The 72,089-nt window shown below is 43.2% G+C and overlaps 1 protein-coding gene across 1 annotated transcript; it reads right to left on the bottom strand.

Annotated features, from left to right (window-relative positions):
* Nucleotides 1-15,508: 15,508 nt before the first annotated feature.
* On the bottom strand, nt 15,509-56,638 carry LOC138503234 (uromodulin-like). Its single transcript, XM_069622820.1, has 10 exons — nt 56,544-56,638; nt 51,369-51,444; nt 50,562-50,657; nt 48,624-48,835; nt 47,177-47,337; nt 44,170-44,418; nt 20,400-20,553; nt 19,716-19,794; nt 17,597-17,629; nt 15,509-16,195 (listed from the first exon to the last, which is right to left on the bottom strand). Exons 2-10 carry the CDS (start codon nt 51,415-51,417, stop codon nt 16,131-16,133), a joined length of 1,098 nt encoding a protein of 365 aa, XP_069478921.1. The 5' UTR covers nt 51,418-51,444; nt 56,544-56,638; the 3' UTR covers nt 15,509-16,130.
* Between the last annotated feature and the right edge of the window lie 15,451 nt (nt 56,639-72,089).

Below are 72,089 nucleotides of genomic sequence, written 5' to 3'. Positions count from 1 at the left end.
TGCAACACCCCTAGTTAACCTAGAACATGACACCATTTGATTATTGGTGGATAACAGCGACCCTCAAAGTATCACTTTGTGCAGACACCATTATTGGAATGGCGGTTGATGCCCAACATTATTCTATTAATTTAGGTAATGAGATCCTTGGGCCAATTCCAAATGACTGCTTACTTATAGACAACTGTATCCCTCTGGACAAGATTTTCAACATGCAAAAGGGGAATTTCTTGGTATACTCTTCCTGACCTTATGGTGTGGACGAGGTGACCTGTGACACCAGGAAGGATGAGGTGGTATTCTGAGTCAACAGTGACACCCTCACATTCTTGGAACCTCCCGTTTAGTCCAACATCATAACAAGAGATCTTTCCACCCAATTGGAGGATACTGCCGAAATTGCCAAGCCAGAGAGATCCAGGCTTTAAGCAGATGATCAAAGACTGAATCAATCTTGCTGATGTCTGTGAGACGAGGAGCAAAAGCAGGCGCTGAAACAGGTGTTTCTGGATTTTCAGTATATATTTGCGGTGGATTCATATGATTGTGGATGCACAGAGATACATTCAACCACCATACTTACAGACCCCGAGATGGATCCAGTATTTGTGAAGCAATACCAGTTACCTCTCATGTCCATGGAGTCACTCACGTAGATTATTAAACACTTAGAATCCTGTGGGATAATTTGTCCAATCCACATTACCTTTAACAACCCAGTACTGGGGATAATAAAACCCAAGGGCCAATGGAAACTTTGCACAGACCTAAGGGAGTTAAATAAACGGTTCCACATGTCAAGGTGGCCCCTTCTCTACATTGATCAGGGACTGACCCAGATCAAAGGGTCAAAGGTGTCCACCATTGACCTGACCAACGGTTACTGGACAGTACCCGTAAGTAGGGAAGACCATTATAAGCCACATAACCCGTGGTCCATTTATTAAGGGATGCGGTCAATTGGGAGTGGGGTCCGGAACAATCTGAGGCAGTGAAACAACTCATGCGAATCATGAGAAGCCTTTCCCAAGCCCCTTGTTTGGCTTACCCCATAAAGAACAAGGAGTTCTTCTTGGAGACAGGGTTCTCGGATACTTGCTTAACAGCGGTATAATACCAAAAGCACGACAAGGTCAACAAATTAATCTTGTACGCAAGCAAGACTTTGTTCTCTGTGGTGGAAAAATGCAATCATTGCGAAAAGGCACTCCTAGCAATGGTGTGGGTGTTGAAGAATTACCGCCCATTCATCCCAGGGAGCACATCCTCGTGGAGACTCCTCACCAGCCTTTGCAATATCTCTAAAGTGACCAAATCCGAACAGGGAACACGATTAATTTTAGAATTACTTCCTGGAATCTGTCCATGCAAGGCTTTCCTGTGGAGGTCATATATGACCAAACAAGAAGAGTCCTCAAGCACACGGATTGGCTGACTTAAATGACTGTGCTCAAGAAAACTGTCTCAAAGACAAAAGTCTAAAGACTAATGACAATATGGAGAGGTAACGAACTTCCCCGCACAAAGTCTTATGAGGAAGACACATGTCAGGGGATACCCACAATTTATGTGGATGGGTACTCCTAACATGTTGACAATCACAGGGAAATGGAACTAGCGGCTGGCATTGGATATGGCTGTGCGAAGGACACCCCAAAATCCTCTGCTTGGTTCAAAATAGTTTCCCTAAATAGTCAGGTGGTAGAGTTGATGGCGGTACATCAAGCCATCCTCACTGCCGTGCAACACCAACTCAAAGAACTGGTCATAATCACTGATTCAGATTATGTCAGGAATGGGTTTGTGGAACACCTTATTAATTGGAAAAATCGAGGCATGCTGTGTGCAAATAACAAACCGCGAAAGCATGGGAAATTAATTAAATCAATTGATGATCTGGTAAGCTCTAATGACATGACCATCTACTGGAAACAGAGGTACCAGACAAAACCGGAAATTACTTGGCGGACCAGTTGGCCAAAACCAGAACCATTAATGGGCATCTCATAGAAACCGAATCCCTGTTGGAAGAAAGCCAGGTCCCTGCTGTTACCAGGTCCAAAACGCCTGCCAATAATGAACTCTCAACTGCCCAGTGCAGTAAAGAAACCCCAGATGCAGATTTGATAACTGCACAAAAAAAGTACCCAATTATTGGAAAATGTTATCAACATATTGAAGACCCTATGACTTTTCCTCTGACAGAATCTGATTATATCGGCAAAGAGGATCTCTGGGTGTTGATGAAGTTTTCCAAAATGTTCAGAATCCAAGACGGTTTGTTGGTATGAAGATCTACATCTGGATGTGATCAGTGGGCGGTACCTATCTCATTCCGTAGCCTGATGTTGAGTCACGCCCATGACACGGCCACTGCCGGTTACAGGGGGTTTCATACAACATTCGAAATCTTGTGCAAGGTCAAATAGTGGCCACTCATGGGTGAGAAAGTTGACATCTACCTAAAGGGGTCTCTTGTGTGTGCTCAGTTTCAGCTACGTTCTCTCACACACAGAGCTCCCCTAGAGAAAAGAGGAATGACATGGCATTGCTCCTCTAAATGCTGACCGTAACATGCTTTTTTAACAAGTGGGTAGAATGTCTTCCGGCCCTGAATTGTAAGGTGCAGTTAGCTGCCACATTAATGATCAATCACATCTTCTCTCATTTCTGCCATCCCCAAAGGATTGAGACCAAGGAAGTCCTTTTACCAGCAAAGTGATGACCAAGATGTGAGAGATACTATGGGTAAAAAGAAAGCTCCACATTGCCTACTGCCGAGCCTCAAGCGGGGGAGTTGAGAGATACAATGAAACAATTGTGGGCATCTTGAAGAGGTTTATGGCGGTCTCTGCACCAAGTTGGGACATCCGATTACCACTTGTCCTAATGGCCATTAGGTCCACGCGTCTTCTGCAACCAAATCTGACCATTTGAGCTCATGACTGGACTAAATATGGTGCTACCTCAGCCTCTGCTCTTCAGAACTGAAGTGCAGACCCTGATCAACACGTCCACTACCCAAGAGTACATTTAGGATGTACGGAAATGGCTTCAGCATGCTTTTGCTTACACTCACTGAAATTTAGAAAAGTCAGCAAAGCAATGAAACCCTACTACGACTTGAAAACTACAAAGAAGGAGTATGAAGCAGGAGACCGGGTCTACCTGTACAATTTACAAAGGAACCAGACCGAGGAGCGTAAGTTCTTCCTCTCATGGCGGGGTGCCTTTGAAATTGTCGATAAAATCTCACTTGTTGCTTATAAGATCCACATCCCTAAAGGAGAACATACAGAAAAGAAATGGGTCTATATCAATCTGTTGAAGAGCTGACACCCCAGACAGGCGCTACAACTGATTGAAGAGCCCAGCGAGGGAATAGCTCAGGAACCATCTGAAGAATGAAATGAAAGGATGGAAACCCGGATGGAGAATATCACACATTAACAGGGAGTAAAACAATTCATAGTTATAAGGAATGTACCAAAATTAGAGAAAGAGAATGTTGTCGAATTATGTATGTCAAGTGAAATCAATGTTAACATTTGGTTGAAATGTATAAACTGTTGTTTTGTAACGGTTTTATAACACGGCACACTCCAGCCAGGGACTTCTTCCACTGACAATGAATGTGGCGCACAATAAAAACACTTTTTTAAAATCTTTAATCAATTCCAGGTTTTTTCTTTGAGAAGGCCCCAAAGCAACATGAACACAGGTAAGAAAATCAATTTGGAGAAAAAGACAGAAATGCAAAATAAACACACGCGGCAGAATGGCAGTTCTTTTCTGCACAGGACTCGGGATGACAGCAGCCAAGAAAATGGCTTGGCTGTCAAAATCAACAATCATTTTTCAGGGCAGGAAACAAAGGCACATTACAGATAGGATTCTGATGGAAAGGGATTACTCTTAATGGGATTACTGTTTGGGTTTTTCTAGGGGACAAATACAAATCGGAATTTATAGGAAGTACAATACACAGGCAAATTTGGTTTTGTTTCACAATGACTAGTAATACTGAGACTTTATTTTAATTGCTATAATTATTAAAGAAAGACACTGCATGCAAGAGGGTTAATTTTGAATTTTAACCAGCTCGCACCGTGAATCTCCTTATAGGGGAATTCATTAATTTACTTCAAAATGATACTAAAGACTTACATAGATAACTGAAAGAATTATAAAAAAGAATACGCTAACATACATAGGCTAACACAGATTCTTCTTTGTAAAGTTGAACCGTGGATACTGGCAATTTGGGATTTTGAATGGGGTGCAAGGGTCAAAAGAGTGGGGTATGCAATTTGGGTACTGGGGTTATGTGATACTTACAATGTAAGCATAAGTTTGGGGTTCAGGACAGCCAGCGAGGTCTCTGGACAGCTAGGCCAAAGAATCTGCTCACTGGACAGCTGGGGAAAGGGGTCTGGTCACTGGTACAGCTGAGCCAAGGGGTCTGGTCACTGTGACAGCTGGATGAGATGCTGGACAGCTAGTCAAGATTGGTCACTGGCCTCTCTTGAATGGGATCAGCTGCCGCCCCTCCTTTATACCTGGATTTTTGTGTGGGCCTGGAACTGGATGGATGTATCTGCTTTCCTGATCGTGAAGGTGAGTTTCAGTGGATTGTCCTTTGTGTTTCTCTGTCTCCCCTTATATAGCCATCATCAAATTTTACAATCTGAGGGGAAGTATTCTGGAATTACGCCTATCCTAGGATAGGCCAGCCTATCGGTCCTCCCACTGGGCTCATTGGTTCAGGGGAAATGACATAATTTGTGTTTGTGCATTTATGACCTTTCGTTGTCTCACAAAGCTCCTTTTTACCTAAAATGAGTTATAGAGCCAAACTTCACATTTATACTAGTCACTGTTCTAAGAAGTAGATCTGCGGATTTCATATATCACAGGGATTTGACATTCCGATCACCAATCCTGTGCGATGTCGTATCGCCCTTTGGCACAATTTCACCATTTTCATGAAAAGCATAATATTTAAAATACTGCCAATGGCTACATATATTCCCAATAACATCTTGCATGTTCCCACTTAGTTTCAGATTTCTGCAATTTATAATTCAACTCGAAAAGCATCTTTCATGGCCATTTCAGTTCACCAAGTGCTAGGAACCTGTACTTTGTCTCTTTTCCTTCTCCTAAAAATCCCATGAAAAACTGGCATAATTATAAAAGTACTGCTTATTGCTGGGAAAAATGTCTTAAATACAAATGTTCTTTAAAGTCAATGGGGTGGATTTGTCACTGTGTGAGTGGTCCTGCAAACCACCACAGCCAACTGTCTCTGCCAGGCCTGGCTTGCAACAAAGGATGTTTATGATGCCCTTCGAAGTTCTTACAATTCCCTCTTCAAGGTGGATGCTGGAGGAAATTGCACCTCTCAGTCATGCACCAGCCCTACTGGGTTCTTTGTTCCCTTCTGCAGGGATGCCAGACAGTCTAGCGAGGCAGTGAGTGTTCACACTCTTGGGCCTTTCAGGTGTCTGTGTGGGCCGGTTTACTTACGGATGTAACTTTGTCTGTGGGAGTCAGGGCATCCTTGAAGTCAGTGCCTGGGCCAAAAACCAGTTCTATTGGTTTCTGAGTTTTTTTTTTTTTCAAATGAACCCACGTCTTGTGGGGATAAATAGATAAATATACTGTACATTATATAGCAAAGCCCCCACCCACATGTTCAATCACATTTCTGTGCGAGCACAATCTGTCATTTGACATTTCACTTTTAAACAGCATTTTCCTGATTTTCAGAAGAGCAAATGTACACGTGTGTGTTCATTTCCTTGCATTTCAAGTTTACAAATGTGGTTTCTGTAGACCATAGTTTAATTTCACTCAATCAACTGGAAGGTTGATTTTGCACGGTTGATTTATGGACTCAAAAGGATGCTGCCCAGGATTTCTTTGATCTTGAAATAAGAAAAAGAAACACCATGTTATTTCTTTCATTTACTGCGATTATGAGCGCAATGGTTCACAGTAAAAGAAAAGAAAAGCTGTGTTGAGTGGGAAACAGAATTCTTTGCTCCTCAAGTACTTTATCAGTACAGCAGCTGTTCTTGCCATGTAATGCCTCACTTCTTGGTAATCAGCAGAATAAAAGCATGCTAGGGTGTGTTTCCATTAAATGCACAACTTTGTGATGTTTTCATGAAATACAGAACAATTTGCAAAGCCGGTTTGGATGTCAGGCGTAGCTTTAGTCTTCAAATGACAGAACAGCAAAATATGGTGCTGTTCTGAATGTGAGTCATTTTCAGATGATTTCATTTGAAAGGAAAACAAATGCAAAGCCATTCTTTGGGTGGCAGTGTCCAATGCTCACCACACATGCGCCAGGGAAAGAAACGCACAACCGTTTTTGTGGCATTATTTCCAGGCGGTTTTTGGTTTGAAATGGGCTTTAAATGTACCCCACAGTTTCTTGTCAAATTTACCAGGGAAAGAAGTACTGTATAAAATACTTCTCTTTTACCAACAGCAGATTCAATAACTCCTAACCTTCAAAGCTGGGGAGGTTGGAGTTTCCAAAAAGGGAGAGGTCCAGGACCAAAACCCCAAAATCCAAAAAGAGTTAAGGGCAGACCAGAGCACCACTCCCCCAGGACAGGAAAAGAGCGGACGTGCTCCAAAGAGGAAATTCATGGAATGAGCCGAAGCAAAAAGAAAACAAAAACCCTACTCTCCCCTTACTCTTTTATCCGAGTCACCTGAATAAAAGATCTTGGGGGGTGTTGGAACGTGTGGGGTAAAAAGACAACCCCAGAGCGACATAGGTGGAGAGGCCATGCTAGGCCGCATTGTGAGAGTAAAGCTGACTAAGTTTGGAGTTCCACTGAAATATAAAAGTCAGTACAAAACTGTGATTTCAACATGAGACCTAGTGAATGAGCGAGAATGGGACTCCCTCCATTTCGTTAGAATGTACACACACTCATATGAAGAACAGTTTGACTAAAAATTGTAATATTATTAACATTGTCCAATGGGTTCCAAGAAGACATGTGTGCTGCTGGTGCTGAATTTGTGTAAAAGCACATGTGACTGATTTAAGGCTGCAGCAGTGCACATGGAAGGAAATAAATACATTTGAAATACTGTGCATTTAGAAGCTAAAAAGGAGGAATGATGCCTTACATTTTTAGTAATAAAGTCGAATTTCATTCATGAGGAATAAAGAGACTTAATTTCAGCACATAAAATGACAACATTTATAGGGAAAGGCCTGTTTTGTTTTTGCATAAATGAACACTGGTTTCTTTATTTAACTATGGCCTATTTATGTGAAGAATACCAAGAGTGAACGTATTTCTGTTTATACTGTATATAAGGAAAGATTAGATTGTGAACAACAGGCACTGGTACAGTATTGAAAGTTACATTTACACGGTGGGTAAATGTAATATGCTAGCCTTTCAGAATAGTGAACTGCAACTTGTTTTTCTCTCTGAGGTGCACCTCAACCCCAAGACCTCTGGGGCTGGGTTTATCAAGGAAACAGGCTTGGAGCTTCAGTTAAAAATACAAGAAATGTTGCAAGAGAGATTGGAACTACAGTGATAAAGATAACATGACCAACAGAAATGACCTTTAAGGTCATGTCTCCCATAAAGGGTGCATTAGCTCAGAGCAAAACCATTTGAAGCTCTGGAAAAGAGGGTAGAATAAACATTGGCCCAAACAGATGACTGGTCACATGTTTAAGGAGAAATAGAAACCTAAGAATTGGTGGGAACCATAAGAGTGAAACTAGGAGCACCTATTATGCAGTGCCATTGATTAAACATTAAATACATTTTCTTGAATAAAAAGTGCATTCTATGTCCCATCCAGCTCATCCCTGGTTCATTTATAAAGGGATAAAAAGCCAGTTGGGAACACGTAAAAACAACATTTTCTGAACAAAAATATGATTCTGGTATTTTCATAAATCTGAGGAATTGGAAATATTGATAGAGTGATAGACGGTGAAATTAATGTTGGAAGTCTGTAGTGTCAGAGTTATAACTATTACGGCACAAAACTCAACCAGGAAGCACTTGCCGAAATAAAACCTCTATTTTCCGACTTGCCATAAAATGTAGGATCCAAAAATATATAGATTCAAGTACTTATCTGAAAAATTAGTATAGCTGCCATGTTGTTAGATTTTCAGAACCCAAAAAGGTAAAAACCCACCTGTCATTTTGGGATGACAAATCTTTCTCCTCCCTCAGCCTACATCATACACACACCCCAACTCCTGTTCCTATCAGCAGCCAGTGGGCATCTTCGTGGGAGGTGAATGGAGAGTGCTAGCCAGTCCTTACCATGGGAATTGTGATAATGTAGGCATGTCATCAGTCCTATAGGAGATCAATTTTGCATCAGAACAGGGCTTTTTCCACTTGATTCCACCCAATCAGAGGAGCCAGAGGGAGCCTGGTTGTGGGAGAAAATCCTTGACTGAAGCCCTTGACCAGATCTGTGCTGTCCTCAGAGGAGCCCTGCTTTTTTCCCTAACCAAGAACTCCTATGTAAGTAGACTAATCCTAGAGCCATCAATTGTGTGGGGAGCTACCTGACTTCATGCCTTTCCATTAGTGGGAGGGGGGGTGAAACCGGGTAGGCACTTGGCACATTTTATTAAATTCAATCAAAAGTACACCACTATAGAAATTGCCCCTGTTCATTTAAATTGAATTGTGTTGGGAACAGCCTGCCTTAATCCTTCCCATTAAATTGTGGGGAGGTGGGAAGCTGTGTTTAACGCATTGAATTGAAATTAAATCAATTAATTCCCATATAGAAAATTACTGGATGAGTGTTAACAAAGGTCATGCCCGGTGTGTTATAGCCGTATAGACAATAAAGTACTTGGGTGACTATACCTTTCTGAAACCCCTGTCTACTGTACCAAAAGGGGGTGTTCATAATCCCAAAATAAGTAACCCCAAAATTCTGCTATTCAAGTGAAGGTAAATGGGGCAAAATGAAATTCCCCATTTATTCCCTTACATCCCAAACCAGAATTACCAAGCATTACATCTCAATTGTATATGTGTTGAGAAACGAAATTCCCCATTTATTCCCTTACATCCTGAACCAGAATTACCAAGCTTTGCTTCTCATTTGAATGTGTGTTGAAAATGATTTCCCCATTTGAGTTCCTTTTCCCAACCTTGCTTTTTAAATAAAAGTTGAAAAACAATTTCCCAATTTGAGTTCCTTTTCCCAACCATGCCTTTCAAATAAAAGCCTGAAAAAGGATTTCCCCATTTTAATTCCTTTTTCCAAACATTGCTTTTCCCATTGTATTGTGAATGTTTTCTCATGGTTAATTTGCAATTAAATCTGATATAAATTGTGCTTGAGTATTTCAAAATTCTACCTGTGACGTTTTAATAATGGAAAGTAATTTGGATTTGTAATATTGTGTAGTGCCACAGCATTGGTGGTTGATGTTGGTTGCTAGTCTTCTTTGTCAAACCTTCAATAAATAAATAATATATATTCTTACTTTATACCAGCCTGGTTCCTAGTTCCTTGGGGCATAAAGGGTATTTGTTGGGGTAGTGCGAGGCGGCTTGTAGGCCTCACTAAAGGGGAATATGTATAAGCGCTTTGGGTGTGCTCCACCTTGCTTGGGGGGGAAAAGAGCTCCCTGAGTTGAGAGTGACTGCCTGACACTATGAAGGACTGGTGATCCTCAGCTCAATGGTCCTCAGAGAAGCAACACGCATTCTACGGAGTGCCATGACATGGAGGGCAGAACTGGCAAAACCCAAAATAATGCTGGAACCAGGAATTCAGCGACTGCCATCAAAACCAAAGCTCTCCCATTGGAACAGAGGGAATTGTGAAAGCCTGTGGTGCAAAGTTACGCCTGTGGGATGCTTGAAAATCGAGCTAGAGCATGTCCTAATCCGCAATCTCTGGATACATACTATAGTGCTCTAATGGAAGCTGAGGAAGCAGAACTGTCACAGCATCTGAAGCGGGGGACCATACTGATGAGGACACCAAAACGCTAGGTCAAGGTCAAACTGGGTTGGGCTGCTACACACCTCTAAATATCCTAGCAGAAAAAGTAATGGCTCTGCTGGCTTCAGACTCCATGATTGGGCAGATGTGCTCTAGCCACAGGAGGGTAACCCCAGTAAAGTGGGTGGGATTACCTATGTCCGAAGAGACTGAAACATGTATCCAAAGGCATTGATTTGGTTTGGCACTCTGAATAGAGAGATACAGCGGAACTCGGCATTTAACTGGCCTACAGGAACAAATCATCCTTGGGACTGACCTTTCTGACTTTGACTGGTGGTTCCAGGTGACCCAGAACCAGGTGTGACACCGTTATGACTGGTTGGGTGGGAAACTCGGCCCCAGATCTGGAGTGGTCTAAAGATATTGAGGACTTAGAGAAAGCACCCTTCTCCTTGACAGAAAGCCAGACTGAAAGAAGGGTTAGCTTGACAAACCCTATTTATAGAGATAACATATAAGGGGTTGTTGAAGACAGGCACAGATGGTGGCTGATAGACCTATATAAGGGGGACACCAACCTAGACTCCTTAGTGTGTGTCACTGAAACTATAGGACTTTGGGATTTGCTTAAGATACCTCCCTACCCCCGGCCAGCTGAAGTTTTCCAAGGAACAGGAGGAGATGTGTGATGAAGTCCCATGCCTAACTTTGAGGATAGAAAGTGGGTGTTTAAAGGGGCTAGAGACCGCCACGTGTAGGAGATATACAGAGATCCCCAGACCACATCACCTGCAAAAAGACAAGGGATAGTCATAGGGGTATTCAATTATTTTTCTCTCCTACGGGTTTGCAGGAACACTAAAGTGTCACCACCAGAAACACTCAGCCAACCAAAGGCCACCCCTAAGGCCACAGGAGAATATACATGTGGGTATGCTACCCCAACCTGCTCCTTCTGAGTCACAGGAACATGAACAGAAGGAAACCAGGAGCACTGATACTCTCCTTACTATCCCTAACCATGAGGCTAAGCAGAGTAAAGAACAAGGACCACCCACGATCCCTTGAGAAAAGTCTTTTCCTATGGGAACTTGAAAGAAACATTGTTACAACAATTGCCAAAGACAAATGGAGAAATGCCATTGGCACTGAAGATCGGTTGTCGGGGAAAACAAGTGACAGGATAACTGCAGCACACACTGAGCAGAGCCATGAAGGCTGTACGATTACAAAGTCATGCTTCACTAATATAAGTGTGACTCCCATAGAATGCGAGAGCAACGAGATACATGCCCAGCTTTCTCTCCACATGTATACGCTTCTGGTGGCAATGGAGAGAGACGCTTCCCCTACTTAGAGAGAGGGGTTCTATCTGATGAATCAAACTCTTGAGGAGAGAGAGAGCAGGACCGAAACCAGCACTGAGACTTTCAGAAGAAGGGAGGGGCGCCCAGACAAGTCCAAATCCCTCCTGAGATCTAACATTGCAGCAGGACTTCTTGCAATTTCAGGCCAGCCCTCGTATGAGCCACATGATGCTTCACCTAGTTCCCAATTACAATTAAACACTTATCACAGTACGCAGGTGTTCTCAATTCCAGGAAAGCCACACTGAAGTGATGAGAGACACTGCTAAGTAATGCAGCCAGCCCAGTCTGGTGGAGTGTGGTGTTAATGCAGGAGTTGGAGGATGGAATTTGGTGCAGACTGTTGAGAAAGGGGAGTCCTGAGAGGAGAGCAGGAGGAGAGTGCTTGAGGTTAGAGGGCGATTATGGGAGAGATTGAAGCAGAAGTTAAGTGTCAGCAGGAGGGGGAGAGTTGTTGGAGAGTGGAGGAGGTTGTAGCAGGAGTATAGTACTATCAACGAGAGGAGAGTTTTTATGGAGTGTTGTGGGGGTTGGAGAAGGAGATGGGTATCATCAAAAAAAGATAAAGTGTAGTGGAAGAGATTGAGAAAGAGAATTAGCAGCAGGGGGAGGGATGATGGTGGCGAAAGGAGAAGGCAAACCGGCATATAAGAAAGGAAAGTCAGGGAGATGCTGACAGAGATATGTGTAATGAAATGTAATACAAGTGGTCTTGCATAGGGTCTCCAGTTGTTTCCATGAGAGTAATTACGTTGGCGTAATGTACTTTGAAGTAATTCGTTCAGAAATGCTTAGAAAATACATGTAGTTGTGGGTTAAGGAGTTACAAAGGGTGTGGGGAGGGGTTCAGGGTATGGTTAGTAGTGCAGGGAGGGGAAGAGATGGCGAGGGAGACCCCACCAAATTTAAAGACAAAAATGTGAAGTGAAATTCTGAAGTAATTACTTCGAAGTAAATCACTTTGATGTGATTACTGGTGTGGAAATGACATGGAACCCTTTTATACTGCCATTATGCCACTATTAGTGGCCTTGCTGCATGTGGCACTGTAAGAAAAAAGGGTTGATGGGTTCATTAGTGGGGCAGTGGAAGAGGCAGTAGATAAGAGAAATAACATCACCCCCTGGAGTAAGGGATGGTCCTCAGGTAGAGGAAAGTGGTGAGGGCATTGAGGGCACATTAACATTCACAGCAACTGAGAGTGTGTAGATAAGAGAGCTGAAAACCTGCATCAGCTGTTTTCTCACCAAATTACGTTTCACTGAATACTGTTTTGCCATTTTTGGGGGGAGACCCCCATAATCTATATGTGCCCTTCACCCTTTCTATATACCAAACCCACCAGCTATCATTTTGTGGTAGAAAAAGCAGTACAAAAGTTTCAAAATGTAATTTGGTGAAATGGTAATTCAACAAAAGTGGGGAATACCAATGAAAGCCAGTGAAGGAGATGCAGCTGTAAGATGTAAGCGGGTGGGAAGAGAACAGGTACTGCTTGATGGGGAGAATAAGGAGGTTCTGTCTGGAAGATCTGGACAAGGGCAGAAATTAGAATGTCACTCGAGAGGGTTGGGGGTGGGCAGGGTGGATATTCTAGGTGGGGGCTGCATAGGAGAGAGGGTCAGTGTTGTGCACTGATGCTCAGATAGGGACTTCCCAGAATCCTCCTTTGAGACCTCGACAACCAGAGTCCAAACAAAGAAGGTGCTTTGCCTTCATTTCCTGGAGGAGTTCCACACCCAGTTTAAGGGGTGTTAACCACGAAAGCAGAGAAGAACATATGCTACTGACAACACACAACCCAAACACACACACGAGTGATCATCCAGACTTCCACGCAAGACCAGGGCAAGGACAATCCCTGGAACATTTTGAGATTTTTTACACAAAGACACTGAAATGAAAAATACTTGAATCTGTTTTTCCTTTTCTGATCCACACTTTCACATCATCGCCTTCTTAACATGACTCGGGGAGAGCCCCCAAGCTGCATCAAGCCACTTTCATTTTCCTTTCTGTTCAGATCCCACCTATACTTAACTATTACCCCTCTACTAGCCTTCTAGAATTATTTTATTCATTGTCTCCAAAATAAACAACACCATTTTCAACATTTACCTTATCGTGTGTCCCACGCGGTGCACCTTGTGACAACATGCTTAGAGATGGGGAGGAATGTTACATTTTACATCCCCTTACACACCAAAGACTGGATGGGGTTTCTTGGAGCGCCTATCTTTCCAGAAACTAACTCCTGTTATTGGTGCGCAAAGTTACGGTAATTTCAAAGGAATTAATCCTGTATACCATTGTTAATTGAACACACGGGTTGCACAACTAGTTAGCATGGTGAAGTTATAAATGCCATATCATATCATATCAAGTCTTGTTCGTTATCAGAAATGGTGATGTATGTTGTTCTTTGTTGGTGGAGCGAATTTGTCTGGTTAATTTCGATAACGATCATTTTTTTCTGTTTTAATCCACAGATGCTTCTGTTACAGCCTCTCTATGAGGGTTGCTGCCAATTTCTTACCTTAGCAAATATTTAGAGGAAGGATTTTTAATTCAATTAATTCAATGTGAGATTTAAACAAGGTTGGTGCTGTGTCTCACAAACACTGTATGCATTCCCTCCTATCTATCCAACCCACTAGCAGGAGTGCCCCTAAAATAAATGCCAAGTTATCAGTGCCCGGCGTTTATTTAAATGGGAATGGTGACCTGTACAAATTTACGCAACATAATACAGTGTTGAACAGTGCACCAATCTTTAGGACTTGAGCTCTGAAGCTACTGCTGATATGCATAGGAAGATTGCTGTAACCCCAGCATCGCCACTGAAGGTGCACGCAGAGTGCACATGTCAAAGTGGATTTTGAGTATGCAGAAAACACTGTTTAATATCTTAACCCATCCATCAGGCCACCAGCCCAATGTGCATCAAATGAAAACAGAAATTCATTATCCTCTGCTGACCCCCTGAAGAAACATTTCATTTCATTGCGCCCCTTCAGCTCTTGTGATGACGTCCATCTTGGGTCAATCTTTGCCTAGCATGTTTCGCTTAATGGCCACCTTCCAACTACAACCATCAGCGAACAACAATTCCATAATGGATGCCCTTGCGTCCGGCTTCTGTCTCGCCTATGGGATTCAGAGACCCCTAATAAATGTCGCTGGAGTGATGATGCATCTTTGAGGCACATCTGGCTCTTCTGTTCTTGTCCTCCGTCACAGGGTGACAGGCTTTTTCTTCCCTCACAATGACATCCTGATCAGCTTTTAGATTACGACGTGAGTCTGTCCCAGATCTCCCTTTTCTTGCTGCTACTTTCTTTTAGATTTATTGTCATTGCAAGTGATAGCCAACCGTTGGATTGAGGGGTCTCCTGGGGACGGTGGGGACCTGTCTTCCCAGCCTTAGTCACTGTTTGTTTGGCAACCGTGTGATCTGCGGAGACCAACAGAGTTGAGATTCTTACCTATACAGCTCCACGTTATTCTTGAGGCTATACATCATCAAATGGGCTATCATTTGGGGTTGTTGTCAACATTTCCTGCTTCATAGCCAATTGGAGGCATGCCAGCACACTTTCACCTGTGTTCTTGGAGTTGTGGACACTGAATGCTTGGTCATCATCCACCTATTGGTTCTGATGGGTAAGGGTGGTGCAAAAAAAGCTCTGTAATAGCCGGAGGCTCATGGAATGGCTTATCTGAAAGCTGTAGCTTCTGGAGCATAAGTGGGATTGGAGCACTGACAGGTACTAAATAACCTTCATGGATTATTCTCACTGAGAGGGCCCTGAATGTATTGTGCTACCTTCTCCTGTGCTACCTTGACCTTGCTTTGGCACTATTGTTGTGTGGTCTCCACTTGCATTGAAGAGTGTGCATGCCATCCTCCCCAAGTATCAATGGTTTACATTGGCAAGTAATAGGGACTGTGGATTTTCATTCATAACATCTAAATCTATCTACACTGCCCCTTGCCCAACTCCCTGAAATGGATGCCCATATTCAGAGTATTATCCTTCTGCAGCATCGTCACCCTTAAATGCACTGTGCTAAGGAGTGCATTTTATAAAATGGGCACTCAATAAGAGCAAAAAAAAACATAAGATGCACAATTCAAAACAAGGCAAAGCTGCAATGGCTATAAAGTTTAATTAGTGCAAGAAAACGAGAGATTACACTAAGTGAGGCCCAGTGCATATTGCCTGCAGTCCAAGGAAACATAAAATAATTTAAAGTCATTATTGAAGCTGAGGCGGCATTGAAAGAATGGTGTGTTCTGCTGAGTGAAGGCTGCAGCCCCACCATGATAAATGCTGGTCCTGCAACACAGCTCCCCTTTTCACAGACATATTAAATGTGCATCACTCCCACACACAGATATGTGTAATGAAGCATGCTTAAAGAAAACCGCCTGCAGTCCCACATCATGCGCAGATCCTTTAATTGGTATCAGTACCGCAAGAGGGTCACAGAGAAGTGTATAGTCAGGTCAAGAGGGAAAGTCAATGTTCCGTAAAAGGTCACAAGCAAGGCTGCGATCTAGACCCCGCCCCCACGTCGGATGCAGGTTTTGGAGAGCAGTCCCTGAGAGATCGGGGTTGCCGCGGATGGAAGAGGATACCCCTTGGTCAGCTACGTGCTCCATTCCAAGGTCCTGGAGGCTTGAATGCAGTCATGCTTGTTGACCAGTTGCACTTCCAGGGATGGTTTATGAGACTGTTCCTGTGTTGGTCAGCGGTGGACATTCTCGGTGTTTTACAGAAGTCTCAGTCCGAGCAGGGAAAGCAGGAGTGAGTTCACCGTCCAGGTCCAGGAGAAGCCTAAAATCCAAACATAGGACATTGAATTAATCTGGTTCATCCATACGCGCATCACATAACGTCTCAGTTATCCAGTAATGAAGATCTCTGCACTCTTGGGCACGAACAGTCATGCAGTGTTGAGAACCAGGCTTCACATCTACATCTGAGCATCAGTAGTTAGAGGAGCCTAAGCCAAGGGCTTGTGAATGTTTTATGCACATTGATAGAAAATGACATTGGTCCCTATGGATATATATGGTGACATAATGAACACCTTCAAGCAAGGTTTCCTTGGAGGCTCAGAACCCATCTGTTGGATTCCTTTCAATGTATCAAAGGTTCAGCCATGACCAAAAGCTATCTTTCACTATCTGTTCCCAAGCAGAGTCCACTCCCTTCCTATAGCCAACACAACTGCCCCCGGACACCAGATGTCCTCGACACCTCTCTTGCATCACATACTAGAGGCGCCTCTACTTCTTGTCTATTAGCAACATGAAAACAATACAAATCTCCTCTCCATCTTCTACAGAGACATCTCCTCTTCCATGCTAACAGACCATTCTCAATGTCTTCACTCTCTAAACCCCTCTTATTCAACACTTACTGAACACATATCTTATTTTCTCTGTGAACCTCCACGGTTATGTCACTATTAATCATTATCCACTAATCCACAAATTGCTAGCCCCCAAATGCAACAGACCTCCCCCACACTGTTCCGTCATCCACAACATCATAAACCCTAAACCTTGGCCTCACCTTCAGCTATTCTATCACCCATAGGATGGCCAATGGAGGCCATGATACCTCATCTCATTCACAGCCAAAAGGATGGCTGATAAAGGCCATCACAGATCACTGTCAGCCCAAATGATGGTCAATCAGGGCCATGACTTCTCATAGCCTGCCAGATTGCCATTGGTTCTATGACACATTACTGTTAGTACAGGGGGTGTCCAAATGTAACCCTGACTACCCAACCCACCCAAAAATAACCAAAGGGATCCAAGGCACATTAGAGCTAGTCCAGGGGGTAATGGGTGCCATGCTACCTCAATCAAATGAAGGATTGATAATGGGGCAATGCCAAGTCAAAAGGTGACCGATTGGGCAATGACACCCTAATGACAGGCTACGAAATGGTGGATGACGTCTAAAAGACTTTAATGACAGTCCATAGAATCTGTCCAACTTCACATGGGATCATTCACTAAGGCTTTCAGTGAGCAGGCAGCTGTGTCTCTTCTCTGCATGAACCTGTGAAATCTTGTACAAGGGCTGTCACTGTATGAACTAAACGGCAAGTGCGACTATTCTTTGGTGCAGTTTTCCTGATGTAAAGGTTAACCTGAGGCTGAGGCTACATCCTGCACCTAATGTTAACTATAAAGAATAGGAAACACAAGTCATACTTACGGTCAGAAGCCCCGGAAGTTGGATCTGACTTCACTAAAAGAGAAAAAGTGGGATGTATTTACTTACATCACACATAGTAAAATACTTGATCTTTATTTATTATCCCTGAATAGCTGTTCTTATTTCATATCAGAGAAATAACCGATGGTTGCCAATCCCAAACCTGATGTATGTTTGTAGTGGATAACCTGGCCTAATAGGCTTGGAAGATCCCCAAATCTGCAGAATTTCCTCTGTATTCTTGGAGTGGCCACACTTCTCAAACTTTTAAGAGATTTGGAATGAAGTTCAGGCTCTATGGCCCTCATTACGAGTCAGGCGTTAACCAATGGCGCTATTAGCACCATGGTTAACGCTGGTAACTTACCGATTCCGCCATGGTGAAACAGGGAATTACCACCCCATTCCAAGGTTGGCGGGGTGGTAATTCCCCTTTTACCATTGGCCCTTTCCCATTCCCATTTTTGCCCCATAGGGCTCAATGGGAATGGGAAAGGCAGTAATTACGGTACCGCAAATTGTGGTACCATAATTACCTTCAAAGTCCCTTAGCGGGTGCCTACCTTAACGGCTGGTCCAGACCAGCCGTTAAGGTCGGGAGCCGCAAAGGGACCTCGTAGTAAGGGGTTAAGGGGTTAATGGCACCGCAACTTTTTACGCCGCTGTTAACCTCTTAACGCCTGGGTCGTAATGACCCTCTATGTAAGTAACTTGGATCTAGAGATCTTCACCAGTTAATTGAGTTTTTCAGAGAGGAAGGAGGGTGATGATATTTGGTGTTTGAGAGCTCAAGCACTTTACTTTAGGTAAGGCTCATGGGCATTGATTTTTTTGGGTGATTTTAGTCAGGTACCGAACAAAATGTGATTATATTATTTGAATTTTAAAAACATCTTTGAGGAAATTATCTGTATTTCATATATGGGCAGACTAGACAAGCCTTGCTAGTGCTTTTGGGTTTTGCTTAAAACAGATTACACTTTGCCAGGTGAATCATCAACTTTCGCTCATATCTTGTGCTGGTGGCTTGATTGAATGGATGCTCACAAGCGATTAGTGGCAGGGTGATTGGGTGTTTGATGCAGCACACCACCTGTCTAGATGCAGGAGGATTTGCACTGGGAAGGCTTGACTGAGCGCATGCCCTCACACATGACGTGGTTTAGGGAAATAGCTTACCTGAACACGTTAATTTCTATCATTATTAACACACTTTCAGGAAGAGATGTTTTTTTTGTTGGTGTGCTGGCGATAGGTTATTTGCTGATCATTCAAGTGCTGATCAGACTCCCCTCACATTCCTGCAGCTACTCTCAACCCACAAAGGAAACAGGAAGATGTGTGTTTCCCATATAGGCATTCAAACTTGCTTCCCACCTAATAGCTCACCCGAATCCCACAAAAGCATCACAATCTCAGCTGAGATTCTAAAACCTTAGCTCTGAATCTGGGTAATGGTTTCCCTGGCTACCCTAAGATCTTTAGATGTCTTGAGTTCCACACATGCTCTCTGGATCCACATAATTCCAGTGGTTGAGTCCTCAGGGATTCGTGGTTTGGTTTTTGGGAGATTTGCCCAGGACTAGTAATGGCTACTCTTTGCACTTTCCCCTTTGTCTCATTCATGTAGCTACACTCCCTTTAGTTCCCATTTCCTTTTGACAGTGGTGATGCTGTCATCTGGACTTAGTAAATGCTCCTTGCATTATAGACCTCCTGGTACCTCTGCAACTGAAGGCATGATCAGACCTTGGGCCAGCACAGGGACTCAATGTGGCACTGCTCGCCATTAACAGTGTCCTACCACAATAACAAGCAGTGATGTTGGAAAACCATATGATTTTAAGTTTTTTCGTGCATAAAAGATGCACTTAACCACTCTTTGTAGCATCTCACATTAAAATAATTAGGGAAAAGTTAATGCTACCTTCTCTTCTCTCATGCATTTTATCATTCCCCCCTGAATATCCCATCTATCTACCGACTTCAGCGGGAAAGCGGGCAGGGTGCCCTGTGCTGTCAAGGAATCTGACAGCAATAGCGCATGCTCCAGGAACACCTTTCTATTGCTAGAGGTCAATGTTTGCAGAGTGGAAGGCAAGACAAGGTGGTCACTCACTTCCTTCAAAGGGCCCAGTGCCCACTTGGCCTGTAGATGAGTCTCCACTCTTTCCGATACGACCTGCACCATTGCAACCCTACAAAACAAAGCAGTGCGTTACTAAAAAATGACAATGTCTGTGGGTGATACGGGTCTACCAATCAGTTATCAAGAAAGGGCCACAATCAGCCACAGTCAGGGTGGCACACATCCATCAATCAAATGCCCAGTTACACCAGCAAGTCAATTAAGGACACGTGTTTATCCATCAGCAATCAAGCATCAGGGAAGGACATCACATCCATCAATCTGCCGCTGATGGAGGTCGGCACAAGGATCCATCAGACAACAGACACAGACAGTTCATCTTCCTATCAGCTCTCAGTAGAGGACAGCACATATCTATTCTGCTCAGGGTCTGCTTTATTAAGGGCTGGTGCATTGCTGGGGTCACCCGTAAATTGAAGCTTTAAAAACGTGACCTGTTTTATTCCAAAAACAACTCTGTGTAAGTTATTCAATGTACCCTATTCAAGGGGCCTTTGTGGAGTATAGCCTCGTTCTGTCTTTTTTGAGATTTTAACTGGCTTAATTCTCAGTAGGTGGGAGGGTGGGAAACAGCGCCAGACAAATCGACAAGAGGGCGCGGGCCCTTTACACAGCGTTGCACGCACAGCGGAACTCAGAGCCTGTGGTACTTACCGGGATACACTGACCCCGACAGATGGCAAGGTCGGCGAACATGTAGAGGAAGTCGGAGCCGGTGATCTTGAACACTTTGATCTCAAACCGAGCCTCGTTGGAGTTTCCGTTGTTACGAATGGTCAATAAATCCCCCAGGTCAGCAGAGTGGCACCTGCAGAGGAGGAAGAGGAGGGAGCTGGGTTTACATGCAGACATTCAGTGCCCATGCCTAGGTACAGCAGAACCCTGGTGCCCAGCTTCCAGGCAACCGATGCCCATACATAAACATAGCGCAGCCCTGGGGGTTCGCTGAGCTCTGATTCATATAATTTCTCCAGACACAGGCGTGCGTGTTCCATCTTTGACGCCCTCAGACCTGAGCTACCCATTCCTGAACCCGGGGCACCTCCTGCACCAGAGTTGCAGTGCCCATCCCATGAAACAGCATTGTTCCTGGTGCCCACTCTGCAGACATGTACTACCCCTAGCTGATCACAGGAATCCGCCTGCTGCCCACCCACCGGACGTGCAGTGCCCACCCCACCCACGACACAGCACGCCGCCCACGACACTCACACTACAGTGGTCATTGCACGAGTCCTAACAGAGGAAACCCACACTCACACTTTAGTTGTCACTGCAGGAGACCTACTGGAAGAAACACCCACTCACACTGCATCGGTCACTGCAGGAGCCCAGACTTCCACTCACATTTCAACTGCCACTGCAGGCAGGGGAGCCGACTTATGAATTTCCCGGGGGGGGGGAGGGGGACCAAATACAGGAAGTGACATCACTGGCAGTTATATGACCGCAAAATTGTATGTAGTCGCCAACTTGGTGCAAAGGCGCGCGGGGGGGGGCTGGGGTTGGCGCGCGCAGCGCAGAACATTGGAAACATTGGCTAGCATGCACTGCATATACTAAAGTCAAGAAAGAAGGAGATTTAAGCCTTCGAGTTGCATTCCAGTAAGACATCACTGCCCCTACTCCACCGCTTTATAATCGTCCAGCAACACAACTAGGATGGGAGAATGAAATGCTTGCTAAACAGAAGGTACAGCTGCAAGGTGGTGTACCACCACCACCACCAAAAAAAGTTCCCAATTCAAGGGAAACGAGAAGTAAAGACGTTTCCTGATTAAAAACTATCAGCAAGACGTGTGTGGTGCCATATTTCAGTAAAACATCAACAATTCAAACTTACAATAGTGCTGCTGTAGATTGGCCAGCCACAAGTGAAATTTGCTAAGATTTTACCTCTGGGTAACCAGATAGAGTTAGGGATGTAGCTTAATCTTAAACCTTTCAGTGGAAACATCAGATGTGCTGCTGAAGTATAATGCAATCCTGGCTGAAGTATAATGCAATCCTGGCTGAAGTATAATGCAATCAAGTGTGGTTTCAGACTTGGGGGGGAAGAGTGTTAACTGCTTTTAACATTGTAGTTTACCAGAAATTCTGGTAAAGTAGTGTACAATGTTAAAAAGCAGTTACCCAGGCTCACCCTGCACTCAGGTGATGTTTGGGACTGCTGGAAGCACTCGCGTCTAAATGTTGTAGCCATGGTTGTCTCCATGTTTTTATAACTCCCACTTTCCGGGTTTTCAACATTCATTTGAAACACCCCTTATTCAAAAAATGAAGGAGTCCGTAAAAAAGCCAATGCTGAAAAGCCTATTTCGCACAAGTAGTAAGACCCAAAGGGTAAGAGCGACTGTATAGCAGACCATGCCAATGTAGGATACTCCAGGATTACCTTCAGTCAAAATTCACCCACTGCAATGTTCCTAATTTCAGATTGCAGAGTAGTGTCCGACTGAACCTCAATCAGCTCTTCCTGGGCATCAAATGAAAGATGCACCACCTCCTCTGCCAGAAAAGTCTGCATCACCCAGTCATTAATGCCAGAATTTACTTCAGGGAAGTATTCATCAAAGCTGGACCTTAATGTTGCTAGGTGGCTTGCCCAGCTCCAACTGTTCTTTTCCAGAGGTCTAGCTTCCTCTTGAAGGCAAATACATTTTTATTCATTCTTTCCTCTGTGTTCCCATGTCCACAGGAATGCCCCCAAAGGTGGGATTGGGAGTTTCTGGGGCGGTGAGTTCTAGTGGTCTTAGTTTCCTTTATAAAATACACAAATCACATAGTATGTCAACCAGACAATGTATCATTGTGTACAGCTTAAAGGGGGCCACCTGACCCAAAGCAGCACACTAGAAGATGTATTTTGGAACAATCAACATTGTAAACACACCTCTAGTTTAGATTGTAAAGAGTGCTTGTGCTGCAATTACAAGCACCCAGTTAATAAAGTCCAGACTTAAAACACTTGATCAGCATTTAGTGAGTAAAATAACCTTATAAAAATAAAATGCAGCTTTGCATAAAATTACAGAGAATTTTGGGATTATGGGGGAAATGGCCCACAAATACTGTTGTTAATATTATACCTTGGAGCTGCACGCGTTAATAGCACTAGTGCAAGAAACGTTCAGGACGGGCGGTAAAAAGACTTCTGTGGGTCTTATGCGGCCTATGAGTTCACAGGGTTTGGTTGACCAGGGAATAGCACACGAGGCATGGAGTTGGGACAGGATGGCAGGTTAGCTGCTGGCAACCTTTCAGCTGGCAACCGTAAACCCATGAAGAGGGAGCGGAGATGTGCAGTGCTTCTTTGCCCCCTGATTCTCTGATTTGTCAGAGCTACATTTTCAAAGCCTCTCTCTGAATGGAACATGAGTGCATTCATCTCTCAGTTGACTCACATAGTTATTGTTCTGTCTGCGTCTTTCATTTGTTATAAAACAGCACCCAAGGTTGTTGGCTCTCAGGGGGTAGGAAGCCTGGGACGCTCCAAGGACAATGAACTGGCAGCCAGGGGGTTTTAGCAATGTGCTACTTTTGTAAACAAAATGAACCCCTAAAAAATCTTTTTTTTGTGACTGCACCAGTAAATCATCAAGAATCGATGACTGGGAGAGAGGCTGCAGGAGAGCGATTCCCCCTAATTTGTATGGTACAGTAGCACAGATAGGAGAAAGAGGTTGGTTGGCTCTCGACTTACATCTACCTGTTCAGTAGCGCACCTGGGAGTGGGTAGTTGAACTGGTTTTGGGGTCCCTGTTTCTCTGTGATAGCATACTCTTGAGGGCATACTTTTTTAATGAATATTTAATTGCAACTGCATGTGTATACCAAGTGCTTAATTTGTAAAACAGTAGGTGCCTGTGCCCAAATATGTTCTAGCACTTCTGTGACACTTGGGCAGTTCCACACCACTGCTGTCACCCAGGGTCGGACTGGGACTAGAAATAGGCCCGGTCACCCAAAAAAAAGTGGCCCACCCCTCGCCTCACAACACTTGACCTCTGATGATATCACCGCAAGTGATGTAATTTGACCCCACACCAAAGTGACATCCCGGGAAGCGATGAAACACAACCTTTCACCCCTTGACAAAATAGGAAGTGGCATCAAATAGCATTGTTCCTAAGTAAACTACACTACGAAAAATATGGATATGATTTCACTAAAGTGATATACATTTCATACAAGAATGGATCACCATACGTATCATTAATATCTGTGTGTATAGATCCATATTGTCAAAATACTGTGACTCCAAGCAGACGTCCAAGGCCACATGATAATATGGTATTATATAGCACTTACCCTTAAGCTCTTTTTTATAGAACAAATATGCATACAATATCACCTAACCTGTGTTGGTACTTATATCGACCCAAGAAGGATGAAAGGTTTTTGAAGAATAAAAAATGAAAAAAAATTGAAAAAAATGAATTTTTCTGATTTTTTTTTTCAAACCGGCCAAGCATGGCCTGAAACAGGCCCTTACTCCCCAGGGACGATTTCGGCCCGGGGCCAATCCGACCCTGCTGCCACCACCCATAGTGCGACAGAGGCCGGCCTTTGTGGGGCCTCAGGCTCCATTAGGAGCCTATTCATGAAGACAAAAAAGCACACACCTTCTTTTGCGGCGATGACCATCATCAAGGCAAAAGAAGGTGTGCGCTTTTTCTTTTGTCTTTATAAATAGGCTCCTAATGGAACCTGAGACCTCACAAAGGCCCGGCCCCTGTCGCACTAAGCATGTGTGGCAGGGGCTGTGGATCGGGCTGCTGCTTGTTAATGAAGCAACAGCCCGACCCTTTGGTCATTTATCCCTTTTTTTTTTTCTTTCCAAACTGTGGATGCGCGCCCCCCCCTGGGCATGAGGCTGCGGCCCACCAGAGGGGCGTGCCCCACAGTTTGAATACCGCTGCGCCTAAGCCCTCCCCTCCAGGACCATACACCAATATGAGTCCTAGAGGGGAGGGCTTAATAATCGCACATTTTCGCGATTATACCCGGCCGGAGAGAAGTGATGCAGTATCGATGGAACGAGCCATCGATGCTGCATCACTTCTCTCTGGCCCGGGGTGGGGGGCTTAGCCCTGACTTGATTTTGCTGGGGGGGGCTCGGACCCCGGAGCCCCCCATACTCGGTGCCCCTGACTGCAGGGGCTAGAAGAAACAATCACTCACACGGCAGCCCAAACTGAGGAGATCTTCCCTCACACTGCTGGAACCAATGCAAGGGTCCTCATAGGAGAAGCTCCCTTTCTCAGTGCAGAAGTTGCTGCAAGGCCCCTCAAGGAGGAAACACTGGCTCACACTGCAGCGATCACTGCAGGAATATCAACATTGGAGGCTATAAGCAGACGCCAGGATAGAGAGGGTGTCTAGCACTGCGCTCACTGCAGGAACACTGATAATGCAGTGTGAAATGTGCAAGAGGGCCATTTCTTAATAACCCAAATGATGCCCTCCACATTGCAACACCTGCTGTCACCGTATATATATGTATATATATATATATATATATATATATATATATATATATATATTCAGTGAAAACACTTTGCTAAAGGGACGTTATGGTTAAGTTGTGCTACTAAAAACCTATGAAATTCAGTGAAAAAACATTGTTAAAGGGATGTTATGGTTAAGTTGCGCTACTAAAAACCTATGAAATTCAGTGAAAAAACTTTGTCAAAGGGACGTTATGGTTCCAAGTAAAACCAAAAAACCCTTGAAATTCGCCAGTTATGGTAAGCTAAGCAACCATAACTCGCGCCACCATCGTGCACTGCTAAGAGTAACACCCAGGACATCAAAGATGACATCACAAATTTACATGATTTCAGAGCACAGCTATTTCTCCAGCAACTTGCTGATTACACCATCGAGATGGCATCCCTGGCTGCAGAACGGCAACCTGGTGCTGCACCTGCTTCAGCACCACCCCCAACCCCTCCACCACCACCACCTCCCCAAGGGCCTGAAGAGGGGAACAGGAGTGAGGATGCGGAGGAGGAAGAAGAGGATGATGAGAATGAGGCAGAGGAAAACCCTACTACCCGCACTAGGCGTGAGTCTTGGGTGTCGCGGTTATTTACCATTCATGGTAATGTTCCTAAGGCTCATGCGAACCGTGTTACCTGCATTGAGTGCAAAATGATACTCAGTCGTGGGAAGCACGGCAAGTACAGCTTTGGGACCACTACTATGAAGCGACACCTGAGGTCATTTCACTCTGGGGCTATTCGCAGGGTTGTACCTTGCGAAGAACGTAGCAGGTTGATTTCCTCTACTTCATCCTCCGTTTCTGATCCTGTCACCACAAGGACCACCTCAGTGGGACAGCGTCTTCTTCAAGCTGCCTCACAGGCCATACAGAATGCTGATGACCCTTACCTTTCGAGTGTCACAGTTGTATGTATGTACTGTGACACAGGACTCTGCAGAGGGGGAGCGACTTTGTAGTGCTTTTGAGACTATCGTCTCAGAGCACGAGAAGATCTGCTCACTACCCAAATAAAACCCACTCTACATCTTCCTCTCTCAGCTCACCCTTTCTTATCCCTGTGGTTGGTGTCCCCCCCTTTACCTTTCTTTCCCCTCCTCTCCTAGTGTGTCGTGTATAAAAAACAAAATATCAAAAATCAAAAAAAAAATAAGGCTCTTTCACAGTTAAAAAATAGAAGTGAAAATAAAAGAAGCAGGGCCCTTTGTATTTTTAGAAGTCCGCGGACAGTTCGGGAACATTTAAAAAATTGGGTTGCTACCCCATCACAAACATTGCAATTTTCTCTGGGAAGAAGTGGTGGCTCTGAAAAGAGCCTTTGGGTGGTGTTTGTAAGTCATAAATTATAAATGCTTAACACCTACTTCAAAATGGTTGTTGCAATTCCAAAAAAGGTTGCAATGCATTTTGTACATTTCTCAGAAAAATCTGATTGCCAGCATAAGTAAGATGGACTCCATCTATGCGAAAAATGTATGTACTACGAAACATAATATTTTCATTGTGAAAAGAGGACATGCCAAAATCTCTTAGAAAGCCACAAACAGCCTTATTAACATTGCGCCTTGCTTTTTCCATTTGTGGTCAAATGAAGAAGAACGAAGCCACGTTTGTCTCTGCGCAATCCGTGAAAATATCACTTGAGAATTAGGAAACATGTCCATAACCTTCCCAAGTCCTTCTTTCATAGCAAATTGAAAAAACTTCCAGTCACATGTCCTAAACTGTTCCCTCCACAATGAATTACAATTATGTCTGGGTCTGGATGTTGCTCTGTCTCCAAAGTAGCACAGAGAGGTAGCAAGTCCAACCACTTCATTCCACGTACTCCATGCCAGTGTACTTCCATATGTGGGAATCCAAGATCTACAGCTACTCCACAGCTTTCTGCATGCACCTTCAACCAATGTATCCACGAATCTCCCAAAATCCAAACAATCTGTTTTCTGAAACACACAGCCATAGCTATCTTTTGTTCTCTCAGCAAAAAGAGTATCTGAGAAACTCTCTCCTGGTACAACACACCCACTAAACTTTCCTGACCAATCCCTTTCAGTGCTTATTCTCATTTGCATGACTTCTGAACCCAAAAATCCCCGGATGTAACTCCCGATGTCCGCGAACTACCGCGGACATATCGTAACATGAACAGCCCTTCTACCATTTCCACTTCACTCTCTCTGCCATTCCCTCATTGGATGTAGCTAAAACATCACATGACCATGCACCAATCACATTTAAGACCTCTAGATCTAACTGCATCATCATAGATCAGCACTGCAAATGTACTGTGAATCTCTCTGAGTACAAGTGTCATATCATTGGCAAGCACCATCTACCAGAAATACTGTACAAGTCTCCAAGATTTCTTCTTGCAGCTCCATGCATATCCATATGCATGAACACAAACTTCAGGTATGCATATTTTCTGTACAGTAGATGAACACATTTTCAAACAGACTTTTAACTTGTGTAATCTGTAAAATGAATTTACTGTATTTTTTTCAATATCCTAAAATCAACTATCACTTATAAACCTTTATACTATACTATTTACTTTCTTTATACACACACACTCAAATCATGTTAAACTAACATTTTTTAAATGAAATATATAGACTACACATATTCAAACAAAATTGCATGCAAGCATAATCTATGTTTAAATCTTTAAAAAAATACTTATACAATTTCATATTTTTTTGTTTTTATTTATTTACTTAATTACTTTAATTTAGACATGACATTGAGGTGCTATTACCTAGAACAGCTTACTTACAGAAATAGTGGTATTCACTGGTATATTATAAATTTCACAAGACATAGTAAAGATATTATTTTTTGCTACAGTTAGTCATTCAATACAATTTGTTCATTAAGAACATATCATATATACTGAACTGATGCAATGTATCTTATGTAAATAAATTAGTTTAATGGTTTTAAAGAAGGCACTGAGGATTTCAATTAAAAAAATCAATATCTAAATTAAAAACAGTGCTATATACAAACAAAGTTACCAAATTTGAAGCTTTTACAATTGCAGTGAAGACCAGTCTACTGAAAAGAAGCAGCCGAATTCGAAGAACAAAGAAGAACTAAGAATTTACCTGTTAATTTAAGAAACAAAGTAAGTAGAATATCAATATAATATTTGTATTATTAATCAAACATACTATAACATTAATACAAGCTATTTTGGTGCGTAAAAATAGAGATTGTGTACCATTTTGTCCAAAAATCTCCATGTCTTAAACAGCGATTTACAGCCAGAATGGCCCACAAATTCCTATTTTTGGACACACAAATTACCCAACTGAACCGCTACAATTTTCATATTATAGAACAAACAACTGTTTTAATTGTATACATTAGATTTACTATTTGTACTTTTCCACACCACTAGCTTACTTTTTTTTTTGTCAGCTGAACCCCAGTTTAGTAACACATAAATTCAAGAATACCTATCACTACTAGTTGTAGTTCCCAATGCACAATCACACACCATTACATACATCTTTATCATCTTACTCAAACACTCATGCACACAGCACACATACATTCCAGAACACCCCAACCCACATCTTCTTTATTTTTTTCAACAGACCCTAAAGAATGCCTACCAAAAGTCAAGTCCGTAGAAAGCAACGCAAAAGTAAAGCAAATGAAAATAAAAGTGTCCAACATAGGCATCCATCTCTAGCAGAATTTGTAAAAAAAGTTGAAACAAAACAGCTAATACAGTAATTTAGTGAAACACAAGAAGTTTCAAGTACAAAAACTTTGCCTCCTCTATCAAAATTTAAAACAAACCAAAATACAATTAACAGAAAATCAGCTATCACTACAGATAAAACTACTTCTTCAAATTTTAATATAGTGAAAAGTAAGCATACCAAGAAAAGTATTTTAGCCAAAATGTACCGTCACAAAGTCCTTCAAAATCTTATAAAAACAGGAGAGAAATCAGGTTCAATGCTTAAAACCTATCGTAGGAAATTAATCTTGAAGCGTTGATGGACAGTGGAATTCTTCTGAAAAGAAAGTTATTTATTTTACTGTTAAACAAAATGAAACCACTAACAAAACTAATAACTAAATTACAAAAAAGACTTCTCAATAAGCAAAATGTCAACAGAAAGAACTTCTTAAGTATCTGCAGAGGTGAATGGAATCACACTACGAGCACAGAACCATATTTTAATGAAGAAGCATACAAACAAAAGCAAACAAATACAATTGCCATACATAGCAGTGGTCGAGGTTATGAAAAAGTGAATAATACCATAATGGAACAAGAAGTACTCCTTACAAAAATATGCCCTGAAAACTTAGAGTTACCCCTCCATTCAACTGAATCAGAACGTCTAGTGTACGAATGGCCATGCACGTCAATGTGTAACATTCCCAAACAATGTTTCAAATCTTTACGCCAATTCCTCAATAAATATGTAAAAAGCAAAGACAAAATCAAAATTAAATTACTGCAGAATTTGGATACCTGTCCAGTGCGCAAGTACAGAGGACTACAAGGACATTCATTGGCCTGCATTACAGGACCTACTTGTAAAACCACTTTCCATGATATCAAAAGGATATCAACACATCATTCAACTATAAGAAATCTAGTCTATAAACTGTACTATGCTAAAAGTCCTGCTTTAGCACTAGCAAAGTTAAATAACATCCTTCTACATGGTACAGCAAAAGACCTACTTGAAGAAATTCACTATATCCAGAAGAAAATATTTTGGAAGTGAAAGCCATTTACAGAATGAAATAGCTTTAAACCAATTAAGCAACAATTCTACACATTGCAACTTTTTGCTAAACACATACAAAAAAGAAATACTAAAATTTAAAAGTACATCAGCTGAAGTACCAAACCATGTATGTGTATGTTGCCGTAGAACGTTTTATAAAAGTAACACAAAAACTGTAGACCTATCATACAAAATAGAAGACAGTGAAGATTATAAATGGATTGAATTAGCTCTCTACCTTGTAGCAGAAAACAAATATGAAATAACTGAGCCCTTAATACTTTGCAGTTACTGCACTACAAAACTTGACAACAACCAAACTCCTTCACGTGCTATCAAAAAAAAATTTGGAATTATACCCAGTACCAAAACCCCTACAACAACTTAATTTATATGAGAGCATCATAATTCAAACAGTGCACCCATTTCAAGCAATAAAACGCCTTCAACCAAAAACAACAAAATTACCTCCTTCTGAATTGGTAAAAGGCATTCGTGGAAAGGTAGTTTATTTACCATTACATCTAAAAGAAAATGTGCATACTCTAGGAGTGCAACGTCCAATGCAGCAATCTTTAATTATCTTAGTAAATGGAGTACCTACAAAAGACAAAAAAATATGGCAACCGCTGGTAGATTTATATAAAGTTAGACAAGCCTTCCAATATCTCAAAGAGAATAATGAATATTACAAAGAAATTAATATTGAAGAAAACTTGAAAGATACAACTAAAATAATTCAAGAAACACAAGAAGCTGGTCAATTTGAGCTACTAGATTCTGCTACAATATCAAATACTTTAGACCATTATACAATTCATCCTTTGCACTGCAATGACACCGTAGAAGATGTACTGGAAACTTACCAAATGCGTCAAACAAAAGGATCGCCAATCAGCATATGGGAAAAAAGTATAGAAGCATGTGCTTTTCCTCTACTCTTTCCTACTGGCAAAGGAGGAAGGCATGATGATAGACCTATTCAAATATCAGCTTCAGAATACCGCTCATTTTGGATGTATTCTGAAGATCCCAGATTTAGACAAAATGCGGAATACATATTCCACCTACTCTTTGAAAGTGAACTAGCAACTTTATGTTACGGAGTTGCACACATATTAAAATCAGGATCATACTTTCAAAATATGATACCTACACAATTATTAGAAAAAGTGCAACAAAACGATGAGGTTTTACAATCAAATATTACAAATCTATTAGCAAATATGCGTGGTACTAAAGAGTACTGGTTTCGACGTCATGGAGATGTACGTTGTATGATCAGAAACCTTGGCCCACCCACTTGGTTTGTTACATTAAGTTGTGCAGAATATGCATGGGAAGATTTACATGATTTCCTATGCATATCAAATAAAAACAAAACAAACATAGATATACTAACACCTGGAGAACTTTGTTCTTTGGATCCTGTTAATGTTTCAAGATATTTTCACCATCGCTTCATTGCAATGCTATATTTTATTTGTAATAAAACTGTTCCTCCCCTTGGAGAAGTGCAACACTTCTTTTGGAGAAAAGAATACCAAGCCAGAGGAGCACCACATATCCACATGCTTTTATGGATTAAAGATGCTCCAAAATTTAGTCAAGGCAGTGATGCCACTGTTTTACAGTTTATTGAAAAATATGTCACTTGTGAAATTCCATCAGAAGCCACACATGGTGATCTTCAAAGACACAAATGTGGAAAATATTGTCGTCGCAAATACAAAAACAAAGGGAAATACTACACCAAATGCCGATTTGGTTTCCCTAGACCAGTTACAAATGCAGGTCAAGTAAACAACCTCATGTCTTCAGTTAGACATAGTGTTAAAGGTAAGTCACCTAAAAATACATATTACATAAAAATAAAAGAAGAAGAAAAATATATCAATGATTATAATGCAATCATTGCCCACTTATGGAATGCAAACATAGATGTGCAGTACATTGCAGACAATTCTACTGCAGTTGCACAATATGTCACAGCATACTTAACTAAAGCAGAAAAGACAGAGCTCCAAAGACCTCTTGAATGACCTGTCATCAGATAAAACAGTGTCTCAGAATTATACAGTTTGGGCATAAAAATGCTCACCCATAGAGAATGTGGATCATATGAAGCAGCTGATCGTTTAACTGGTACTGCAATGTATGGTAAATCTGAAAATATAGTATGGCTAAGTATTGGTCCAGCTAAATCTAGAAAAAGAGTTCTAAAATCATATGAAGATATAGACAAAATAGCCAAACATGATCCCAACACCCAAGACATTTTAAAAAACTATTTATTGGACACATACTACCCAAGGAGAAGTAATACTTTGGAAAACATGTGTCTATACCACATATCCCAAAACTACACATACAAAATAATATGAAACCTGATGAAAAAAAAAGGTAAATATAGAGTAACAAACTGTGAAGGCAGCTTAGTTAAACTCACTAAACCACATTTAATTAATCACATCAAATTGTCATTAAAGACTCCTCAACATAAAGAAGTATATAACATGTCCCTGCTACAACTCTTCAAACCATGGAGAAAAGAAGAACAATTACTAGATAACTATGACTCATGTGAGGATGCTTTGAAAGCAAATGAAAGCACTATAACTGATGTAAACTTTACACAGTACAAAACAATGTTGCACAATGAACAGCAAAACGAAGAAGAACTCCAAGCCCAACTAGATAAGGACACTCCTGACAGTAGTCAACCTTCTGTAACAGGACGCCAAGAACCACTGGGAGAACCACTAATAATAAATGAGGCAGAATTAGCTATGATAGAAGTAGAAAACACCATGTGTCAGTATGAAGATAAGGAAGACTTAACTATACTACAATCAAAACTAAACAATGAGCAAAGTAGCATTTTTCAAGAAGTAACAAAACAAATTGCACATGGTGTAAAACATAAAAATAAAGAATGTTCCTGCCATAATTGTAAACCTATACTACTGTACGTCAGTGGTGAAGCTGGTTCTGGCAAAACATTCCTAATCAGAATCATTAGTAAGTTCCTTCAACAATTGACAAACAACAAACTGTCAGCTGTTGTCACTGCCCCCACAGGTTTAGCTGCCTACAACATAGGTGGTGTTACATTACAGCGATTACTACTATTACCAGTAGAACACCAGAACAAATTAGACTATTACAAACTTTCTGCAGAAGCTGCAATGGAATTACGCAGAGTTTTGAAACACATGAAAATGCTACTAATAGATGAAGTGAGCATGGTCTCCAACCTGATGTTAGCTTTGATTCACCTCAGATTACAAGAAGTACTCAAAACAGACTATGAAGAGCTCTTTGCAGGAAAACACATTATTGTTTTTGGAGATCTGCTTCAATTAACACCAGTAAAAGTTGAGCCTATTTTTAAAACATTAGGACACAAACTCTGCCGTAAAACTGTTGGCAGCATTGGAAATGTCAACCTTTGGCAACATTTCCAATACAAAGAATTAACAGAAAACATGCGTCAATCTGCAAATCTCACTTATGCCAACATTTTAAAAAGTATCAGAGTTGGTATACTTTCTAAAGAAGCAGAAGCAATATTGAAAACCCGGCACATTAATGCACTTTATGGTGATAATGCATGTGCTACAGATGTTATGGAACAATTAGCCCAGAAAAATGTCAATTGTATGGCCTCAATGCCAACTCTTGCAAGCTGTTTCAAATTCAATGAAATCATGCTAAGTAAAGAAATGCAACCAATCATGGAAATTAGCGCCACAGACAAACTAGATGTACATGGTATGACACTACCCATGTGTGACCAAGCCACAACAAGACTAAATAGTTTAGAAAAATCAATCTCAAACACAGCAGGCTTAGAAAAGATATTAAAATGATCCTTAAATTGCAGAGTAATGCTTAAACGTAACCTTGACGTGGACCAAGGACTAGTTAATGGAGCACTGCGTACAGTTGTTGGCTTTCAAACATACCCACGCGACAACAAAATTCAGTTTGTCAATATACTCTTTGACAAACTTTCAAAAGTAAAAAGGATAGGACGCTCAACAGCTAGATTCCTTCTCTTCAAAGATATGTATGTACACAGAGAACAATTTTCTCTAACTCTTGCATACGCAGTCACGATTCATAAATCACAATGTCTTACCCTAGACAAAGCAATGATAGATATTGGTAACACAGTCTTTAAAGAAGGCATGAGCTATGTCGCACTATCACGCTTACGTACACTTGACGGTCTATTTCTAATCAACTTTGATGCAAGTAAAATAAACGCTGATATTCCTTGCATTTTAGAATACAATAGACTTCGCTCACTATACACCCCCCACCTAAACACATATTCTGTTCCACAAAAAGTAAAACGTTATAAAAGAAAAATAAATCAAACAGAAATGCAACAGGATGTCACTGCAAATCCTCCAAAGAGAGTAAAAGAAACTAATACTTCATCAAGTACCACAAGCAAAAAAGAATCAATTAGGGAAAGTAAACCAAGTACTTCTTTAAAGAAGGAAGACAAACTCCAAAAAAAGCAGTTAGATACAGAACTACCTGGACCATTTAAATTCTCAAATATAGTTGGTGTAAGTTGCTATGCAAATGTGGCAATGAATATTCTATTTCAATTACCACCAATTGTTGACAACATTTACTTACACAGTACAGACCCATTGTGTTTGCAAATGTTAGTACTTCACAGAAATGCAGCAAACAATCCTGACAACACGTATAGTGTTTTTGGAATAAGACAACAATTGGACTACTGTGCTGGAATGGTGAAATTCACTATAAATTCACAGGAAGATCCACAAGAATGTCTAATGTACTTACTACAAGTACTGGAAAATAAAAACATAACTATAAATAAAATCTTTCAGATTTCATACATGTGGTAACATACATGCACTCTCTGCAACAATGTGACACAAGAAGAAATCCCCAATGAACGCTTCATATATATATCAATACCAAATTGTGAATCCATTCCATTTCAGCGACTTGTACAAAATGCAAACCATGGTAGATTATGCTCTACCTGCAATTCAGATAATCGCTCCACGTTAGTAATACAAACACATAGTAAATACATAATACTAATGCTTCTACGTTACAATGCAGATTTTACCAAAAACAACTGCAAGCTGACTGGATTCACACATGGTCAAGTATCACTTGGTAAGAAAACCTTCACAACAATAGGTATAATCTACCACGCAGGAGCCACAACCAATTCAGGGCACTACACTGCATATATAAAAAAGAAATGTGGATGGTTTGAATGTAATGATAGTACCATTACTCTAAAGCAGAGATTACCAGGAAATCTTACAAAAGCTTATTTGATGTTCTTAAAACCAAAATTTGATAACTAAACTGTATTTAAACCCTAAGTAAACTTGTGTTAAAAAGAATACTCCAAAAGCTATCTAACTGCTCAAAGATTCTACAACAACTAATCAGATAAATGAATACCACTAAATTAGACCACAAAATACACAGTTAGAATACGCCAATTGGTATCTAACTGTCCCAAAATTTAACAATATCCAAATAGATAAATCAATACCACTAAAATATATAAAAATAATAGACAGTTAGAATACGCCAATTGGTATCGAACTGCTCCAAAATTTTATAATATCAAAACAAATAAATAATATGTTAGTGCTCCAAAAAAATACAACAAGCCAAAGTATAAAGCATTAGCCAGAAACAACAAGTGAACAGTGAAAACAAACAAACAAATAAACTGTAGCATAACAGAAAAAGGTTTTTTTTTTAATCCAACATGGATTTTTTTTCTCCCACAGACCCAATGATTGTAGCTACAAATACAGAAACTGAGCAAGTTGCACAGTACTCTGATTTGTAATCTACTAAATATGAGGGTCCAAAAAAACAATAGTATATTCATTATACAATGTAATAAGTCATTACAAAATACTAATACTAACATGCTATTTTCTTTTATCACAGAAATTAACAAGAAAAACATGGACTCCCGTTACTAGACCAAACAGGAGGTATACACTAATAAGGAGAACCATAGCAGCATATCACATCCATAGTATCTAATACCTTTGTTCCTTATACATTTGTTTTTCACCCAAAGTTATAAGCAAATATGAATGTGATATGCTGCGGTGGTTGTTGCCAGGGCATACAGTCTTGGGTGCATGGCCAAATAGCCATGCACCCAAGAACCTATGCCCTGGCAACAACCACCACAGCATATCACAGCCATAGAGTCAAACATTTCAACTATGGTCTATGGAAACGTTTAATGTCCGCGGACATCATGAGTGTTCTTAGAACACTTTCAACTTGCCAGCAAACAATACGGACAGCGTTTTCAGGTCACCCCATACGAACATTTCAGAACAACGTGATAGTTCTTAGAACACTTTCAACTTGACAACGAACAATACGGACAGTGTCCTCAGGACACCTCCATTTTGTTTATTTGCGAACATTTCAGGACACTGCGAGTGTTCTTAGAACACATTCAACTTGCCAGCGAACAATACGGACTACGCCTTCAGGACACCCCCTACAAACATTCCAGGACACCGCGAGTGTTCTTAGAAACATCTTCAGAACACCCCCATTTTGTTTATTTGCGAACATTTCAGGACACCGCAAGTGTTCTTAGAACACATTGAACTCGGCAACGAACAATACAGACGTTGTCCTCAGAACACCCCCATTTCATTTATTTGCGAACATTTCAGGACACCATGAGTGTTCTAAGAACACATTCAACTTGACAGAGAACAATACGGACAGCATCCTCAGGACACCCCATTTTGTTTATTTGCAAACATTTCAGGACACTGCGAGTGTTCTTAGAACACATTCAACTTGCCAGCGAACAATATGGACTGCGCCTTCAGGACATCCCCTATGAACATTCCAGGACACCGGGAGTGTTCTTAGAAACGTCTTCAGAACACCCCCATTTTGTTTATTTGCGAACATTTCAGGACACCGTGAGTGTTCTTAGAACACATTCAACTTGACAGAGAACAATACGGACAGCGTCCTCAGGACACCCCATCCGAACATTCCCCGGACACCGCAAGTGTTCTTAGAAGCGTCTTCAGACCACCACCATCTTGTTTATTTGCGAACATTTCAGGACACCGCAAGTGTTCTTAGAACACATTCAACTTGACAACGAACAATACGGACAGTGTCCTCAGAACACCCCCATTTCGTTTATTTGCGAATATTTGAGGACACCATGAGTGTTCAAAGAACACATTCAACTTGACAGAGAACAATACAGACAGCGTCCGCAGGACACCCCCCTTTTGTTTATTTGCGAACATTTCAGGACACCGCGAGTGTTCTTAGAACACATTCAACTTGACAGAGAACAATACGGACAGCGTCCTCAGGACACCCCCATTTTGTTTATTTGCGAACATTTCAGGACACCGCGAGTGTTCTTAGAACACATTCAACTTGTCAGCGACAACCCCATTCATATTTGCGAACATTTCAGGACACAGCAAGTGTTCAACAACGTCTTCAGAACACCCCCATTTTGTGTATTTGCGCACAATTCAGGATACCGCAAGTGTTCTTAGAACATATTCAACTTGATAACAAACAATACGGACAGCGTCCTCAGGACACCCCCATTTTGTTTATTTGCGAACATTTCAGGACACTGCAAGTGTTCTTAGAACAGTTTCAGTTTGCTTGCGAACAAAACGGACACATATTGAGTCCTCAGAACACCCCCCATTCAGTTTATTTAGAACATTTCAGAACACCCGTAATGTCCGCAGACAAATCGAACACAAAAAGGACGTCTAACACATAAAAAACACAACTTTCATCCTATCTCATACACTCCCACCCTCCCCAAACACTCCTACACACCAACACACTCTACTAAATACAAATTTTGAACAAAGTTTCACCGCGCTGTCTGCGGACGACCGCGAATCCAAGATGGCAGACGCTACCGAAAATCAGCGAACACGTTGCATGTCCGCGAACATCACGCAAGCCGATTGGCCAATCAGGACACTGTCCGCGGAGCGAACAGGGAAGTCCGTCCACGGACCGAACACAGATATCACTAATTTTTTTTAACTACTTTTTGGTCATTTTAAAAAAACTACTGGACGGATTTTCACCCAATATGCAAAAGCACGCTTTCGGGACCAAGCCGCTGCTCCTGGTCCAAATATGGTGAAAATCCGTCCAGCAGTTTGGGCTGTAGACGCGAGCAAAATTATGTTCCCATTCAGTCTATGGGAATAAAAAAGTTTTGGGACCCCCCCTATAACTTTGCCCCCCCTGGACGAATCCTAACCAAAGTTTGATGAGGATCCGTCCAGGGAGAAGTTATAAGCCGCCCAAAAAGTGCTCTTCCTATGGAAACAGCAACTTAACCATAACTACATGGCACATATATATAGACCTCTTTCTGTCTGTTCCTATTACATCATTATTAGTGCTACAAATAACACTGACGCTAGTAATGGTAATACTAGTATTTTTTACACATACTCGCCATAACACCTCCTGGGAACCCAGAGTGTGGATGACAGAATGTACACACTGTTTAAAGACATTCTCTGCGCTTTTGAGGATAGGCCTTCACACAGCACCGGGCAACCGGAACTCCCAAGAGTCTCCCTGATTGGGTGGAAATGCCCCTGAACCAGACTGAACCCCACCCCCTGAAATGGATAATATTTGTACCAAGACTTCCTGAAAATGTTTGCATTGGCTCCAGATAAGACTAATAACATGCCATATGGGATATTTATGTATTTAGTTTTACATATGGCTGTTATAGTGTACATGTTTGCTAATGCCACACTTGCACCACTGTCTTGACTTTACAACTTGATTAAACAGACCTTTGAAGCAATCTGCAACAATGGCTGTACTTTGGTCCGTTTTCTAATGTCTGAAGTGTCGGTGTTGGTCTGCACATGGCGGTAATGGCACTTGGACATAAGCAGGGGCGCTGAGTACGGGCCCCCCGGCAAAATCAAGTCGGGGCTGAGCCCCCCCTCCCCCGGCCAGAGAGAAGTGATGCAGTATCGATGGCCCTTTCCATCGATACTGCATCACTTCTCTCCGGCCGGGTATAATCACGAAAATGTGCGATTAAGCCCTCCACTCTAGGACTTATTGGTATATGGTCCTGGAGGGAAGGGCTTAGGCGCTAGCGGTATTCAAACGGTGGTGCGTGCCCCTCTGTTGGGCCGCAGCCTCATGCCCACAGGGGCGCGCATCAACAGTTTGAAAACAAAAAAAAAAAAGGATAAATGACCAAAGGGTCGGGCTGTTGCTTCATTAACAAGCAGCAGCCCGATCCAGGGCCCCTGCCACACATGCTTAGTGCGACAGGGGCCGGGCCTTTGTGATGTCTCAGGCTCCATTAGGAGCCTATTTATGAAGACAAAAGAAAAAGCACATACCTTCTTTTGCCTTGATGATGGTCATCAAGGCAAAAGAAGGTGTGTGCTTTTTTTTGTCTTCATGAATAGGCTCCGAATGGAGCCTGAGGCCCCACAAAAGCACGGCCTCTGTCACACTATGGGTGGTGGCAGCAGTGGTGTGGAACTGCCCAAGTGTCACAGAAGTGCTAGAACATATTTGGGCACAGGCACCTACTGTTTTCGAAATTAAGCTCTTGGTATACACATGCAGTTGCAATTAAATGTTCATTAAAAAAGTATGTCCTCAAGAGTATGCTATCATAGAGAAACTGGGACCCCAAAGCCAGTTCAACTACCCACTCCCAGGTGTGCTACTGAACAGGTAGATGTAAGTCGAGAGCCAACCAACCTCTTTCTCCTATCTGTGCTACTGTACCATACAAATAAGGGGGAATCGCTCTCCTGTAGCCTCTCTCCCAGTCATCGATTCTTGATGATTTACTGGTGCAGTCACAAAAAAAAGATTTTTTTGGGGGCTCATTTTGTTTACCAAAGTGGCGCATTACTAAAACCATCTGGCTGCCAGTTCGTTGTCCTTGGAGCGTCCCAGGCTCCCTACCCCTGAGAGCCACCTCCCTTGGGTGCAGTTTTATAACAAATGAAAGATGCAGACAGAACAATAACTGTGTGAGTCAACTGAGAGATGAATGCACTCATGCTCCATTCAGAGAGAGGCTTTGAAAATGTAGCTCTGACAAATCAGAGAATCAGGGGGGCAAAGAAGCACTGCACATCTCCGTTCCCTCTTCATGGGTTTACGGTTGCCACCTGAAAGGATGCCAGCAGCTAACCTGACAACCTGTCCCAACTCCATGCCTCGTGTGCTATTCCCTGGTTAACCAAACCCTGTGAACTCATAGGCCACATACGACCCACAGAAGTCTTTTTACCGCCCGTCCTGAACGTCTGTTTCTTGCACTAGTGTAATTAACGCGTGCAGCTCCAAGGTATAATATTAACAACTAGTGTTTGTGGGTAAAGGGCCGGCATAAAGTCTCTATTTCGGAGCCAGAGTCAAATAATAAGGTGCTTGTGGCAGAGTGAAGTTCCAGGCCTCTGCCTGGACACAGGGTTTTGCAACCTTTGGCTCTGCAGATGTGTTGGACTAAATTGCTCATCAGCCCCAGCCAGCATAGTCAATGGTGATGGATCATAGGAGTCGTAGTCCAAAACATCTGGAGAGCCACATGTTTAAGACCCCTGGCTTTAAGGAACACAAAGTAAAATAATCCATGAAAGTAACAGGAGAATGACGTTCCTGGATCTACATGGGTAGAATAAAAGTAGACTAGAAGAACAGCCTGGGGGCATCAAGTTTATGTAGGATGGAATGGTGGGGGTCTGAGTCACCTGAGGAGACAGGGGTATCTCACAGGTCTGAAACCTGGTAATCCACTTTACAATAAAAGACAACATGGAGAGGGGTGATGTCTCTGTGTGGCCTGTAAATCTGCCGAGATACCACCAAACTGTACTACCATTACTGCCACTTGGTCTGGCAGTATTACCGCCGGATTACAAGTGGTAGTAGACAATGTTAGTCCCCATTAATTGGAGTCCATAGGACTCCATGGTGTATTTCAGCGGCATTACTGCTGGTAGTAATTTTGCTGGTGGTAATACTCCAAATTGTTCTATTTTGGGTGGTATGGTGGAGGAAATACCTCCAGCTTCTTGCTAAAAGATTTTCCTCCACCTTTGCCCTCAAACTCATGGGTTGGGCGGTGCGATAATGTGGCTCCATACGGTATTACCAGTGTTGCCATTCAGAACTTATTTACCTCAGCAATGTATTCAGTTCTCTGTTTTTTGTCCTGACGCTTAAAATGTGCGATTTGCATTACAAGCTGTGTGCCGCAGACTGCTTCCACTCTAAGCGGGGAAGAAGTTAGGGCTGTGGGGACTAAGACGGCAGGACTTTTCAACCTTTTGACACGAGGGGCCTTCACTGAGTCTTGGGGGGGCATCACCTCCTACGGGATATGATACAGTATACTTACCTCATTGCTTTCTAACACTGGTTCCTCTACATCAGCCTCTTGCTGACATAGAAGGGTTTATAGCTGTTCAGTGGGCATTCAGTGGTTAAGATCTGTGCTGGCCTGCCATCTTGTGATAAACAGCAGCTATTAACCTTAAATTTGTCGGCATCGCAAGTCTCACTTCTCCCACAGCAACAGCAGAGCCCGCTTGCCAGTGCCTGATAATCCCAAAATTCTCTGTAATTTTATACAAAGCTGCATTTTATTTTTACAAGGTTATTTTACTCACTGAATGCTGATCAAGTGTTTTAAGTCTGGACTTTATTATCTGGGTGCTTGTAATTGCAGCACAAGCACTCTTTACAATCTAAACTAGAGGTGTGTTTACAATGTTGATTGTTCCAAAATACATCTCCTAGTGTGCTGCTTTGGGTCAGGTGGCCCCGTTTAAGCTGTACACAATGATACATTGTCTGGTTGACATACTATGTGATTTGTGTATTTTACAAAGGAAACTAAGACCACTAGAACTCACCACCCCAGAAACTCCCAATCCCGCCATTGGGGGCATTCCTGCGGACATGGGAACACAGAGGAAAGAATGAATAAAAAAGTATTTGCCTTCAAGAGGAAGCTAGACGTTTGCAAAAGAACAGTTGGAGCTGGGCAAGCCACCTAGCAACATTAAGGTCCAGCTTTGATGAATACTTCCCTGAAGAAAATGCTGGCATTAATGACTGGGTGATGCAGACTTTTCTGGCAGAGGAGGTGGTGCATCTTTCATTTGATGCCCAGGAAGAGCTGATTGAGGTTCCGTCAGACACTACTCTGCATTCTGAATTTAGGAACATTGCAGTGGGTGAATTTTGACTGAAGGTTTCTTGGGAGGTAAGACGTTATTAAGCATAAGTGGGTTAGACTTTTTTTTTACTGACTCCTTCATTTTTTGAATAAGGGGTGTTTCAAATGAATGTTGAAAACCCGGAAAGTGGGAGTTATAAAAACACGGAGACAACCATGGCTACAACATTTAGACGCAAGTGCTTCCATCAGTCCCACACATCACCTGCGAGCAGGGTGAGCCTGGGTAACTGATTTTTAACATTGTACACTACTTTACCAGAATTTCTGGTAAACTACAATGTTAAAAGGAGTTAACACTCTTCCCCCCAAGTCTGAAACCACACTTCATTGCATTATATTTCAGCCAGGATTGCATTATACTTCAGCGGCACATCTGATGTGTCCACTGAACGGTTTAAGATTAAGCTACATCCATAACTCTATCTGGTTACCCAGAGGTAACATCTGAGCAAATGTCACTTGTGGCTGGCCAATCTACAGCAGCACTATTGTAAGTCTGAATTGTTCATGTTTTACTGGGCCTCACCAGAAGAAACACCCACTCACACTGCACCAGTCAGTGCAGGAGACCTACTGGAAGAAACGCCCACTCACACTGCAGAGGTCACTGCAGGAGACCTACTGGAAGAAACACCCACTAAACACCCACTAACACTAAAGCAGTCACTGCTGGAGACCTACTGGAAGAAACGCCCACTCACACTGCAGCTGTCACCACAGCAGACCAGACCACAACTCACACTGGAGAGGTCACTGCAGGAGACCTACTGGAAGAAAAACTCACTCTCACTGCAGCGGGCACTGCAGGAGCTCAGACTTCCACTGACATTTCAACTATCACTGCAGGGGCTCCACTAGAAGAAACAATCCCTCACACGGCAGTCATGAGTAAGGGAGCCCAAATTGAGGAGATCACTCACACTGCTGGAACCACTGCAAGGGTCCTCATAGGAGAAGATCCCTTTCTCTGTGCAGTAATGGCTGCAAGGCCCCCAAGGCCCCTCAAGGAGAAAACCCTGGCACACACTGGAGCTATCACAGCAGGAGTATTAACATTGGAGGCTATAAACAGGCCCCTGGATCAGATGGGATGGCAAGCACTGCGCTCACTGCAGGGACACTGATAATGCAGTGTAAGCTGTGCAAGAGGGTGTTTTCTAGATTACCCAAATGCTGCCCTCCCTGTAGTATGCAATAGTAAAGCTTTGCATTGCAACGAATGCTGTCACTGTATGTATATATGTATATATATTGGCCTCTTTCTGTCTGTTCTTATTACATTATTATTAGTGCTTCAAACACTGATGCTAGTAATGGTAATACTAGTATTTTTTACACATACTCGCCATGGGAACCCAGAGTGTGGATGACAGAATGTACACACTGTTTAAAGACATGCTGTGCGCTGTTGAGGATAGGCCTTCACACAGCACTGGGCAACCCGAACTCCCAAGAGTCTCCCTGATTGGGTGGAAATGCCCCTGAACCAGACTTAACCCCACCCCCTGAAATGGATAATAATGGTACCGAGTCTTCCTGAAAATGTTTGCATTGGCTCCAGATAAGACTAATAACATGCCATATGGGATAGTTATGTATTTAGTTTTACATATGGCCGTTATAGTGTACATGTTTGCTAATACCACACTTGCACCACTGTCTTGACTTTACACCTTTATGAAACAGACCTTTGAAGCAATCTGCAATAATGGCTGCACTTTGGTCCGTTTTGTAATGTCTGAAGTGTGGGTGGTCTGCCCATGGAGGTAAAGGCACTTGGACATGAGTCCAGCAGGGCCTTCTACTTTGGGATATGGCGGGACCTGTTCTGGGACTTACCCATTGGTGATGATGTCATATTGCAGGGCGGCGTTGGGATCGTTGATGCTGGTGGCGTACAGGCGCGTGACTGCCAAAGAGAATGACGCAGCGTCAAGGTCCGGTATGATGACGCTGACGTAGAGAGGGTCCTCGACGTTCAAGGGCTGGGAAGACTCGATGTAAGGGACAGCGAAGGCAGAATCTGTGTAGGCCGCCATCATAGCGATCACTGTGCCGAGCCCTCCTGGGAGCTGGATATCTGCGGCGCTGGAATAGAAATAGACGAATTAGCTGTCATGTGTCATGTGCTGGAGCAACAGGCCTCAGTGGTGCTGGCCGATATTGCATATGTTACGCGCTATATAAATAATACATCATCATTATCGTCATGTGTTTTTCCGTAATGACCTTTATTTCATCCCACACCTCCATTTAGAGCTAAGCCGGTGGTACCCAGTACCCATCACCATCAAATGCTGCACGCGCCCTTTTCAGATTTCTTGGGCTGCTGGGCGCGCTCTTAGAAGGGCAGGAGCTTCTTTGGGGGAAATGGCTTAGTGGTCGTGTGCTTCTGCACGTTTTAGGAGATGAAACCTTCTTTGTCATTTCTCACCTCTAGCGGACCCTCTGCTACTCCCACCCGTTCCAGTTATTTGTATTATTGTAAATAAATCACTGGATAAGTTGATAAAGTTTTGGGGGTGAATTTAAACTTTTTGCTTACTTTAATTTCCCCCCAGTGTTGACAAGGACAATTTATAGAGAGGACAAGCAATTTTAAAAGCCAAACCAGCAGGGAGGAGTTGAAAACTGAGAGGTTCCCTATAAATTAGCTCAGTAGGAACCACTCTTCTCTGCTTAGTCTCGACCACTACTACTCAAGGGTTCTGTTTTGCACTTGCCAGATGCCTTTGTGGCCATGCTCCTTGCTACATAAATTGTTATTACATTACATTGGGCCTCATTACACATTGTGCGGTAACCATGGCGCTATTAGCGCCATGGTTGCCGCCGGTATTTTAACGTGTCCGCCTTGGTGGATGGCGGAGTTACCGGCCTACTCTAAGGTGAGCGGGGTCGGTAATTCCCCATTCACCAAGGCCCTTCCCCATTCCCATTTTTGGTAAAACCAGCCGTTAACGTCGGGTCCCGCAAAGGGAACTCGTAGTAAGGCGGTAAGGGTTTACCGGTACCGGTGCCCTTACCGGTACCGGTAAACCCTTACCGCCTACCATGTAATGAGGCCCATCGTCTTTAAAGTTTCTTGCATGGATTCTTGAAAACAAGGGTGCAAGGTTAGTGGCAGCAAAGATAATTAAAGTGGAAGGATGAATGAGAATGAGACAGTAGATGGTTAAGAGGGAATGAAGTTTTGGGTAGGTAGGCTAACCTAACCCACCAACCACAACCCAGGAAGGTTAAGCTGCCTGCCCCATCCCTCTAAGCACCCCCTGCATTCTTCCTGGTGCCTGATTCCCTGTAGCCTACAAGTCTGTTGCACTGTGTTAGGTAAATTGACAGTGTTTTAATACCACAGGCCAAAAGGCTGACGCCAGCATTCCCAGTCTGCCCACTTCACAGGGAAGAAAGTGGCAGAGGTTTAGATGATCGATGGAAGGAGGAGCCACTGTACTGTAGGGGTGTGCTCACCTGCCCAAACGCCAACGCCACAATATGTTTTAAGTGTCAGCAGCATTAAAAAGATGGTATTGCACAGATTGGGTATATAGGCAAACATTTGCCCCAACACAATTACGAACGTGGGGAACTAGCAAGAACTGAGATTCTGGACAAAATAACCAATGTAGCCTTGAGGAAGACTGTAATGGTCGAAACATGTGTTGGCTTTTAATTTTCGAAACTCACAGCACAAATAACACACTATTTGGACAAAAAATGACTATTTTTTGTTTAGTCCTGTATAAATTGATGAATGTTCATGTCATGAGACACATGCACTGCGATGGAAAAATACATAATTTCAAGGAACTTTGACTGTGGTACTGGGCATAGCCAGATAATATTTGTGCATACGATGCCATCCCAATAGAATTAAGTAGTCGTAACCTAGCACAGTAAAGGGGGATCTGTGTGCTCACACACATTACCACCGTTGCACAGTGCAGCCAGGTTGAGCTCCCTGTGCTCTCTTTCTACTTGCTCTCATTATATCACACGGTCACCACCTATGTCACCCTCCACCCAACTTCATGGCACCCTAGAACAGTCCCAGCATGTCAATACTCCCTATGAGTGTCTCTGCAGCCCCTATAGCAGATTGAGACATCCCCACTTCCTATATTTGTGACAGTTTAGTGACATCTGTAAATGTGGTTGTCTATGCAGTGTCCCACCTGACACCTGCATCAACCTGTCAATCCATCACTCATCAGTGCCACACTGCTGCTGAGCCCAGGGTAATCGCTGAGCCAAAGGATACCCCTGAGCTCAGGGATACCCCTGTGCCTGGGACTGTCACTGAGCTCAGGTACACCACTGAGGCAGGTCCTGCTGCTGAGCCCTGGGTAATCGCTGCGCCTGAGGATACCCCTGAGCTCAGGGATACCACTGTGCCTGGGGCTATCAATGAGCCCAGGTCTACCACCGAGGCAGGTCCTGCTTCTGAGCCCTGGATAATCGCTGAGCCTGAGGATACCCCTGAGCTCAGGGATACCACTGTGCCTGGGGCTATCAATGAGCCCAGGTCTACCACCGAGGCAGGTCCTGCTTCTGAGCCCTGGATAATCGCTGAGCCTGAGGATACCCCTGAGCTCAGGGATACCATATTGCCTGGGCTATCACTGAGCCCAGGTCTACCATCGTGGCAGGTCCTGCTGCTGAGCAAAGGGTAATCGCTGAGCCTGAGGATACCCCTGAGCTCAGGGATACCACTGTGGTTGGGGCTATCACTAAGCCCAACTCCACCACTGAGACAGGTCCTGTTGCTAAACCCAGAGACAAAGGTGATCCCCATTATTGAACTCGGAGAACCATTCACTGAGTGTCTGCCCAGAGAGCTACTCACCCTAGGACTGGTTTCAATGCGGTTGCGAGGTCGACTGACATATTGAGAGGGTAGGAGCAGGACACGTTGTAGGTGTAGTTTTGTCTTAATACGAGTCCACTTTGAGAAACCCTTGCTGGTATGAGGAGCTGATTGCTGTAGGTCACATGAGTAGTATTCGCCTGAAAGGGAACAAGAAAGAGCCAGAGTGAGTATGGAGCGTCCCAGACAAAGTGCATAATGTCAGTCTCCAACGCTTCGTCCAGTGGGTGCTACGGAGGCGGGGCTTGGATGCCTTCAGCCTCAGAGGGGTTGATGGGAGCACATTGTATCAGGCAGATCCAAGAGGGAACTGGGCACAAAGGATGCTCAATGGTCGTCATGGTGAAAAGTGATGTCCCTGGGATAGGATCAAGCACACAGTAAAGCAATGGTCACTTATCATGGAAGGCTGGCGAAGGTCGGGGGTCTATCGAATGCAGCGGGTCATGTCCTGACCACATTATGTTTAGTTTAATCTAATCAATATTTAAAGCGCCCAAAACGATGTAAACAACATCAGGGCACTTTAAAAGAATAAAATAAAGAACAATACAACAACATAACGTACTGCACTCACACCTAAAGTGCATAATGCACCTTATCTCTGCCCTGCGACGCCTCAGAGAAGTGGTAGAGGTGCAGCGGAGCCTTCAGTGCAAGCCTGGGCATCCATTTGGGTCTGCCTAGCAATGCACCACTGCTGCACTCACACCTAGAGTACTGAACACACCTTATCTCTTCCTTGCGATGCCTCAGAGAAGAGGTAGAAGTGCAGTGGAGCCTTCAATGCAAGCCTGGCCATCCATTTGGGTCTGCCTAGCAATGCACCACTGCTGCACTCACACCTAAAGTACATAATGCACCTTATCTCTGCGCTGCGATGTCTCAGAGAAGAGGTAGAGGCGCATTGGAGCCTTCAATGCAAGCCTAGGCATCCATTTGGGTCTGCCCAGCAATGCACCACTGCTGCACTCACACCTAAAGTACATAATGCACCTTATCTCTGCGCTGCGATGTCTCAGAGAAGAGGTAGAGGTGCAGTGGAGCCTTCATTGCAAGCCAGGGCATCCATTTGGGTCTGCTCAGCAATGCACCACTGCTGCACTCACACCTAAAGTACATAATGCACCTTATCTCTGCCTTGCGATGCCTCAGAGAAGAGGTAGAGGTGCAGCGGAGCCTTCAGTGCAAGCCTGGGCATCCATGTGGGTCTGCCTAGCAATGCACCACTGCTGCACTCACACCTAAAGTACATAATGCACCTTATCTCTGCGCTGCGATGTCTCAGAGAAGAGGTAGGGGTGCAGGGGAGCCTTCAGTGCAAGCCTGGGCATCCATGTGGGTCTGCCTAGCAATCACCACCCGCCCAAGCTCCCTTGCAGAGCACCTGCTGTGCGTGGATCAGGGATCCGGTACCAGCCCTCACCGTCATGGTGTTCCCACAGAGGGTGGAGGTGGTATTGGTGGCGACGACGACCGTAGCATTGGCATTGACATCAATCACGTCGATCCCCTTGCAGGTGGGGTCCCTAAGGTGCAGGTTTTCCGAGTTGAACCCACTCCTCTCCAGCTGGCATTTGCCCTCAGAAATCTTCATCTGGCCTGAGAGGCACTGCACGATGGGGGTTGGAGGTGATGCTGTAGGGGGACATGGGCAGACATTCAGAAAATCGATACCAATAATGAGAGAGCAGCTCGAGGCTGGGAAATACAGGAAAAAGCAGAGCACGAAAGAAAGAAAAACCATCAAAGAATCTCAGATTATTGTTCACTCTCCCATCATCTTGACATCAAGGCTGGACTCGGGGAATCGTGTGCACTGTGTGAGCCCATGTGGATGCAGTGGTAAGAAATACCATTAACCTGGAAGTAGATTTATTTATTTATTTATGGTATTTGTTACACGCCCAAACCCGGAGGTATCACAGCATCAGTTACATGGTAAGCTTATCCGCTTACAAAGATCAAGTCATAAAGATCAAGTCATACATACAGAAATTTGTAAAGGGATGCATTTACAATACATGCGATACTTGTTAAAGTACAGGCACATTATTATAATACCGTTATTTACAATAGAACAGCTGTATTGAGGCTTTAATTATCGTGGACAATGCAATGGTTAGTGGTTAGAAAGTGTTGAAGAGCCAGGTCTCGATGAGTTTCTTAAAACATTGGTGAGAGCCCTCATTTCTGATATGCATGGGAAGGAAATTCCAGATCTTAGGTGCAGCGACTGGAAAGCTGGCACCCCCAGCCCTAGAGCCCTTGAATCTCGAGACGAATAGGTGAGTACTTGAACCTGACCTGAGAGTTCTAAAAGAGAGTTTTTGGGAGACGCAATTGTTGAGATAGGCGGGTGCATCATTAGTGATACATTTGTGTGTGGTGGTCAGTGTCTTGGAATTCTCGATACCGAGTCTTCCATCTGCTGCTGTCACTTATTGTCTTGTGGCAAATCTAGCGTGCAGTGGGATTTCATGCTGCAGTTGTTGGCAAACCAACATAGTTGGACAGCGTGCAATCACATTGTAGCACTAGTAGAAAAGGATGTTTGCGAGCCCATCCACTGTTACCAAAGGCGTAGCAAGGATTGTCTTACAAGTGGGGCCTGAAGCTCATGTAGTTGGGCCAGAAAAATCTGTAAATGCCCACACAGCGTTGCTGAGTGGGCGTTTACAGATTTTGGGTGAGCCTTGCACGCTCAGGCCCTACCCTTGCTACGCCTCTGCCTGTTAGATTGAACAGCCACACTCCTAATTCCTTCCCCTGTTTGACGTCGCAAAAGATCACAGTCACAACTTCCTTCCAGAACATACTCCTGTTATTAATGTAGGCAATGAGCAAGGTCAAACTGTGCCTCTAGGTCATGCACCGGAAGAAATTGAGGCAAGGTTCAAGGTCAGGTTGTGCAACAAGATCCAGGTCACATTGCTTCCAGGTCGTGTTCCTGCAGGTGATGTAGGTCTAATTCATAGTCACATTGTACTTCTAGACTATGTCTCCGGAAGTGACGGAAGTAGAATACAACGCCAAGCATTACTTCTAGACATTATTATCAGAACTGACTGTGAACAGATGTTCTGCTTTTTGGCCCTACTCCTGGAAGTGGCCTAGGTAAAGATCAAAGTCAATAATTACTTCCAGGTGATGTCCCCACACGTGACCAAAGCAAAGATCAACGTGAAGCATTGCTCAAGAAGATAGGTTTGGAAATGACATAGCAAAGATCAAGGAAAAACATTGCTTCCAGGTCATGCCTCCAGAAGTGATAGAGGAGAATACTCTGCAGCCGAATGTTTTCCAGAGAAGAGCATGTGTGCCCTGAAACCGTGTGGGGGTGTGGTGTGGCAGGGTGTGTTACCTTTAGAAGTGTACAGGGCCAGGTTGCAGCTGCATGTGTTCGAGGTAGCATTCAAAACCTCATCTGCTGCACACGGTGGGGCGTGTGTAGACGCCGCTGTGAGAGAAAGAGAGGGAGAACAAGTCAGTACAGTGAGCCAGGCCCTTCACTCCCATCACCTCCCTTCACTCCCATCACCTCCCTTGATACCCATCACCTCCTTCCACTCCCATCACTTCCTTCCACTCCCACCACCTTCCTTCACTCCCATCACCTCCCTTCACTCCCATCACCTCCCTTCACTCCCATCACCTGCCTTCACTCAAATCACCCCCTCCTCCCTGGCAGGCTCTGATAGCGCTCAAGGTCCCGCAGGATGCAACGAGGACCCCACATAATAATGCAGCGACCCCATCAGGGTCCTAGAGGGCAATGCTTCATCTCTCTATGTTCATGACTTCAGCTTAATAGCAGAGACACAGGATTTATGGGAGAATGATTCTGAGCAGTCCTGCCTCAGGGTCAGGTAGGAGCTATGTGCCTTCAGCCTCATTTCATGTTTTTATTAAATTATATCATCACTCTCCCCGACTCACTGACGGGACACATTCCACAGTACACACTGCAGGCAATCCACAGCATCTATATTTGAAATAAAATAACACAAGAGAAAGAGAATGGTCTGAGTAGCAGGATGTCTCGCACTCAGCTTATCTACCCCAGCCAGAGCAGTTCTTCAACAGTACGGAGAGCGTTTATGCCGCCTGTACCACGTGAGAGAGAGGGGGAAATGGAAGCAATAGCCAATCGAGGCGCTCGGCTGATCACCTGTCCTCAATAAGCAGAGAACGATAGCCAGTCCCAGCCGGGGAGTCATCTTTCAATTTTCTGTTTGATGGAGAGCCTAGAAGAGACAGATTCAAGCTTAGATTCTTTGCAGTCAATGACGTCAGGAGTAAAGAGTAAGACACAGTGGTGGTGGCGGGGGGGGGGGGGGTATTTATCATGGTAGTGTTCCAATCCCACAGCATGTAAACATCATGCATAAACAGATGTTGGCATGTTTTTAATGAGCAGCGCTTTTTTGTAATGATTTGCCAGGCGGAGTGGTGGCATGGATCGGAATGTATGGATTTGAGACCCCCATTTGCTGTGCCTCACACCCTAAGGCACCTCCGCCCGCATGTAATTTGGATGCAGGTGAAGATGGTGTGGATTCCTATGGAATCTGCCTATTTTTGCAACTGTAAAAAGTAGAGGGGCTTCCATATGAATCCATGTAACTGGCACTGACCATGCATGGGCACAGCGGGTGGCATTTTAACCCATTTGGTAATGGTCTGTACATTTCACTATAACACGGAAATACGGAATTTCCCAGATTTCGTGATATGCCTCTGAGAATTGGTAAAACGGATCAAAATAGCAAAGAAGGGACTGCTGGGACAAAAGTGCACTCATGTTAGAAACTCCTGACTCTTGGGAGCTCCAGATATCAGCACAGCCTGCCCCCAACAATGGTTGCTATGATTACACATTAGGAATCCATATGTTAGAAACTCCTGGATCTTAAGAGCTCCAGCTATCAGCAAAGCCTGCTCCCACATATGGCTGCTATGATGACACAGAAAAGTTAGGAATCTATAAGTTAGAAAATTCGGACTCTTGGGAGCTCCAGATATCAGCAAAGCCTGCTCCCACCTGTGGTTGCTTTGATGACACAGGGGAGTTATGAATCCATATGTTAGAAACTCCTTACTCGTAGGAGCTCCAGTTATAAGGATAGAATGGTCCAAGCTATGTCTTTTATGGTGACAATCGGTTACTAAGAGTCCCTGTTCGGAGACGTATTCTATACGAACATAACTTGTAGGCCGAGATGGTTCACAGCCTTCCACCTACAATGACCAATGTCTGGGCGAGTTGCCATTTTTTGAATCTGCTCATGGAATTTCTATGTTCAAAGAACAGTATGCAGCATTCCAAAAGCAGTGAATGGGCCACGTCACCTGACGCTTTCGCATATTCTTTATCTGTACTGCATGTTTGAAGCACACATTAGCTGTGTATATGCACACAGTCACCGTCCCCAAGCAATGCCCCCTTTCATAATCTTCCAACGTCAACATTAGCGCCCAGCAGATGCCTGCGGCCCACCTCAAATAAGCTCCTCTCGACCCCTCGCTTTAGCCACAGAGCACAGCCCAGGGGGAAAGCCTTTGTCATTTCTTCCCCCAAACTCTGGGACTGGCTATGAAACAGATCGGCGGCTTCTCGACCTGCTGATCCTTGAGGGATGAGTGCATCCAACAACTCTAAGCACAGCTCACCTCTCCCACACCCTCTTGCTGCATATAGCGCCGAGAGACCGACCTCTGGCGATAGTACTGCACAGTGTCTGTTCTTCCACGGTGGGGTGTGGGTGTATCTGCACAGCAGGAGTTCAATATATTGCACTGTCGGTGTATTCCTGCAAAACCTGTTTTAATAGCACACTAGCTGTACCTGGCATTTCATACAGTGATTTGTTGGTCTCTCTCTCTCTCCCTCTCCCTCCTCATCCTTTGCTGCCAGCGACACATCCAGAAAAATAAGGGTAGATATCGTGTAGGGGCACAGACATTTTTTTTCAGCAAAGGCAGATATTAAAAAGTAGGACATTATTTTATTGTACTAATATTCCCTCTCTTTCCAGCTTTGCCTGTCTCTCTCTGCACACTATCTCTGTCTTTCTCTCTATGCCACTGTCTCTCTATGTGGGTGAGGGCTGAGTTGTCTGGACATCTGCTAGAGTCACCCCAGGCATTACTGACCGCTCTGTGACCAGAGGGATAAACGAGATCTCCTGAGGAGGCTGTGGGCTGTGCTTTTTGCTAAAACATCTGTTACAAATATATAATTGTTTTCAATTGTACCAACATTGCAACCTGACACTTTTTGAAATGTTAGAATGTGTAGGTTTAATAAATGCTTTCAGCATATACTGTAGTCATAATTACAAAGTTAAATGTGTCTTATTGTCTTACTGAGCAAAGGGCATTATCAAAAATAGCATAACCATATACGTTATTTTCTGATATAGGGTTATCATTACAATATGAATAGTCTGGTGCACTCCTATTGTAATCTTTCAACATGCCCTATGGGAAAATGGAAAACGATGAATAGCACCAATGTGGATTCCTTGCTGCTTGATAATCACAGAGCATTGTGAGAACACAAGACTGACCACATATATTAATTTTTGATAAAATGTGTCTGTGATAAAAAGGTTGAATGCTTGAATCACTAAACACATAATGCACACTGCGCTTGTTGTTTTTATTTTTATTTTTTCACAACACTCACCCCAACATTAACATTTGTTCAGCATGGAAGCATATACAGCTATTTTAGCAGCTTCCAGTTTTGGATTTGAGCATAAATATCTATCACATAAAAATCCCGGGGTGCAAGTGCCCTCCAGAGACAATCGTTCCTTTCATGTGCTTGGTTTTAGGGTAAGGATGGCTGTGCACAGGCTCAGTTCCCAATGCACCGACATCCTAAGATACTTATATATGTACAGGCCAAGGGGTGCACATGCTGAAGCTGTCATAGACCTGCTGCACACTGCCAGTATACATACACCTGTCCAGTATAGATTTGGGGTGGTACCCCCTTTACTGGTCCCCTGTACAGCTGTCTCATTAGCTGCATTTACAAGGATTCGGGTGGGCACTGGACTCTAGACATTTTAGTGGACATGCATAATTAGATTCCAGGGTTCTAGTTCTGGGTGCCATTGCTTGTAGATGTAGACACACCGGGCTAACTCTATGTTAACTGAAAAAGCTACAAGGAATCTACTGTACTTGAAATAAGGACTCAAAATTGCAAGGGACAAATACATCGAAAAACAATTTCTCGGAAATCAAGTGGGAGTGATTTAGGAAGTACCCCGATTTGTATAGGGCTCCAATACACCTGTTGTTTCATTCCTCTATGCCTTCAGAAAAATAGGTTTTGCTCAAAAAACGTAACTCAAACCAGAAGCGCACTACTTTATAAGTGTTAGAGCAGTGTGCTGTGTAGAAAAAGAAGTGTAGCATATCACACATCAGATGACATGGAGGATAACATAATACCAATGGATGGCCAGGCCTGGGTGCTTCCCATTCACACACTGAGAGCAAAGAAACTGGGACATTCTGGCATGAAGATGTATGTGTGCTGAGGCCAGGAAGCAAGACAGGACAAACCAACTCCTTATCTGGGCATGTCCAGCTCCAGCGCCAGGCCCTCTGAGCATCTCTTCATACAGTGCATGGAGAACCATGGTCTGGGCCTTGGCGCTACCTGAGTGTTAAGTGGGCTGACCTGTAGGCAGCACCCCTACATACCACTAACCTGCTGGACTCCCAACCTAAAAACTAGACAGTCAGTTGACAGTACTCGTCTGCAACCAAGGGAGTACTTGGGGTAACTCAGTCCCACTGAAGGCAAGGGTATCTGGGTGCTGATTAGAATTGCTATACTGTGTGTGGTGCATGGCTTGATTCAGCGCCAGTGAACTCAGGAGGGTCATTTCCAAGACACTGCAGGTTACTCCCAATGCTGTACTTTTATTCTGACAGTTCCTGGTACATGAATGATAACATTTAATACAGATATGCAACATCTGACATAGTCACATGCAATATCAGAGCAACCATTAAATAAGAAACAGCTTCGCCGGAGACGACAGGTCTCAACAGGTAAGGGATAAGATGATTCAGTAGATGCTGCAACATATCTGACAGCATATCCGACCAGATCAGATTAAATATCCACTAAATGTATACACCATCCTAAAAGATACCCCATCACACAATACAATGGGGCAAACCATGACCCTACCAGATGGTACCCCACCATCAGATAATAAATCCAAATGGAAAATGCACCCCATCAGATAATCAGTAGCACACAGAACGGAACAGAATGGAACAAAACACCCTTACATTCCATCAACTACGCAACTGAACATGTGATGAATAGAAAATGCATCAGATTAGATAACGTACCCTGTTGTATACAGCGAATTAAATTATACCTGCTATCGGATAATGCATTGAAACACGTAATGATCAGAAAATGCAACTTATCAGATATCACCCCCACAACCTCGTCCCCCATACACCCTATCTGATAAGTAATTCCATTGTATAATATTCAGAATACTTACTGTATCAGAACAGTAAGTACATTCCAGTTCATCACACCCCCATTAATGTGATGATCAGACCATGTGATACATACAATGGTACTGTACATAGGTAACTTCTTTTGCACCGTATATCACACACAGGCAAGAGCAGATCAATAATAATAATAACTCATATCAGGTATTCAATCACATCTGTCAACACACTCAATCGGGTGATACATCCCATCAGATAATATGCCCCATCCGATAACAGCACCAGTCAGGAATTACACCCGAAATCATGATACATAGATACAACATACAATACATCTCATTAGATATCAGATAGCCCTGATCATCAGATATGTTCTATCTAATGATACATTGGCTTTTAGAACACATGACACGCTAAATAAATCACCACATCATATAGTGCAGTCCATAAATATGAAACACTATCAGATATGATGTACCATCTAATCATGCATCATGTTCAAAAATATCTCCTAATATTTTGCACCCCATCAGATAGTACATGGCATCATCCCACAATACCTTGCTTCAGACAAGACAACACATCCCTCTGCCTAATACATCACATCATACAATACTTCCCTCTGGTGATACACACCTCAGATGCTGGAATAGATAATGCAATATGTTAAATAATACAGCCATCAGATAACACATCCCATTAGTCCTACACCACATTGCATCATATCAGATAACGCTTTAAGTAAAATAGCACACCCCATCGGATAATAAAATAGACCTGACTGCACAGCAAAGCCCCCGCCTGCCCCTCTCCGTCAGGAGGGAGCGAGGCCGCCACTCACCTGAGAATGGATTGGAGCTGTCTCTGAATGGGCCTCTTTTGGGGTTTCTGCAGGAGTCTCTTCAGTTCTTTCCAGGAGACTCCCCTTCTGAATTGTACTCCTCATTTACTCCCGTGCCTTTTTATAAGCCCCTGACTTCCGACCATTGCCCTCGTGAGGGCTGTTTCCGAAGAACTTCACCATGAAGTCACAGACAGTGGAATGCGACATTTACCTTGAATTTCAGACAGTTCTTATCTCAAAGGCGACAGTAGACGCCAGCAGGCCCCCAGGCCACAGTGGGCAGTGGCGCCATGTTTCCGAGGTGGGGACCTGCAGGTTCGGGTTATTTTCTTATTTTCATGAGACCTTAAGGATTGTTCAACTGCACGGACTGACAGGCAACTTTCACAGCTCTATCAGTGCACCTCAATACGGACCTGTCGCCCTTGACCACACACGCTCTGCCAATGTACCTCTATTCTGATCAAATGCCCCTTTTATTTCAGAATGGTGCCCAGATGCAGCTCTCCCCTAGCCCTCAATCCTGACCTTCTGCCCCCTGATTTCAGAACGCTGATCACATGTACACAGCCCTGAGATGCACCTCAATCCTGACCTGCCGCCCTTGACCACAGGCAGTTCTGCCAATGTACCTCTATTCTGATGAAATGCCCCTGTTATTTCAGAATGGTGCCCAGATGCAGCTCTCCCCTAGCCCTCAATCCTGACCTTCTGCCCCCCTGATTTCAGAACTCTGATCATATGTATACAGCCCTGCGATGAACCTCAATCCGGACCTTCTGCCCCCCCCCATATCAGAACTCTGATCCCATGAACACAGCCCTGCGATGCATCGTAATCCTGACCTCCTGCCCCCCGATTTCAGAACTCTGATCACGTGTACACAGCCCTGCGAGGCACCTCAATCCTGACCTCCTGCCCCCCTGATTTCAGACCTCTGATCACATGTACACATCCCTGCGATGCACCTCAATCCTGACCTTCTGCCCCCCTGAACACAGAACTCTGATCACATGTACACATCCCTGCGACCTCAGTCCTGACCTCCTGCTCCCCCTGATTCCAGAACTCTGATCACATGTACACATCCCTGCGACCTCAGTCCTGACCTCCTGCTCCCCCTGATTCCAGAACTCTGAACACATGGACACAACTCTGCGATGCACCTCAATCCTGACCTCCTGCTCCCCCTGATTCCAGAACTCTGATCACATGGACACAGCTCTGTGATGCACCTCAATCCTGACCTCCTGCTCCCCCTGATTTCAGAACTATGATCACATGGACACAGCTCTGCGATGCACCTCAATCCTGACCTCCTGCTCCCCCTGATTCCAGAACTCTGATCACATGTACACAGCTCTGCGATGCACCTCAATCCTGACCTCCTGAGCCCTGATTTCAGAACTCTTATCACATGTACACAGCTCGGCGATGCACCTCAGTCCTGACCTCCTGACCTTTCAGTTCACGTATTACCTCACATCCTCGGAGGCCGCGTTTGATGCTCCGCGAGCCTTGTCTTTTAGCTGCTGCTAGTTTGAATTCTTGGGATATAGGAGCAGGGCTATTTTACTTGCTTCTCACTGAAGCCTGGAAGGGCTATAATGCAAAGTAACTTAAGCTTCGTAGTAGGACGCCCTGGAGAACTTTACATCTCTGTAAACTCTGCTTCCGATTTGAGAGGAGGAGTAAGCTCGTCCTATTTGCGTAGAGATGCATAATAAGCCCAGCAGGTAAGGGGTTAAAGTCACAGAGGATCCTGTGTGTTAGCTCCGGCTTGCACGTCTCATTTGATATCGCGATGCTGCTTGTTGCCCTGCATGTTTTCCCCACTAGTCATGTCTTCATGTGTACAACATGCAGTCATCATGGAGATGTAAGAGGCAGAGCTGAACACATTATTCATTAGTTTGGGCTTCTAGGTGGCACTTAAGCACCACCTTTAAGCCTTAACTATTACATTAGAGCATAGATAAGGAGAATGGCATATGAGAAAGAACACACCTCTTGAGGTGTTGTTTGGTATTTGCCCACCCATGGCCAAGCTAATCCCTATGCCCAGTCCCACCCAATGGCAGTTCCTGCACCTTCCTACACAAAATGCCTCCTAATGGGTACTCTTTAAGCTTCAATAATGCAATACCATCAAACTTAGCCCTCGAGTGCCTGCCAGTGTTTTTTCAAAGTAGTCTTCTAAGAGTTCATGACTTAATTGGTGCATTAACCTTACTACTACTATAATAAAATTGCCTTAACCTCGATTTATTAGCACTCTGCATGCGCTTCACTGAAGTCCTGCTAAAAACAAGCACTGGCAAAGCCTACAGTTTTTGTTTGTGTATAAGTATTGTGCATTTGCCAGGCACTGCTTCCCAGGTATTTGCACCATTTTCTGCCTGCTGCCATCAATGGCTAGTTAATACCATTACGGCAATGCCTGGTAAGTGCCTTTCCCATGGCTACACAAAGCTTTAACTGTTGCCATTGCAATGCTTGTTTGATTTTGTGTTCGGCTCCTTCAATGGAGGCAGATATTGAGCAGCCAGCAGGGAGCACTGCGGGGTTTTCCTCTGGGCTTGTATTTGTATTTGTATTTTATTTAAACTTACATGTTGCACAATCAATGCAGTACAGAAAAGGTAGTACATGTTATGGGGCATGACAATAGGTGGGGGCAAAACACAGACAGGTGAGTTATATAATCATGTAATAATGAAATGAGGGAAAAACACAGACAAGTGAGTTGCGTAATCATATATGTACAGACACTATAACTATTTACTATTCTAGGATCAGATATTATACAGTTTGCAGAAGATAAATACACAGCAATGACAGTAAGGAAGCATCCTGAAGGTGAATTGGTGTGTTTTTATGAGGAGGGTAGGTTGAGGTCATGCTCCATTAGCCAAACCTTGACCTTATTTCGGAAGAGAGCGAGGGAAGGTTCTTCTCTTATTGAGATAGTGCGTTCCATTTTTTTTTGCAGCAGGACTGGGAAACTGGCTCCACCAGCTCGTTGTTGGTTATGACAACACAGTGTGTTTGTGCTGATCTGCTTGGTCGCAAGAGTGAATGCCAAGAGAAGGTCTCACAGAGGTATGTGGGTGTCTGGTTATTGAGGCATTTGTGAGTGAGTGAGAGTGATTTGAGGTCTATTCTTTGTTTGATATTAAGCCATTTGATATTCTGTCTAGTTGCAGTGATGTGCTGTTTTCTTGGTATATTACATGCAGATCGGACAGCATTATTTTTCATGACTTGCATTTCGTTGATATTTTGTTGGGATGTTCCTAAGTATAGCCCATTGCAATAGTCGAGCTTAGATAAGACGAGTGCTCTTGCTACTGAGATGCAGTTAGGAGTAGTCAAGTAAGGCCGGCAAGCTGTGATACGCTTCACATGTGCAGACACCAAAGTCCAGGGGACCAAAATAACCACAACCGGGTGACAAGTTATTACAGCACAGCCTGGGCTCCTCCTGTGTCTCCAGGCTACATAGGCTCGCACTTAACTGGACACCACCTCCTACCCCCTCTGCTGGCCTGAGGGGAACATAACACTCACCATCAATATTGCTTGGGGTCAAGTGCACCTTCAGCTTGTGCCGTGTTTTTTCTGTTGAATGGATCTTTAAATTGTCTTCCAAAAGCCGGCACTTTTGAAAAAGCTACACTTTTTAAATAATATATTTTTTGTGTTAACAGGCCACTGCTCCTCCTCCTCTTGGTAAGACAGTTCCCCTCGCGCTAACTAGATCTTTTCAAAGTAGTGCATTTTTTAAGTGGCACTTTTTTCCCTTTTCCTAATTCTAACCCCATATAGGTTTTATTCTCTCTTTCATGCTGCTTTGTGATTTTTAGATCATGTTTCCAACTGGGCCCTTGGGGGCTTTTACCGGTCTCACTTGGCCATCTCATTTTTGGATGTCGACCTTTGAACATGCTTACTACCTGTAACGCCCCCGTGCAGCGAGAAGGGAGAGGTGCACAGCTGGACAACTCCAGAGGGACCAGGACCCCAAAAGCTCAAAGGCTGGCATTAGTATGAGCGAATCAGACTTCATCACAAGAGGTGTGGCAGCAGATTGGCCCTACACCAGGTGAATCTGGCATCATTTCGAGTGGGGGTGGGCGGCAGAATGACACTAGAGGCCTAATTCACAGAAGCATTTTATAATGGTAAAACCCCATTGGAAAACGCTCTCTGAAATAGGCCCTTGGTCTGTGGGGGGCTATATTCTTGCTTCAGCCTTAACAATTTCATAATAATAGTTTCTTAACTTTTAAGCATGAACCCAATCAAACACTCCAAACATCCAAAATCCAATAGATACTGCCCTGCAAAGAAAACAGGAACTCACCAAAACAAGCACTGGAAAAGCCAATAGGTTTTGGCTGTCATAAGTTATGTTTTTGATATTTGTGTAGCACTGACTGCCATTATTATGGCTTTTGAAGCACTGTGAGGGATGAAGGCCCTTTGGAAGACCTTAGTCTGTGCAAACATCAGCATTAAAAGAGCATTGCATACATGAGTATAGAAATTAGAATGTGGTGGCCATTCAATTACTAGCCGAGATGACTTGTACAAATCAAGCAGCACATTGTGTTCAGGCGCAAAGCTAACTGCTAGTCAATGACTATGCGACAGCTCAACCACATTCTTCTGTGGGATTCAGCTCTATTTTATGGATTGCAGTGCAAGAGAGGGTTTGAGCATTAGAAATGGCATATCAACCCCTAGAGCAACTGTCTACAGTTGAGGGCTCTGCTATACTTTATATGCAGAACAAATACACACTGAATAACATGCAGTCACATGCACAATTGTGAGATATGTCAAAGATATATTCAATGCATGTCCTCTTGCTTGTACTCTGGGGTTATTGCAGTACACGTTTTATGCTGGAAATAAACATGATGGCGGTAATACATAACCACCTATAGAGTAAAATTCTACCTCGTCCTCCATGACATCACCAATCTCCAAGACACCCGGTGCTCCAGAGAAAAAACAATTGCCGCAACCCTCCCACCTGAGTCTCTGAATATCCATTTCCTGCCTGGAGGAATCCTGTGCCCTGACCTTGGGGTAGTGGGATTCTAGGGAAATACTCTGCTCCTGTTGGGACCCTGCAATTCCCTTTCACCACCACAAGCTAACACTACACCACAAGCACAATGACAAGGCAACATCCACATGCACACTTGGGAGTCACATCCGTGACACATTGCAACGCATGCCCACACATCGGGTGGACCCTCAGGTATACTAAGTCGACAAAACACAGTTTCAAATGAAGTATGTAAAAATGGCAATATATCAGTGGGAATGACAAGGTAATACATTATCCTGAAATATAATTCTGAAACATATTGTATGAAAACCATCTCTTACCTACAAATCAAAATCTTACATATAAATGAAGATATATGTGTGAAGAGTTCATCAGTGTAAAGCCTAGCGTGTCAGGTAGTAGCCTCAAAGTTTGTGTTGTATAGGACCTGCCAGTGTTATTTTTCATTAGTGTTCTGGAAGTTTAGGCCTGAATTGTGTGATTTAATCTTCCTGCAGGGTCAGGGTGTCCTTCCAGCCAGGGTCATATTAGGTAACAGAATTTAAGTACCCCTTGCTTTAAGAACTTTTGGCAAATGTATATTTTTCTAGTCTTTACACTGTCATGTGTGATACCTCAATAGAATTCATGCCATAGCTAACGGAGAGAAATAACGTTCACACAATTACACGTGAAAACAATCCTTTAAGCACTTAACACAAAACAATGACGTAGGTAAAAAAAACAGAAACTACAGCACAATAAACACTGTCTTGTCGAGCCTCAGACCTCTGGGACATTTTCCACTACAGGGCGCAGCGCAGCACATCTCAGAAACTCACTTCTAAATGGAAGACAGACTCATACAGCAGAGGATTGTTTGTTGTGACACTACAAACTACAATCTCAGTGTGCTAATATCAGTGTGCCGAAAGTGTCACAAAACAGCAGGGAACAACTCACCTGTGACCATGCTGCACAGTCATAAGGTGTAATGATCTCACCACATAGGAAACTATTGCAACTAAGTTACACACAGAATTTTCACCGTAAGCAAATCACAATGTCAAAACATACACAAGGGATGTATAATCACACATCACTACGGTTTATGTGTATTCCTACACATTTGCTACCTATCACTATCCATACCAAGAGTTGTTGTTCCACTAGGTGCCACTAACGTGACAAATGCTAGTTTAGACTTAAAGGACTTTAGAAAAAACCCTGAAGGCCTGAACAATGTAACAATTAGAGAACAGCTTCGTACACCATGAAAGTAGAGATCTGAAAATCAGAAGAACAGTCAGCACTCAGGAATTAAACCAAAGAGCCCGCAGACATTAATTGGTAAATAGAATTTGCAGATTGGAAAGGAAAGCTCAAGGCCGAATTCATGGAGACACAGCACTCAGCACATCTCAGAAACTCACTTCTAAATGGAAGACAGACTCATACAGCAGAGGATTATTTGTTGTGACACTACAAACTACAATCTCAGTGTGCTAATATCAGTGTGCCGAAAGTGTCACAAAACAGCAGGGAACAACTCACCTGTGACCATGCTGCCCAGTCATAAGGTGTAATGATCTCACCACACTTTTTTGGAGAATACACACTTTGTCCATTTTTTCCCTTTTATATTTACTGTATTCAAATGTATATTGTGTAATGTAGCTGAGTGGCAACGTGCTCGTCTTGGAAGCAAAACGATGCAGAGCAACACAGGTTCAAATCCCAGGACCAGGGTTAGAAATCTCTTTGGTATTAAGCGCCTTGTAAAAAAATACAATGATGATCATAGATAGCCTGAACTTCTGAAGTGGATTTCCGCTCTTGAGAGCCTTTTACTTGACAACACGCTCAAGTGGCAAGAAGAAACATTTAATAGACGTTGTTGACCGGCAGAACCTTTCCTGTTCTTCAAAATATTTGCATAGAGTCCTGGCAAGCTCATGAGTGAGCTGGGCTGTTAGGGCTGCACACTGAGGCAGCAATTACTCATTATGAAGAGGTCCACTGAAACATCTCTGAAAGCTTCCTGAGTTTCTGGAAGGTGCAAAGGTCAAACAGCCAGGCTGAGACTTTCTGGAGGGCAGAGCTCAGTTCAAGTAGTCCCTGACTAAGTTTAAACCTACATGCTTAATAATAAATATGACGTGACAGAGAGAGATTATCAAGAGTGCTACTGCTGCTCCTTTATTTCATAACACCACTTTTAGTTTGGGCCATTAGGTGTTGCCTCTGACACCTATAAGCCTAAACTAATGCATTATCGTACAGCGAGGGAGAAATGGCTTATGAGGAGGCACACACAGCTTGAAGGTGTTGTTTGTCTATTTGCCCACCCATTGATTGCCCATGGTGATGCTAATCCCACACCATTCCTGCCCCTCCCCGTCCAAAACACTTTCTCATGGGAACTCTTTTAGCTTGCTTTATTCAAGGCTTGCCATCAAACTCTGCACTCAAAATGCCTGCCATTGTTTTCTCAAAGTAGTCTTCTGAGAGTTAATGACTTAATTGGGACTGTAAACCCGCTACTGGTGTGAAATATATGTCTTGACCAGGTCTCTCTTCAGCCACTTGATATAAGCACTCTGAGTGTCTTTCACTGAAATCCAGTTTGAAGCAAGCATTGGCAAAGCCAACATTATTGGCTTGTGTATAAGTATTAGGTATTTGCCAGGCACTACTACTAGATGTCAACGTCCTCGCACCATTTTATTCCTGCTACCATCAATGGCCAGTTAATACCATTGCGACTGTGCCTGTCAAGTGCCTTTCCCATGCATATACAAAAGCTCAAACTCTTGGCATTGCCAATACTTGTTTGATTTTGTGTTTGGCTTCATCAATGAGGTCCTTATTTTTAATAGGATGTTGCTCGTGGGATTCTTCACAAATGCAAGGACTGCAATAACAGGTGTTACTATTATGCAATGTAACTGTGTGCAATTTCTTGACATTGGAAGAATGCAGGACTATGGAAGCTTTGTCGGAGGCTGAACACAGATCCACAGGGTGAGTAATTAACTTGCCTGCTAGTTTACCGAGGTAGTAGTTGTTTTGTAATAACGCTCTTAATGCTGGACTCCGGCCTCTAAACAACCCGTGCAGCTCCGAGCTGTTTCCAAGACAAGCACATTGCCGCTGAACTGTTCTCACGAACAAGGAGAATAAGCAAAAGCACCACAAGTACAGAGTGGCGACTGGCGCATAACAGTAGATGACTCCATACCCGAGGCAGGCTCTGAAAGCTGACATTATTACCTTGATCAAAGGGTTTGTCCTAAGCTCTATATTAAGTTAATAACATATGCCTACAATCGGTCAGTTAAAACTTTATTTTCGCTCAACTTCTGATAAAAATGCAATGTAAAAACAAATAACCATAAAGTTGGATATTCATATTTCACTGTCACAATATGCAAACAAGCGATAATACATATAATACAAAGACACCTAAACAAGCTGGGTTGTCAGTGCTTTTTTCCTAATATACAGTGTTTAGTGAAACATGTGCAACCCCTTCACATAGTAACAGCCATAATAACAGCACATGTGCAACCTTTAACATAGTAACAGCCATAATAACAGCACATGTGCAACCCTTAACATAGTAACAGCCAGCTTAAAACACAAAGGTGCAGGCCTACATTCATGCAAGGGAGCTTTCCTCAAACTGGGCATTTTTGCTCTCTTCTAAATGATTGTATATTAGTTTTGTTAAGTTGATATATACGCCATGCACCACTGCCATTTTCATGGTCTCCAGGCACTCTATTTGGAGCACAATATCAGAAAGTGCATTATTGTTTACAAATTGGAAGGGAAAATGGACTGAAACATTGAGAAAGACTTTTGCCTCCCAATGGACATAAAAAAGAAGTACTACCCAAGCAATTACTTTGCATTATGGTAACCAACACCTGCTGATTTAATAAAGCGGTCTAGTCAAGAAAACGTTGCACACTTATCAGTGACAATATGACATCCAAGGGCTTAACAATAGCAAGGTAAGGGCGATGAATGTTTTATTAGAGAGAGATGCAGAGAAATGTAAAAAGAACATGTATTGCTTGTTTAGAAGTGAAGGCCATGGCATGAGTTCCTTGGGATACATGCCCACTGCCTCTGAAAGTAGGCCGTACGCGTGTGTATTTAGTGCTTTGCCACATAATATGTGTGAAACCCAATAGTAAAACAATCACAAATGTATGTGCGTCTGTGTGTTGCCACAGTAAAAGAATTACATACTTTCAGGATTAAGTACTATTCCTTGAATTGTAAAGCAGTCAACACGGGCTTATGCATGTAACACGGAGCATCCTCCCCATGAATGGTGAAACATGGTAAGGAAAGGTGTGCTTGTCTTGAATTTGTGAAATGTGAGAGCATAGGGAGAAGAGATGAAAATAGACAGCGACTGCTTTGTAGTGATTCAGTTTGGAGATCTACCATCAGCTGCAGATCAAAACGTGCAAGAATGCCTCTATGCGGAATCATAGCAGGAGTCTCTCTGTTCAGAATACTAGTAGAAGTGTCTCTTGCAAATTCATGTAAACAAAATACCTGCTATTAATGTTTAATGTCTAGATGATGAACATGATTGTCCTGTCTCAAGCTTCTCTGATACTCCTTTTGTGGGCACCGCTTCAGTTTAATGTCTAGATGATGAAGAGGAAGGATTGTCCTGTCTCAAGCTTCTCAGATACTGATGTTGTGGACAACGCATCAGTTTAATGTCTACATGATGATTGTCCTATCTCAAGATTCTCAGATACTCATGTTGTGGGCACCGCATCAGTTTAATGTCTACATGATGATTGTCCTGTCTCAAGCTTCTCAAATACTCATGTTGTGGGCACCGCATCAGATATATGTCTAGATGATGAAGATGATTGTCCTGTCTGACGCTTCTCAGACACTAAAAATGGCCAAGAGGCCTTGTTCAAAATTATGGAGCAGTTCTACATAAAAGGTTGGGTACAGCTCAACGCACATTCAACTTTGTATGAATGTGACTATAATTATAATTCTATTTGTTAGAAACCAACTGAAGAGGGCACCTGTAGTGGTTGAGCATCCAATATTCCCACATGTGAGCATGCTGAAAGACTGGCACTATTCTAAATGACTTTGCATGGTCAATCCTGCTGGCAATCAATGAAAGTGGCAACATAGATACAAAAACGGTTTGGCCTAGGACAACCATTAATTTTCAAAACCTCGGCCTATGTGTTTTCTGAATATAACACTTGTCCCCTTCAAAGATACATTTGTGTCGGCACTAATAGTCATTATATATTCAGAAATGCATCTAACATTACCCACAGCAAAATGTACGTCTGTGTACATATTACTTACCACCGTTCCACACCAGAGACTTCTAACACGTCCTGATGTTTGGCATCTCTACCGAAGATGGCAATAACAGGGATGGTTGGTGCCAGGCTCGGAGACAAGTCACATGGTACCGGAAGCTCAAACCAAGTGTTTCCGGGGTGAGCCGCCTAAAGACAGTCGTGCTGGCTGAAAGCAGCTTCTTATTGCCAGATTTGCTCCACAGCTCGTACTGGAAGGTTTCTTATGCAAATCCAGAAATCCAACACTCAAGCCCTTCCTTCATTTCCCTTCAGTCAACATGATTAAGGAAACATAGGAGATTTAGAATCTCATAGTGAGGTTACTCATTCCCTTCCTGTATGTTGTTACTGCCCTTTTGTATCATCAGATTGCTGCACAAATCACCGCAAGGTAAAGCACCCATGGCCCCAGCACTTAGTTTGAAAAAAAGTAATTTTGGTGCTTTTAAATTCCATAATGTGCACTCAGCATGTTGGTCCCCTCCCCTTCCCTGCCTGGCTGCTTCCTGGTGTTTCTTTCACCGCCTCCCTCCTGACGTGATTGAACCATTATGCCCTCATCAAGGACACCCAGGGCAGCCTTCTGCCCAGCAGCCCCAGCGGCTAAGGACATTGAGGCAAAGGGCGGCTCCAACAGAGGTGGCTCCAGAAAGTGTCAGCAGGTGTCCGCAGGGGAAGACAGTGAACGAGCGACCAGCCATCAACCAGCAGCAACTGAAAAAAGTAAGTGTGGCATGGGTGGGGAGTAGAGCAATTACTCTACCCCTGAAAACCCTGCCACTCAACATTACCTTACCTGAATGTAAGCAATGCCACACTTAGAATTGTGAACATTAGCTTGCACCAGACCCAGACAGGATTGTGAATGTCAGCAATGCCGCACTTAGTTTGAATTGTGAACATTAGCCTGCGACAGACCCAGACAGGATTGTGAATGTCAGCAATGCCACACTTAGTTAGAATTATGAACATTAGCCTGTGCCAGACCCAGACAGGATTGTGAATGTCAGCAATGCCACACCCAGTTAAAATTGTGTACATTAGCCTGCACCAGACCCTGACGGAATTTTGAATGCTAGCAATTGACACACCTCGTTAGAATTGTGAACATTAGCCGGCGCCAGATCCAGACACGATTATGAATGTTAGCAATGCCGCACTTAGAATTTTCAACTTTAGCCTGCACTAGACCCAGGCAGGAGTGTGAATGTTAACAATGCCACACCTAATTAAAATTGTGAACATTAGCCTTCGCCAGACGTTGATAGAATTTTGAATGCTAGCAATTGCCACACCTAGTTAGAATTGTGAACATTAGCTGGCGCCAGACCCAGACAAGATTATGAATGTCAGCAATGCCACACTTAGAATTGTGAACATTAGCCTGCGCCAGACCCAGACAGAATTGTGAATGCTAGCAAGTGACACACCTGGTTATAATCCTGGTTATAATTGTGAACATTAGCCTGCGCCAGACCCAAACAGGATTGTGAATGACATCAATGTCACACTTAGTTAGAATTGTGAACATTAGCCTGTGCCAGACCCAGACAGAATTATGAATGATAGCAATGCCACATCTGGTTAGAATTGTGAATATTAGCCTGCACCAGTCCCGACAGAATTCTGAATGCTAGCAATTGCCACACCTAGCTAGAATTGTGAACATTAGCCTGCACCAAATAGGATCTTGTGGGATGTCTTAACCCACTCATCCAAGCCCTGCAACATCACTAGGCATTGCTGGCAGCAGAAACATCATAATGGCCACTGGAAAGCATGCTGCTCACCAGAAATCACTAGAAAATGTGCAGTGAAAACCTGAAAAATAGGCTGCCGTCCACTTTTGCCTATTTTAGTGAGCACAGGAGATCACTGGCCAAACCACCATTGAGCTATGCACCAAGTAGCCTGAAACCACTTGGAAATAGCAATGCTGATTGCCAAAAGAAATACAGAGCTGTTTGGGAATCCGTTTCTTGTTTGTCAAAAATTGCTAAAATCATGGCTCCCAAACCACCTAAAAAGATCCAATCTCCTTGTTGGGTGGTCAACATCATTCTCCCGCAAGAATCTACATAAATATACGGTCCACAGAAGTGTATCTATATCTGGATAAAGTATACTTTTGAGGATTGCTTGCTGGAAGAAAGCTGTCAAAATGCGTGCAATACCGGTACTCACCACTACCAGAAGCCGGCGTTTTAAAACAATTCTTTGTTTGTTTGTTTGTTTAGTTTATTTGTAGAGCGCTCCGGACCCGTGGGTAGAAGGGCGCTTAAGAACACGGTTACAGGCAAAAGATATGCATTTACATTTACAAGTACATCAATTTACAAAAAAAATGTACATAGTACAACAATTTACATATAGTGTAGGTATGGTTGCGGCTGTTAGATATTCGGGATGATGGTGGATGCTACTCTTTGTTCAGTAACCAGCCAATAACAAGTTTCCTAAAGATCGGGAAGGACTCAGTGGTTTTAATTTTGAGTGGTAAGGTGTTCCAGAGTTGGGAGGCTAGTACAGTGAAACTCACGCCTCCTGCTCTTTTTAAGGCATATCTGGGCACTAGCAGGCATAGGGAGTTGTATGATCTAGTGGTTCTGGATGTGGATTTTAGAGTGAATTTGTTGGAGAGGCCTTGTAGGTGACGTCAGTAAAATTGAATAACTGAACCCAAACTATGCCAAAGAAGAGGATTCCATCAAAATGCCATAGAGAGTGCCACACATTGATTTAATGTGGAAAAAGACTTGATTTAAGATATGATGCTTATTTTAAGTTTATACATGTGATACTTTTTCACAAGGAAGTTATGTACAATTGATCAGAAAGTAACTTGATGCAGTTAAAACTTCAAGAGGCCTACTGTCCATGAGAACCCTTCACACTTGGGCCTTCCCACCAATAGGAGAGGATGTTGCATGGGCATAATCAAAAAGGAGGAGAGTCCTCTGCTGGCAGGAGGAAAGAGACAATAGAGTCTTTCAACTGAATAGAAAATGATAATTTGGGTGTGGCTGGTCAACAACTGCTCTGCCAGGAAGAAGGACATGTGACCCTATGAGTCAGCCAGCTCTACGGGCGGATCAGACTGGGATGTGGATTTAACATTGCACCAAATATATGTTTAAGGAAAATGCTTCTAAAATATTGTAACAAGCTGAAAAAAATGTACAACTTTGAGATTGTGACAATTAAAAATTCACCCACAATTTAAGACTAAGCTGGACACCGTGTGATGTTCTGAGACCAAACCCCTGAATTATTAATATCACAGATGCAGTGTTGTTGATATGAACATAAGAACTTACACTAATATGCCCAGAGAGGATCTGCATGCATGTGTAAAATTTGCTGCAGAACCAACATTGGGAAACTCACCAAAAGCGCAAATAAGTTGTCGTTTCGGAACTAAAGCTCTTAGGAAGATCAACGTTGGACAAGAATGTACCTTAAGTAATCTGTGATGTGTACATGTATTATGAACAAGTTGTGCACCTTGGAAATATGTTTGTTAAGAAAAATTGATTTTCTAAGTAAAAGCAAAGGGGAGTTTCTTCCCTAGAGGGTAAATGGCAGCATCATGATGACACCTCATGACATGCTGATCCTTTCTCCAAAGAAAAGACAGAGAATCCTCTAAGTATCATATCCTTAGGGGGTTGGGCATAGAGAATCAGCCTCCCCACCCCCTTTGGAAACACATAAAAAGAGACTGTTTAGGGCAGATAGGGGACACTCTTTTTTCCCGCTACTTACCGATTCCTGCGAAGCACTCTGCTAGACCAGATCCAGACAATATCCAGACAGAGATTCCAGACTCCAGATCTTGATACAGAGACCAAAACTCTAGAACCCAAATTCTAGAACCTTGAAGCAGAGAGGCCTAAACCAAAAGCTGAATCCTTCTCAGCAGGCCTTCAGAATCTTTTGCAACCTGATTCTAACCCCTAAACTTCCACAGGGCCTAACCAAACCATTCAACAGCTGGGCCGTGCTGTTTGCTTCTAGCTAAGAACCCTGTGCTAGAACCCAGATCCAGACCCAGAGAGAGCAGTGCTATTTCCAGACCCGTCAGATCCAGTTCAAGACACCAGACCGCCGTGCAGTGCTGAGAGCAGAACCCAGAGTGCTTGAGACCTGTCCGGTGGCGAGAGTGAAGTCAAACCCTTGATCAGATCTCTGACGAGGCCCATTCCATTCCAAAGCTAGGAGTGAGTATCTAGTCTAGAACTGTCCACAACCAATCTCTTAGTTTAAAGTAATCCTCTTAGTTTAAAGTAATCCTCTTCCATCCATTTTAACCTGTCCAGAACTGTAACGCGCAATCTTTCATTTGAAATCTTGATTTTATTTCTGCAAAATCTACCTTCACAAAAAAAATCCGTAACATTTGAACCACACATCCTAGAAACAAAACGTAGCTGTCACTTTAAAGCTAAGGTCCTAGGCTTTCCAGGCAACCCAAAACAATTCATTATCGTTTTTCCATAATCGCGTAATTGCAATTTAGCTCCATTTCACCACTTGTAAAAATAGCTGTTTCTTGTTTGCAACGGCTACATTTCGTTTTCAATTTGATAATCATTCATGAATCATTGCTAGTGTTGACCTGAACCAATATAAAGTAACTATCACTCATCCTGAATCTCTTTTAGTGAATTACAATCAATTTAGCAGATTTTCCCATCCATTGCAATCACATTCAAAAGCGTTTTGACCTGTGTTTTAAAATCATACCTGTTTTCTCTCAGTTTGCTGGGGGGAACTGGAATTGAACTGCATTCTTGATTGTATTCCTGAAACCTGTTTGCCCTCATTTCCATCTCTTCATATTGCAGAGGGGGGGAGTGAGTAGTCACAGAGGAAAAAGTGACCATATTATCCTTTCATTGAAATCATATTGAGTCTATTTCTGTGTTGCATTCTTTCCCATTATTGTGGTTCCTGGAATCACATAAAGTATTCTCTACTATAGTATCCTTCATATTCATACTCCTAAGTGATTAAAGAGAGTGTTCATTTTGTAATATTACCCATTGATGATTACTGTTCATATTCATAAGTGTGCTATTCAAATATTAGTTTATTCATAAAAGTGTGGTA

Source organism: Ambystoma mexicanum, chromosome 11 (genome assembly GCF_040938575.1).
Source record: "Ambystoma mexicanum isolate Mex_15411 chromosome 11, UKY_AmexF1_1, whole genome shotgun sequence".
NCBI classification, from domain to species: domain Eukaryota; kingdom Metazoa; phylum Chordata; class Amphibia; order Caudata; family Ambystomatidae; genus Ambystoma; species Ambystoma mexicanum.
This window is presented reverse-complemented; position numbering and strand designations above follow the sequence as displayed.

Bases quoted from the DNA above. Each gene is read 5' to 3' on its own strand.
- LOC138503234 (XM_069622820.1), bottom strand. From the start codon at position 51,417: ATGACTCCCCGGCTGGGACTGGCTATCGTTCTCTGCTTATTGAGGACA. The intron at 47,338-48,623 runs GTGAGGGCTGGT...GTTCCCTTTCAG, and splicing joins TCTGTGGGAACACCATGACG to GCGAATACTACTCATGTGAC. The intron at 44,419-47,176 runs GTGAGTAGCTCT...TTTCTATTCCAG, and splicing joins GCATTGAAACCAGTCCTAGG to CGCCGCAGATATCCAGCTCC.